The sequence below is a fragment of the Pinus tabuliformis genome, chromosome 8 (genome assembly GCF_031772625.1).
Source record: "Pinus tabuliformis cultivar Carrire ecotype Pingquan chromosome 8, CPIR1, whole genome shotgun sequence".
Taxonomy (NCBI): Eukaryota; Viridiplantae; Streptophyta; class Pinopsida; order Pinales; family Pinaceae; genus Pinus; species Pinus tabuliformis.
Window position 1 is genome coordinate 1,619,810,902 of NC_142294.1, and position 72,089 is coordinate 1,619,882,990.

Here is a 72,089-nt window from a genome sequence, read left to right on the forward strand (position 1 = left end):
GGTATGGAGATATAATAATTTATCTCCAAACCCAAAAATTCAGGCCTGACACCTCTCACTCAGAACAAAAACGTATATGATACCAAGCAAAAGACTACATGATCGTCGGTGATACGCTTTACCGTCGTGGTATCAATACAGTTCTGAGGAGGTGTCTCACCCATGAAGAGGCCGAAAAAGCCCTGAATGAGTGTCATTCAGGCGCGTGTGGGGGGCATCAATCTGGATATGCTACAGCACAGAAAATCTTACGAGCAGGATACTTCTGGCCAACCATGTTCAAAGATTGCATAACCGCAGTCAGAAGTTGCCATGCTTGTCAAGTTTTCGATAGCAAAACCAGAAGACCACCCGCACCTTTACAGCCGATAATTGCTGTTGGGCCTTTCGCCAAGTGGGGCATCGATTTCATGCAATGTAACCCCACCTCGACCGGGGGGCATGGGTATATTATAGTCGCTATTGACTATTTTACCAAATGGGCCAAGGCGATGCCTACATTAGATAACACTGGTGAAACAGCTGCCCTTTTCTTTTTCAATCATGTAGTCGCCAGGTTCGGCGTACCACAGGCTATAGTTACAGATCATGGATCACATTTTCGCAATCACATGATGGTCGAATTAGCTGCCAAGCTAGGGATATCTCACGACAGCTCTACCCCGTATTATCCGCAAGCCAACGGACAAGTTGAAGCAATCAACAAAGTCCTGAAGCGTATGTTGCAAAGGATGATCGGGGTTCACAAAAGAAGGTGGCACCTAATCCTGTACTCAGCCTTGTGGGCTTACCGAACATCGGTAAAGAACGCGACCGGGTTCACACCTTTCCAACTGGTGTATGGCCTGGAAGCAGTCTTGCCAATACAGTGCGAAATTTCGTCGCTTAAACTCGCAATTGATCTCCTCCCCGGAACTTCGGAAGAAGAGGCTCGTTTCTTGGAATTAATCCAATTGGATGAAACCCTTCGTGATGCCGCTTTGGCTAACGAAGCCCATAAGAAACGAGTCAAGGCGCAGTTCGACAAAAATGTCAAACCCCGTGTCTTCTCAGAAGGTGATTTGGTCTTGCTTTATGACCAAGAATCTGATAAATTGGGAGCAGGTAAATTTAAATCTTTATGGATGGGCCCCTATATTGTTAAACGAGTGTTAGCAAAAGGAGCCTACGAGTTAATGGATTATGACGGAATTCCACTGGCGCAACCCCGTAATGGGTTGTACCTCAAGCGTTACTATGCTTAAATAGTAACCTGTATGCTTTTGTTGTATTTTGTTTTCGCTAAAGTGTTTGTTTTGGTCGAGTGATCCACCTTTTTACATTTATTGCAGATGTCAAACCTTCTGGAGACATGTGTTGGATATGCCGACGGAGCGAGTCGTAGTTCGCGGAACCTATCCTCCGCAGCCTGGGCCATTTTTGATCGAAGCAGCGAGTTAGTAAGTTTCAGAGGTGTGTGTATTGGGCAATCAACGAATAATATCGCTGAGTATAGCGCGTTGATAGAACTCCTCTCTGATGCCATTGCCCATGGTATACGCCGACTAATCGTCAGGCTAGACTCACAACTCGTGATACTACAACTCAACGGTATATATTCCGTTCGTAATCCAGCTATTTATCGCATGTTCCTAAGGGTTAAGATTTTGGAAAGACAATTTGATTCAATTCAATACCAACATATTTCCAGAAACTTAAACACATTAACCGACTCATTAGCAAACTATGTGTTAGATAGACATTTGCGACATTTATAAAAAGAGACACATCATCAATGATTGTACATATGGATCATATAACTCAACCAGAATAAAACTCGAAAATCAAAATATATATAAGTTGTTTATCATTCATACATAATGTTCTGTAACCAAGACCAAATCGGTCATGTGACCCAAAAACTCAAAAGTGCTAGGGGGCACCCTAGTCTAGTGATGCTCATGATAGCACGTCACGGCCTGTGCAATCATGCGCAAGAGACGAGTCCATCGTCTAGGCACACCAGTAGTATGCCGCTGCAAATGTAAAGGTAACTCATCAATCCTCACATCGGGAATGCCGAGAGTAAGGCTCTCAACCTGCTCCTGCACAGCTGTAAGGGTCTCGGCTACGTCAAGGTCACGGAGAATAACTCTCCCAGCAGTCTCCCCTGCTGGGGCAACAACTGGCGCTCTCGGGCGAACTGCTGGACGAATAGGACCAACATCTGCATGCACACATGAGTTTGATTAAAGTCTTGATAGAATAAAGCACAAGGACATTATAAATAAGAGCAGTAAACAGTAATATGGTCGAAAATTTTACCAATAGCGCCCCACTGTTCGCCATCCGGCAGTACCAAGTCCGGATCACCTCGGAAATCCATACCAACATATGGATACTCAGAATAGACCATCTCCTGACGCTCGAACCACCTGAAGAAGGTATCAGTGAAAGAAATATGAGATTGACTAGCATGCCTCGACATGTGATCAACCCATCTCTGCATGCGTGGCTCGGTAGGAGAAGGCAAGTCGAGTGCAATATACTGAGGCGACATCAGTGGTATTTTCTCCAAGGCAAAGGCAGTCAGAATAGAACCAAATCCAAAGTTCTTCAGCTTCCCGTCCTTTACCTTGGTCAATTGACTTTTCATCTGAACAAGTACTGCATCACACCAGTTGAATACTTTCGATTGGAGACACTCCAAGGCGTGCTGTACATAAGACCTGTTGGCAACATGAAGAGATGCACTACCGGCCATCCTACCAATAGTATACAGAATGGACCGGAGAGACCTGTCAGTAATCTCACGGATAACAACCTTGCCGTCTCTGCTCGGCTGGGAACCTTCCCTGCAATACTGGTGGACATAATCTCTCACGGAGTCATTCCCCCGGGCCGAACTTGACAAAGAAATGGGGGCACCCCACCTTGACAACCCAGTCAAGAAGTAAATGTCCACTATGGTCAAGGGGATGGATTTTCCCCTAATCTGGAATACTTGGTTGATGGGATCCCAAGCATCAAGCATATACTGCAGTAAAGAGATCTGTGCTCTCATGCTAGAGATACGGAAAAACTTCAGCAGGCCACAGTTCCGCAGCACGTTCACCGTGACAGGGTCATGGAGAGCGATCATATCTTCTTCTTCATGTTCTTGTTCTCGCCATGTAAGGGACATTTTGCTCAAAGATCCCTGCAAAACAAACAAGAGAAAGAGTAAGTTCCTGGATTTGATGAGAAACTGGCAAAATTTCATCAAAAAACTGTGCAAGAAGACCAATTTTTGTGTCCAACGCAGGTAACCAGTGTCCCACCTGCGTTGAAGGTCAAACTGCCTTAAGGCAGATTGACATTCAACGCAGGTTTCGAATGGACCACCTGCGTTGATGGCAGGGCACCCTGACAAAACCCCAGGTGCTCAGAAAGACAGGGAAACATGCACAGAATGGAAAAATGAAACCATGAAAAGAAAGAGCTAGGGTTTAGCTCCTACCTGGTCCAGACGGCGCCGAGAATCGTCCACAGAATCTCCCAAAATCAGCTGGTGAAAATCAAAGGGGAAGAGGCACCTCCAAAGCTCCAACAAACCAAGTTCAAATGAAATGGTAAAATGAGAGGTAAAAACACTTTTTAATTGCTTTTTACGTAGTTCAAAGCGAAATATTAGGGTTATATTCTCATTTCCATGCAAATGTTATTCATTTCTAACTAGTTTGATGCAGCAATTGATGATACAGTACTATCTTTGAAAAGGGCAAAGCTAGTCATGGTAAAAATCAAAATTTGACCATATAATTATCGAGCAGTTTTAGCATAAAGTTCATGCTCGTTAAAAATAAACGCAAGATCCGAGCAGTTTTAGCGCATAGTTCATGCTCCTTAAAAAATAAACATAATACCGAGCAAATGTTTCCACCTGCGTTTAAGCTCGTTAAAAAATGAACTATCCCGGTAAATAACCACTGTGAATGTAATATCATCAGCCATTAAAGCCTTGGTCGTGTTTGCACCTGTCACTTCCACTTTTCATTTGGCCGATCGTTCACCTCCATATGATTGTTTACCCATTTTGAGGAACAGCTGCGAAGAGTGATTTCACCTAGCCATCCTTGTGACACTGCCGTGATTGGAAAATTCCAACATGTACCTGGAATCAGCTGCTAACCCTGTTTATCACTCGTTCCTCAAAAGACGGGTCTTCTTTAAGCTCTTTTCAATTGACTCGTAAAATATGAAAAGATTGCTGAGTTTTGGCCTTCCAGCTCGTTAAAGGACAGGAAGAGCTATCCCTCCTCAAGATTTTAATCTTTTTGGACCTGAGGGATTATTTCACAAAAAGATCGAGCGCTTGTTTTATTCGGCTCGTTAAAACTATCGAAAACTCATCCCTTCTGTATTGTTTTATACTTTTTCGGACTTAAGGGATTAGATGATGAAAAAGGAATTTTGGAGTTGACTTTATGTACCTTTTCAGACTCTAAAAATGAAAAGGACCGAGTTATCCTTGTCGTTAGACTCGTTAAAATCATTAAAATAGCGACAAACTTGTCTTTAGACGAGAACGAGTTTCACTATCGCTAGGCTCGTTAAAACATAGCGATGGGCTTGCCCGAAGGGCAGGTTATAGAACAAGCATATGTTATCCTCCTCAAGCTTGACAAAAATAAAGAGGTACTGGTCAGCAATGACTGGGGAAAAATTGGGAGAAACTAAAGAAAACTTTGATGGTAGCAAGTCGCTCTTGAACATGACACTTTTCCTCCGTACCACAATCGAGTTGGGTTGTTTCATTCACCGGTCACATCACCATGGTCTCGCCATACCATCCATATTTGGGGTAATGCTACCGATCCATCGCATCAGTGTCGCCATATGTTCAAGAGAAGTCGTTCAGAAAGAGTCAACCGTGTCCCATCCACTGCCATACATTATCCTTCATCCATTCATGACCGCCACCCTGAATCATATGTCACAGAGCGTTTTCACCTCCATTAAAATCATTAGCTCCGTTCCGTGTCACTGATGTGGGATTCATTAAGGCCCTCCTGTGACGGATCGCTTCTTGTCGACGTCAGCTCATTATCCAAGAAGTTGATCTAGGAACAACCCCTTCAGTACTTTGAAGCTTGCATGCCACAATGGCAAGTTTCTCACTTCCGGCGACAGGTATACATCAATGACCTTCGACCATAAGATTTTGCGTGGTGTTCGACGCCAAGTCCTTTATTCACACCACGTAAATTGTACTGCAGTACCTTGAGGGTCATTATCATTATCGGTGATTCCTCTCGCGCTAGTTAACGGTTTACATCATTGACCGGTAATCAAGCGATGTCTTTCCATGTTCGACTTCAGAACAATTCTCACATGGATCGACTTGTACTTAGAGTGAAGATCGAACGAGTTTGAAGACCCCGGATCTAGTTTCATCCATCCGGGCTGCGATATATATTCAGGAAAGATAAAGACATTGACATGTACATCATTGCAGCAGATAATCATCCTACTCAAAGGATGATAATTTCATCAAAATTATCCGTCTATCATCAGACGATTGTCTGTTCTATGTATAGAAAAATGAATTTATAAAGCTGAGCATGGGAATGCCCGCCTCAGCTAGATCATGAAAGCAGTATGAAAATAATGTATTGTATTGTATTGTATTACAGGTCTCCCCCCAGCATTGGATGAACTTCGGATCCCCCTGATAAAGCATTTCGCCCGATAAACAGCCTCATACTTTAGGGGGCAACTGTTATAGACATTTTTGTGCCTTACAGCATTGAGCATGAAATGTCCATAATCTAAGGGATCCAAAGTCCCTAAACATGTTGTTCCTACCCCTAGAGGAACAAGGCTAACAAACCACAACAATTCACAAAAGTTCTCCACCTGAAACTGCTCAAAAACAAGTCAATTCAGGATCATGTCAACTGCTCCACTGACCATCTGCGCTGAATGTCAATGGCTCCACTGGCTACCTGCGCTGAATGTAAACTCCAACACTGGCTACCTGCGCTGAGCGAGATTGGACAAGTGGCAGACTCATTCCTCAAGGTGTCAGAACCCAGGAAGCTTCCAAAATGACACTTGCCTCAGGGAATTCGACTGGTGATGAGTAAGAGGTTCCAAATCTCCAAGTGGAAGCAAGAACCTCCAAGTGGACTCAAGAACTGACAGAGGGAGAGGACACTAGTCAGATCTCAAGCTGACTCATCCTCTCTCCAAACATCTATATATGGATCTCTCCTCCATGAGATCTAGAGGCTGGAATTTTAGTATTGCAAAGAATTGCTGTTGGTTTGAGACTGGAATCATTGGGTGCTTAATGCTTTGAAGGGGCTGAAGATAGGAATTCCATTTGCTGGGAAGGAGATGCTGGATTGGAGCCCTCTGGGTTGTATCTCTTCCTGAACCTTGTTATTCATCAATAAAGCTATCTTGGTTTCTCCTATATGCTGATGTATTTTGATGTATGAATGTATTAGTGTATTTGGTTTATTTCTAATCCTAAACTAGTTATGAATGTGAGTATCTATCTTTGTGTAGTGTTCTTCTCTTGTCGCAAGTAGCTGTTCTCTTGTGATCTTGCAGGAAGTTGTAGCTGGATAAGCAAGAAGGCAAGTAGCTGTGAACACTCAAAGAGAAGGGAGATTAGATCGAGGGACAAACGGAAGACACCAGTAAGTCTATTGATCTCTCTTCTTTCACATTTCATAAAGGAAGAAACCAGTATAGCTGTACTCGTTTGTTGCTAAGGCACTGTCACACCTTAGGTGGATAGGATCGTCCTGCATAGGCATTTTTCCCCACAACAGTAGGTGTGATGAATAAGCTCAACACCCTGAGCATTGTTTTCAGTTTCAGTTTGCATCAAAGTTTTCAGTTTTCAATATATAGTTTAGGTTTCAGTTTTAAGAATGGATTTGGTTCAATTTGAGGATTGGAACAGGTTGTCAGTTTCAATTTTAGTTAGCATTTGGCTTCAATTGAAAATCATAGAAACAATCAATTTGTAGGTTTTCAAGATTGGGAACAGCCCAATGGTCAGGCACATGGTTTACGATTTTCTTGGCACCTCACAGGGAGTGTTATGCTCTTAACCTGCAAGATGATACCAAAAGACCAAATATGCGAAGAAATATACCCAGAGCATATAACAATGAGAAATAACAACAAGTATTTTATTATTCAGAAAGCAATGTTCACATGCCTCTTCGAGGGGGCAACCTCCAATAGAGCTGAGCTCAATTACAAAATAAGACATGATGCTCCTCGAAGGGAGTCTCTACCCTTTATATAGGATTCATACATGCAATACCATGGGGAAATACCATGGTTCTTATTAATACCATCTATCTAATACCATGGCCCATTTGCAACTAACTGTGGTCCCTTCATTAAATGAGGGTTAACCACTTACAATTATTAATATGGGCTTTATTGACTCTTTACTTAACTATAACTATGACTCGATCCTATTACATAAATAAGGGGGTTAGGATGGGACCCTAACATGCCCTTCCCCATAAGAATAGCCTTGTCCTCAAGACTGAAGCTGCAGAAACTGCTGAAGAATAGTGGTTGGTTCCCAGGTTGCATCTTCCGGAGAGGTGTCTTTCCACTTGACGAGGACTTCCTTGATCATGCGACCACGCAAGTGTCGTTCTTGTGTGTCAAGAACCTGTTCAGGTTGGAGCCAGATTGACCCTTCTTCATCCAGTTCAGGTAGATTGGTTTGAATTTTGCAATTGTTCCCAATCACTTTCTTGAGGCGTGAGACATGGAAGACTGGATGGATTTTTGAAGTGGGTGGCAAAGCTAGCTTGTAGGCAACTTCTCCAATGCGCTGAAGTACTTGATACGGTCCGTAGAATTTTGGCGATAGTTTTTAACAACCCTTGTCTTTGAGTGATGTTTGCTTATATGTTTGCAGCCTCAAAAATACCTAATCCCCTTCTACCTGTTGCTTCATGTGGTTTTGAGCTTGATGAAGATTCTCTCTACGGTGGGCCAACATGGTTGTGCGGTTCTGTAGGAGTTGATCCACTGCTTGTACCTTCGAGCATCCCTTGATATAGGAAGTAGGGGAAGGAGGGAGTTGACCATAAACTTCTTCGTATGGAGTCATTTTGGTGGTGGCATGATAGTTGGTGTTATACCACCATTCGGCTAGAGGTAACCACTGTACCTAGAGATGTTGCTTTTTTGAAGTGAAACACTTAAGGTAGGTCTCCAGACATTTGTTGATTGCTTCAGTTTGACCATTAGTTTGTGGATGATAGGAAGTACTGAGTTGTAGTTGGGTAGCTTGTAGCTAGAAGAGTTCCTGCAAAAAGTTATTGGTGAAGATCGAGTCACGATCAGACACAATGGAAGTGGGCATTCCATATAATTTGAAGATCTAATCCGTGAAAGATTGAGCGACCAAAGTCGGTGTAAAAGGGTGGGGTAGGGCACAAAAATGAGCATACTTAGAAAGTCTTTCCACAACCACCATGATGACTGACTTGTTTCCTGACTTTGGAAGACCGGCAATGAAATCCATAGAAACCTCCGTCCAAATTGAGGTCGGGATGGGAAATGGCTGTAATGTGCCTGGGGATTTGACTGTTTCTCCTTTGTGGTGCTGACAGACATCACATTCAGCTACAAAAGTAAGAATTTCCTTTTTCATGCCTGTCCCAAAAAATGATCTTCGAGTGCGAGCATATGTCTTCTGAAATATTGAATGTACTGCAGTGGAAGATGAGTGCAACTCCGCCAAAATGCGGCTTTTGAGGGTGGATTTTGGTGATATTACAACTCTGTCCTTGTAGCGAAGAATCTCATCCTGCCATGAGTAGCCCGCTGTGGAATTTGGATCCACCTGTAATTGATTAATGAGTTGGGAGAGCCAGGGATGTGAAAACCATTCCTTGCGAGCCTCTTCAATCCGTTCTGGAATGGGAAGGGATATTGCGAGCAGGGTACTTTCCTCCTCAAATTGGCGGGATAATGCATCTGCTACAATATTTTCGTGCCCTTTCTTGTAAATTATCTCATAATCATATCCCAACATTTTGGCGAGCCATTTATTTTGTTGCGGTGAGGATAGGTGTTGCTCCAAAAAATATTTAAGGCTTTGATGGTCTGTGCGGATTTGGAAACGTCGCCCCAGTAAATATGGTCGCTAGGTATCTACTGCATGTAATATGGCCATCATCTCCTTCTCATAGGTAGATTGTCCCAAATTCTTCCCACTTAGTTATTGGCTCTTGAAGGCCAAGGGTCGACCTTCTTGCATTAAGACCACCCCAATACCCGTACCCGAAGCATCACATTCAATCACAAAAGATTTGGTGAAGTCGGGTAGTGCTAATACTGGAGTGGAACACATGGCATGTTTGAGAGCTGTAAAGGCCTGTTGTGCTTCATCATTCCAGAGGAATAAATTTTTCTTGAGGAGTTGAGTGAGGGGCCTAGCAATGCGACCATAATTGCGGACAAATTTGCGATAGTAGCCTGTGAGACCCAAAAATCCTCTCAGGCTCTTCAAGGTCTTAGGTTGAGGCCAATCCTACGTTGCTTGGATCTTTTTGGGGTCCACCCTGACACCTTCATGCCCCAAAATGTGGCCTAAATACTCAACTTCTTCCATGCCAAAAGTGCACTTGGACATCTTGACAAATAATTTATGCTTGCGGAGCAGTTGCAAGAGTAGATCTACATGCTGAAGATGTGTGGCCCAGGTGCGACTGTAGATGAGGATGTCATCAAAGAAAACAAGGACAAATTTTCTGGGATATGGTTTAAGCAAGTGGTTCATAAGGCTCTGAAAAGTGGATGGGGCATTACAAAGACCGAATGGCATGACCAGGAACTCATAATGGCCTTCATGAGTTCGGAAAGCAGTCTTTGGAATGTCTACTTATTTCATGCGAATTTGGTGGTAGCTCGAGCGAAGGTTGAGCTTAGTAAATAATTGAGCCCCATTTAGTTCATCCAACAAATCATCGAAAACCGGGATGGGAAATTTATCTTTGAATGTCAACTTATTAAGGGCCCTGAAGTCTAGACACATACGCCATTCCCCATATTTCGTGAGCACCATGACCACTGGTGATGAATAAGGACTAATGTTGGGACGAATGATATCTGCTTCCAAGAGTTCCTTGATTATTTTTTCTATTTCATTCTTTTGGGCGAACGGATATCTATATGGGTGCACATTTGGTGGTTGGGCCCCTAGCACCAAAGTAATGCTATGATCATGTTCCCCTCTCGAGGGTGGAAGCTCATGAGGTTTGTCAAAGACTGGCAGATGGTTGTTTAAGATCTATTGCATCTCAGGAAGAATATGAAGAGAATTGGGTTCGAAGGCCTGGATGGCATTAAATTGAGCTATAACTCCATGGTGGCCCTTTTTTAACAAATTTTCCATCCGATGTGAGTTGAAGATAGAGGGAGCTCCCGCCTGGAGTCCGCGGAGGGTATGTGTGTGGTTGTTCTACTTAAAGCTCATATATAACTCCTGGAAATCCATTGTGATTGGGCCAAGTGTGTGAAGCCATTCAGCACTAAGGACAATGTCACACCCTCCCATGTGTATGGAAAACATGTGGGTCTTTAACTGATATCCCCCATTTGAAGTTTGATATTTTCATAGCGGCCTTGACATTTCATTGTCCCCCCATCAGCAATTTGGATCTGGAAGTTAGAAACTGCTCGGACAAAACAATGCACTGCTTCCGCGACTCTTTGATGGATAAAATTATGTGTACTTCCACTATCAATCAAGACTACTACTGGGCAATGCTTAATAAAACCTTTGATTTTGAGAGTTTGGGGCGAAGAAATCCCTGCCAAAGAATGCAGCGAGATAACTGGTTCTTCAGGTACATTGTCCTGCTGGTTGTTCTCTTCTTCCTCCTCTGGTTCCTCAAGTGGTGGGGCTTCCTCCAATGAACTGTGATCAATAGCATCAATTTGAAAGAATTTGGTCTCCTTACATTTATGCCCAGGGGAGTATTTCTCATCACAGTAGTAACATAATCCTTGCTTTCTTCTTTCCGCCATTTTTGCTGGTGACACCTTTTGAACCTTGAGTGTTTGGGTAGTGCTTTGAGCCTGTGGGGGGTGACCCTTGGCGATGAAATTTGGGTGAGTGGATTGGGCCGCTAATGCACGTTCAACTTCACGAGCTATCCTACAAGCATGCAGCCATGAGCTAGGGTGGTGCAGTCGGACGTGGGCTTGTATGGCTTCTTTGAGACCACTGACAAAACATTCCGTGTAGAACTCATCTTGTAGACCTCTAGTGCGGAAAGCTAAGGCTTCAAAGGCTGTAATATATTCGTTCATTGTTCCTGTCTGTTGGAGCTTAGTGAGATGACCCAAAAAGTCAGATTCATGGTCAAAGTGATCCATAAGAGCTTTTTTGAATGTCTCCCAAGTCAAGGGTCTTCCATAGCAACGTTGTTGCCATTGCCACCATTGCCATCTTTCATTGTCCAAGTACATGATACCCACACTACGCTGAGTCGCATTATCCAGGATGTAATTCAGTGTGAAATATTGCTCCATTTGTGCTATCCATGCAGCCGAGTGAGAGCCATCAAATTTATACATGTCCAGCTTGGGTGGTCGCGAATGGGATTGTTTGTGGGTGCCAAAGAGGTGAAGAGACTAGCTAGACTCACCCTCACTATTTTCATTGCCAATATATGCCTCCTCGCGTGCTTCCACCTTACCCTTAGAGAGTGTTGCATTTAAGTTCTACAGCTGCATCACAACCTCTTTCAATTGTGATTCAAGGTTGTCCATCCTCTCATTCGCCATAGCTTGAGCTCTAGTTTGTACCATGCACCGATTCGATGTACTTGAAATTTGGGACCGCCCGAATTTTTTTTGGCACTAACAATTGAATGGTACCACCTTGCTCAGCTTGTCGTCCTGATTTTTTTTATTTTTATTTATTTATTTATTTATTATTATTTTTTTTACTCCGAAGGGAGTTTTACTCCTTGCTTAGGAATATTGCAGTAGCCGAATCCCAGAAATGTCAATGCTGCCAAAAGTCCTGCGAAAATCACGCCCAGGTATAGGAACCCACACAACTACTTAGATTTGGATGGCAGATCTGATGGATCTGAGAGATCTAAATGGCTGATCTGATAGATCTGAATGACGGAACTGATTGCTACTGCTGCGACAAAACCCCACTTGTGAGATCTGATCTGGCAAAGATTATGCGTGATCCAGAGATAGAGAAGGGAACTATGGTCTCCAGGAGTGTCAGGTGCTATAGATCACAATATACATAAGGGTTTGACAGTAGTATTTGGCCCAATTTTTCAGGGCACTAACCAAGGAGGATCAACCGTACCCTTAGTTGTACAACCCGAATACCCTATCGTACGTGTGAGTAATCTCTCTGAGTGTTATTCTCGGTGTACTGTAGCAGCAAGACGGCCGATGGTTTATCTATGGCGAGGTTTCAAGGGAGCTAAGGGGCTTTCGATATACCCAGAGGGTACTTGGAAGATAGTCCGTGTGCGGTTCTGTCTAATGTGCTACTACTTGAAGGGGTACCCACAAGGGTTACAAGGGAGTCCAACAAGTGTGACCACCTCTTGTATTTCCTACGTGCATGCCTCCCCAAATCCACAGGTTTATGTGCTCAATGACAAATCCCGTGGTTTAAAGACACCAGAACATGTCTCTAGCCAATTTTTTTTTTTTCTAAAAATTGGAGATCCCACCGGCCCTGGAAAGCGCTCTGATACCACTTTTTATGCTCTTAACCTGCAAGACGATACTAGAATACCAAATATGCGAAGAAATATACCCAGAACATAGAACAATGAGAAATAACAGCAAGTATTTTATTATTCAGAAAGCAATGTTCACTTGCCTCTTCGAGGGGGCAACCTCCAATAGAGCTGAGCTCAATTACAAAATAAGACACGATGCTCCTCAAGGGGAGTCTCTATCCTTTATATAGGATTCATACATGCAATACCATGGGGAAATACCATGGTTCTTATTAATACCATCTATCTAATACCATGGCCCATTTGCAACTAACTGTGGTCCCTTCATTAAATGCGGGTTAACCACTTACAATTATTAATATGGGCTTTATTGACTCTTTACTTAACTATAACTATGACTCGATCCTATTACATAAATAAGGGGGTTAGGGTGGGACCCTAACAGGGAGGATGCCCTCCCCATTGGAGACAATGTTAGGGTCCTATATTATAGGGATCATAGTCATTTATGTCAACCTATTAATTTGAAGTCAATTTGTAAATAGTAGTCTTGGTTTCATGAGCGTTAAGTCGAAAGGGTATATTGCTAAACTCCAAAGTGTAATGTCATCATGGAAGAGTCTTAAAGTTCATGTCATGAAAGATATTTCCATTATGAATTAGTTATGTTGATGTTGTGTCAGTTATGAGAATAAATTTTGAGGGTTAGTTATGGTCAATTATGTCATGTCATGGTCATCATTGCAAAAACACCCTTATTCATTTCTTCACATCACCAAGTGGGTTATCATGATTCCAAATAAGACACTAACCAAATTCGTGTTTGGTTCACTCTTTCAAAGAACTCTAATTGCAGTTGCTACGAAACCGACCTGTTTGATATGAATGAGCCTTGCCTCCATTGTACTGCATAATCCACCTTTGAAGATCATCATTACTTGTTTTAAGGATATTGTAGAGCCTATACATTCAGTGATGGAGACCCTAGAAGGAAAGAAACAATTTAAGGGAGGAGATATAGTTAGATATGAGCCCCAAGGTTTGAATCTAGTGAATGTTGATCTTGCTACTAGAGTAGCTCTTGAACATACTTGGCTCTTTTGTGAGAAGATTCAAGGCTAGGTCCACCACTTTTATCTTACCATCTAAAGCTTGCACAAGTCAATTTTTGGTGAAGTTTGCAAAAATGCAGCAAGGACATGCTGCACATTTTACATAGTCCTTTGTGTTAATGAGATGGTGCAATTTTGAGGTTTTGATTGTCCCATGGGGTGTTATAAGGATGTCAAAACACTTATATGTTTCCTCCAACACTTTATTCCAAAAAAAAAAAAAAACTCATCATATGCTCCAAAATTTGAAGTTGTTGTGCAAGTTAGAGTTCTGTTGCATAAGATGGAGGATGCTATGAAACTGAGAATTGTTGCAAAGGATTATCAAGCCAGACACGAGTAAGGGTGTATCTCATTTATATGAGATTTTTTACGTTGTATGTGCCCTAATTCATCTTGTCAAACCGATCAGAGGCCTTCATATTTCCTCCAAATATCCTAAGTTACGACTGTTGTGTGTTTTGTTGCGCTAGTGTGCTATGCAAACGTATTTTCATCATATCTCTTAAACCCTGTATCCATTTGCCCTGAAAATTTTACAGTAGATTCATGGGGGTGAGATGAATAAAATCAGTTAATTTCAACCCAAAATTCTTCACGGTTTTTGAGAAACGAGCCTTTGTCACCTACAACCATTTTTGAATTTTCTCGAAATTTGTGAGCCAGATTTGGCTCAATTTTTTTCTGCAGAAGAATTATGATGATATTAACCTGTTTAAAAAAATAAGCTCAATATGATTCACTATTTAGGATATATTTAAAAAATATCAGTCATAGGGGAGGTGCTGCGAAAGTTTGCTATGAATCTGATAACAAAAGGGAGATGGTGGTTTGAAGCCAGGTTTTCAGTTTTGGGGCTCTTTCATAGGTTCATAAGCTTCACAAGGAAATGTCAAGATGACCTATCAGTTTAATTTTGTCATAGATAGGATGTAAATATGCATAACTTGAACTGCTGCGAAAGTTGCAGTGAAACTGGAAGATTCGAAACAAACGCTGTGTTTTTGACAATTTCACTTCAAAATCGGTGTTTGACCTAAGGAAGATGAGTTTTGAAAAGTGAAAGAATTTTTTTTCAAAAATTAGATAAATTACAAAAACCTCTCTCATTTTTTGCATAGGAGTTACAGTTTGGGAATTACATATGTCACTTTGAAACCCATTTTTTACAATTTTTCCAAGCCAAATTTGCTGACAAATTTCTAGAATTTTTGAAATTCGACTTGGTGGACCTACAACTTCGAATAATTGATTCGAATCTGATTTGGATGATGAAGTTTGAATATTTTTCTAACCAATTCCATGATTTTCTCATCATTTAGCATATTTTTGGTTAGTAAAAAACCAAACCCTAGATAGTAGGATATGGGCATATTTTCCAAATATTTTATTCCTAAAGCATTGTAATCTCTTCCTATCCTTGGGAAACGGATGGATTTCGAACCCATTTGAATTAGGAAGAGAATGTTGTATATAATTCATGAATTTGAATGTAAAAAATGCCATTGGTCAAATTGGAGAGAAAGAGACTTTGTGTGCATTGTATTTTCTGAATATTTTTTCCAGTGAATAAAAGACAGAAGGTGACTTGCAAGGATTCCTGTGTCAGATCTTGATGTTGTTTTTCTTATTTCATGTTGTAATTTTGTATTATGTTTTTACTTATATTGAATGTATGTCTTCATGCTTCGAAGGTCCAAATGTTTAACTCATAATTCATCTAAAAGATGCTTTGATTTAGTTTTACCAAGTGATCTATGTTTTCCTCTTAAAGCAACATTCAAAATTTATATGCATTTCGATACTCTTTGTGTTGTTTCCATATTTTCTTACACTCACCCTCCTACAATGAATTAATTCCATCACCAAGACTGCCTACCTTGCCCCCGTGGAAAAACCCTTTCTCTCTTCATCATATCACTGGACAAATAATCAATTTGACATGACTCCATGCCTAGTGGATCTGTCTCCTTTCTTACCAGCAAACCTTTGAAAATCATACCTTATTTAGCACTATACCTAGCCTAATATCATATTAGTTGAACAACCTAAGTGAGAGAGCCCTCTCCAAGGCCATAAGGGCTAGATTCTAGCCTAAAAGTGGTTTTTTGGTTACCTCTGAAATTTCTCTCCTCAGCCTAGGGAAATTTATGGAGTGCTAACATTTTGGCACCATTGCTAGGGACGAAAGGTCCCATCTTCCCCGAGAAATATCATCAAAGTTTTATATTTGACTGATTATGGTGGAAAACAATCACACACATGAAGGTTGAACCATTCACTTGGTGAATCCAATCAAGTTTCAACATGATCCAAATACTCCACTGGCAGCAGGATCCATAAATCAGGGTTCTACAGGCAAATTTACTGGCTTAAGATGAGTTCTATATCTACAAGGCATGCTCCTCTAAATCGAAATCACATTCCAGACTTTCCAAATCACATGCCCTGTGTAGATTGGCCAACTTTTTGCCAATATTCAAAGATCAGGTAGGTGATGATGTTGCATTTCACTTGGTTAAATTTCACATGCATGTGCATAAGCTAAAGGTTGATTTTCATGAAGATGTCTCATGAAGGTGTTCATGACATTAGAGGGAAATGCACAATCTTGGTATGAAGGATTTCCATTTTCTAGTCTATATTCCCTTGAAGATTTTTATTTAGCATTCTGTATGAACTATAAATAAAGATATCCTTCTATAGCATTGGTTAAAAAATTATGTCCAAATTTTGACAATCTTTTTCAATACATGGAAATGGATGTTGATGATGAAGACCTTATGGATCATGAAATCGAAGAAGCCCTTTTTGAAATGTCTTCTCGTCAGGAAAAATTAGTACAGACAAGCTGCCATGGTATTCAGATGGATTCCCAAAATGAAATTATTTATTCCTTAGCTAAAGATGAAACTGATTAGGAATTTGATGTAGATATTCATGTTCATTCTCCTAAGATTGATGAAGTAATACAATAGGTTTGTCATCATGAGATTGACGAACATATTCAATAGATTTTAAATGATTAAGAAAAGGAAATAAACAGTCAATCGATTTATTCATCCTCTAGGTCAGTGATTGAAGAAAAGAAATTATAAATCCTTTTGAAAATAATTATTCTCAACAACATGAGTTTTCATCTCAAGACAATGAGATTAAAAACGTATGTTACATAGAATTGCATCTCACTGTGCCAGTTATTGAAGAGTGCATTAAAGTTAATATTTTTTCAAATATTTGGTCAATCTGCTGCTCTAGAACTTTCAATTCAGAATTACATAAAGGATTACTCATGCATGCATTTTCTCAAGGAGATATGCATTAAGCTTTAGATTTTGGGTATTTTAAGATTCAAATTGACCATCATAAGCTGCAGGAAAGCAGTGAAAAAGAAAAGGTTATTCTAGAGCCTTTTGAAAATGAAGACTTTATTCAAGAAATATGCCTCTTGAAGTAATAGACACACAATATTTTGAAAATCAAGATAATATTTTTGCTGAAGCACATGAAAGGTTAACTCTTGAGACTCCCCTTATTAATGATGCAGCGATTCCATTTGCAGTCCCTCAAGAAAATTCAAAGTTTTTTCTTGTGGATGGGAAGAATGAGAAAACAAGAAAAGTCACTCAAGGGTCAAAAAATGAGGAGTCTAATGAAGAAGAACAATTAGCCATTATATTTGAAGGCAACTCCCTTATTTTTGTTGATCATCAAGAACATGTAATATTTCATGATTTTCAAGATCCTCTTGCCAATTTTTCATAGTCATTAATGAAGGTATATTTTGCAACATTTCTACACCAAGAAAATTTGTCTTAGTTACAATTTGAGTTGCCATTCTTTTATTTGTTCTGCCTCCTCAAGGAAAGTGTGAGCGTAATTCAAGAAAGTGGCCATCTTCTTTCATGGTTACATTGACATTTTTCTATTACTTGATGTAGTAGATGTTTCCAGTAATTTTGAGTAGGTAGGTGTGATGAATAAGCTCAACACCCTGAGCATTCTTCTCAGTTTCAGTTTGTAGTAGAGTTTTCAATTTGAAGAATGGATTTGGTTAAGCTTGAGGATTGGAACATATTGCCAATTTGAGTATCAGTTTGCATTTGGTTTCAGTTGAAAATCAGATAAACAATCAATTTATAGGTTTTCAAGTTTTGGAACAGCCCAATGGTGAGGCACATTGCCTACGATGTTCTTGGCAGCTCATAGGGAGGATGTTATCCCCATTGGAGCCAATGTTAGGGTCCTATATTATAGGGATCATAGTCATTTATGTCAACCTATTCATTTAAAGTCGATTTGTAAATAGTAGTCATGGTTTCATGAGTGTTAAGTCAAAAGGGTCTATTGCTAAAATCCAAAGTGTAATGTCATCATGGAAGAACCTTAAAGGTCATGTCATGAAAGATCTGGTCATTATGAGTTAGTTATGTTGATGTCGTTTCAGTTATGAGAATTAGTTTTGAGGGTCAGTTATGGTTAGTTATGTCATGTCATGGTCATCATTGCAAAAACACCCTTATTCATTTCTTCACATCACCAAGTGGGTTATCATGATTCTAAATAAGGCACTAACTAGATCTGTGTTTGGTTCACTCTTTCAAAGAACTCTAATCGTAGTTGCTGCAAAACCTACTTGTTTACGTGAAAGTGCCCTGCCTCCACTGCACTACATAATCTACCTTTGAAGATCATCATACCTTGTTTTAAGAAGATTGTAGAGCCTATACATCTAGTGATTGAGACCCTAGAAGGAAAGAAAAAGTTTAGGGGAGGAGATATACTTAGATCTGAGCCCCAAGATTTGAATCTAGTGAATGTTGATCCTGCTATTAGAGTAGCTTTTGAAAATACTAGGCTCTTTTGTGAGAAGATTCAAGGCCAGGGCCACCACTTTTAGCTTACCATTTAAAGCTTTCACAAGTCAGTTTTTGGTGAAGTTTGTAAAAATGCAGCAAGGACATGATGCACATTTTACATTGTCCTTTATGTCGACGAGATGGTGAATTTTTGAGGTTTTGATTGTCCTATGGGGTGTTATAAGGATGTCAAAACACTTATATGTTGCCTCCAACACTTTAGTTCAGAAAAAATCATCATTTGCTCCAAGATTTGAAGTTGTTGCACAAGTTAGAGTTCTGCTGCACAATTGGAGGATGTTGTGAAACTGAGAATTGCTGCAAAGAATTTTCAAGCTAGTCATGAGTAAGGGTGTCTCTCGTTTCTCTGAGATTTTTTACATTTTATGTGCCCTATTTCATCTTGTCAAACTGATCAGAGACCTTCAAATTTCCTCCAACCATCCTAAGCTACGACTGCTGCGTGATTTGCTGCACAAGTGTGTCACACAAACATATTTTCATCATATCTCTTAAACCATGTACCTATTTTCCATGAAATTGTTACAGTAGATGCATGTGGGTGAGATGAATAAAATCAGTTCATTTCAGCCCAAAACACTTCACGATTTTGGATAAACAGGCCACTGTTACCTACAACCATTTTTGGATTTTTTCGAAATCCATGAGTCATATTTGGCTCACATATTTTGTGGAGAATAATTATGATGATATTAACCTGCTAACAAAAAATCAGCTCAATCTGATTCACTCTTTAGGATATATTTAAAAAATATCAGTCAGAGAGGAAGTGTTGCAAAAGTTTGTTACGAATCTGATAGCAAAAGGGAGATGGTGGTTTGAAGCCAAGTTTTTAGTTTTGGGGATCTTTCATAAGTTCATAAGCATCACAGGTAAATTTTACATGACCCATCAGTTCATTTTGTTATAGATAGGCCAAAAATATGCATAACTTGAAATGTCGCGAAAGTTGTTGCGAAACTGGTAGATTCTCGATAGACACTACGTTTTTGACAGTTTCACTTAAAAAATTAGTTTATGACCTAAGGGAGATGAATTTTGAAAAATTGAAAGATTTTTTTCTCAGAATATAGATAAATTACAAAAACCTCTCTCAGTTTTCGAACAATCATTACGGTTTGGGAATTACATGTGTCACTTTGAGATCCATTGTTTACAATTTTGCCAAGCCAAATTTGTTGACAAAGTTCTATAATTTTTGAAATTCGACTTGGTGGACCTACAAATTGGAATTAAATATTCCAAGCTGATTTGGATGATGAAGTTTGAATATTTTTCTACCCAATTCCATGATTTTCTCTTTAGTTAGCATATTTTTGGTTAGTCAAAAACCAAACCCTAGATAGTAGGATATGGACAGATTTTCCAAATATTTTATTCCTAAAGCATTGTAACCTCTTCCTATCTTTGGGAAAAGGATGGATTTCGACCCCCTTTGACTTAGGAATATAATATTGTATATAATTCATGAATATGAATGTAAAAAATGTTGTTGGTCAGATTGGAGAGAAAGAGACTTTGTGTGCATTGTATTTTCTGAATATTTTTGCTAGTGAATGAAAGACAAAAGGTGATTTGCAGGGATTCCTGTGTCAGATATTGATGGTGTTGTGCTTATTTCATGTTTTAATTTTGTCTTATGTTTTTACATCTCTTGAATGTATGTCTTCATGCTTGGAAGAACCAGATGTTTAACTCAAAATTCATCTAAAAGATGCTATGATTTAGTTTTACCAAGTGATCTATGTTTTTCTCTTAAAGAAACATTCACATTTTATGTACAGTTTGATACTCTTTGTGTTGTTTCCATATTTTCCTACCCTCACCCTCCTACAATTAATTTACCAAGACTTCCTACCTTGCCCTTGTGGAAAACCCCTTTTTCTCTTCATCATATCACTAGACAAATAATCAATTTGACTTGACCCAATGTCCAATGGATCTGTCTCCTTTCTTACCAGCAAATATTTGAAAATCAGACCTTATTGAGCACTATATCTAGCTTAATATCATATTAGTTGAACAACCTAAGTGAGATATCCCTCTCCAAGAATAAAAGGGATAGATTCTAGCCTAAAAGTGTTTTTGTCGTTACCTTTGAAATTTCTCTCCTCAACCTAGGGAAATTTACGGAGCGCTAACAATGTCACCAAGAACCTACAAGTCAAATTTGTTGAGCTAGAGTTTCCCCAAACTTAAGCTTAACTTATTTTTCTTATTAGGTTGTCTAGTTGGCTCTACCCAATCTTTTCCTATATGGGTACAAGTATATTGTAATATTCTTTTGTAACTAATTTGTAAGAGGAATTCCAAGTGTCAATTATGGAATGTGAAGAGTCATTTTGTAAAGAATTTGAAGAGTCACGAGAGAAGTCCAAGAGTCACAAAAGATGAGATGAATAGTCACCCCCTTTTTTTATAAATATATCTTCATAACTCACATAGAGGTATTTTGGGAGCCAAGATTTTAGCTAGGCTTTTAGCTTAGGATCAGGAGTTTGGGAGTTTTGTTGAGAGCCTTGGCTTCTCCGTAGCATAGAGGGAGTATCTTTCTTTGGAGGAGAAGGTGTAGACTTCATGTTCCACTATTGGGACTAGTGGTTCATCAATGGTATATGTATGCTTGGAACTTTCACTTTAATAAAATCTCAAAGCCAACACGTTTTCATGCATATGTTGTGAATATAGTAGGACTATTCTTATTATGTTTGCAATATATGTTATTTCACTTACGCTAACGCTCATGAACTATTTCGTTTGCATTAATATGAATCTTGTTGAATTCGTGTTGTTGTTCACTTTTGTCATGGTTTACATGTGAACTATTTCGTAGGCTAACTTGTGATGTCTTTTATGCTTGTGTGTTCCTTTTAAGCTGCGTACTATTACAGGATTTTAAGGGGCTCGTTCATTTCCCCTCGTGTGTTAGAACCTTTCATACATCACACTTGACCTTCTGCAGAGTCACACACTTGTTTCCCAAAGTCACAAATACACCACCCTATGTGTTATTGCAACCAAGGCACATCATTAAAACCCACTCCTTCGACAACAGAGCCATATTATGGATGGGGCTCGTACTCCAAATGGTGTGAGGTCTAATTGGGAGTTTATATCAGGGAGACCCCTTGAATGTTGGTAGGTCCAACATTGTCAAAATTTCTGGCGCTAGATGGAGTGCCAGATGACAAGTTGAGCCCATGAAGTCTGTTTGAAATTTCCTTATCTTTAATGGCTTCTTCCAATATCTTAACTTCGACATGTTTTTCTAGAACCAAAAATCTGAAATTTCCCATGGGTATAATCAATGACTTGTTGAATTTGAAGTTTGATGATGAGGGTGAAACAACCATTCTCGAGCACACTACGTGCTTTCTTGAATTTTTCACTAAGTACGATATCCACTATGAGGATGTTGCTTGTAGGTTTTTCATTCTCACATTTGACGTGCACGTCAAGGAATGGTGTTACACATTGTCAGTGTCTTCTATATACTCTTTCGAACCTTGTCAAAGAGTTGTATTGCGCCTTTGACATGTATGATTACAGATTTGTTTTCAAGAAAATCAGGTGTTAAAAAAAACACTTGATGAATCTATTAATGATTTTCACGATCATTTCATTAATTTTTGTTTTGAATTTTCTGAAGATGATATTGATTGGAATTTAATGAAAGAGAAGTTCAAATTTCTTGTTCATATTTTGATGAATCCGAAAGAATATGAATCTTTTGAAAGTCTCCCAACATACACTGGTTATGGAGCTCCCAAATTTGCAATGAAGGAAATTGTTGTTCATAGTGAGTCTCTGTCTTCCCCTCATCAAACAAATCCATTTATGGAGGTTGAGGTTGGAGAACATGAGAGTTCATCTGTTGATTCCCCACCATCTTCTTCCATCTTGCATATTCAAAATTTAAATGCAAGTTTGAACTATGAGTTTTATTTTTCTGGTGATGTTCTTTCTCCTCACCCTCCATCTGTTGGTTCTTTTTATCCTCCCAATTGTGAGTTATTTTGTTCAATGGTTTTGATTGTGTCTTCTAATGTCAGTGAGGATCAAACTTAGGATGGAGTTAGTGTTGACCAACTAACTTGCGATATCATTTACGACGATTATGTGTGGGATTTTGTTTCTAAACAATAATTTGCAACGCAACTTGAGTTTACTCCTTGTTCACCTCTCCCTCATTATCCTGATATCTTCCATGATTCTGTCATACCTGTTGAACATTTCAAAGAATCAATTTCTTACGATGTTAATTTTGATCACACTCAGAACTCGTGGAATGTCATTTTTACATCTGAACGTGGAGAGGAAGACCTCCTGTTCTTGATCCTTCCAATCCATCATCTGATCATTATGAAGAAACAGAGGGTGAAATTTATCATTTTATTTCTTCCCCTCTACGATTCATCAGACCGAGAGGATGCCTCTGTTTTCGATGTTGAACTTTTTGATCATGGTTTTCGTGATCTATTCAATGATTCTTCTGGTGATGACTCTGAATTTTTTGTTGTCGATATTTCTAAGCCACCAGTTTTTTATGATATATCTTCCAATGTCATGGAACTTTTGCAATCTATCGAGGCACTTCAACACACACTGATGGTTATGTTAGGTTCTCATAGTCTTGAGGCCAATTCCAATCATGATCAGAAAAGCGTTGTATCTTTAAAGGATCCTCATCATTCCATCACACAAATTGAAAATTGATCATTTCTACAATCTTTGCACCCTCCATCTTCTTTGCATGATGCTATCACTCAACCATTGGAGGAATCATACCTAACAAGCTTGTTCGTGAAACGTAAGTTTTTCTCTTTCGTTATGTTTTCCAAGTTTAGAAGTTCAAAAGGATGTTCTTGCATGTTGTCTTGTTGAGATGTGTGTAAAAACCATCATGCACCCACAAAGTGTTTTGCATGTGCTTTTCTGTCATATTTTTCTACATGCACTTTCACTCTTTGAATGCAAGGTATGTATTGATTTATGTTTCTTGTATGTTGTTGTTCTTGAGTATATTTCTTGATATGGATTCCCTCACCCAGAAAGGTTAACCTATGCATCAATCGGTACATTGGAAGTTTCAATTTATGTAAGCCTAGCCTATTTTCGGTTAGTTTAGGAGTAGGAGTAGTTTTTTTTTTTCTTTTCATTTACTTTCCTTCCTTATCATTTCTTTCCCTTTCATTGTAAGATAGATTTTTCATGAGACGTTGTTTGGTTTCAAAGCAAGCATGGTGAATTTCAAGAGGAAATTGTGCAACTGTCAATTCTTGGTTATCTGTTTATTCCCTCTCTTTGCATGTATATTGCATATCTTAGTCAATGATTCCCTGATGGAAAATACAATATTTTGGGATAAAACCATAGTGAAATCACGATGCTTAATATTTAACTAGTACCACCTACTCTAATTGGTTTTATAATTGTTCGGTTTCGTCTTTTCAACTAAGTCAAGTAGAGTAAGGAGGGGAGGAAACTTTAACAAGTGAACTCTAATTCAGAGGTGTATAAATATCCTTCTCTGAAGGGAAAACCTCTACTTCTTTCAATAAATTAGGATCCCTCTTCCACCTCATTCAATCAATAAGTGCCTATGCATAGTTCTTTGAACAAAAGAAAATGCAGAAAATAGTAAACGAAGAAAGAAGAGAAAGGATTTTTGCGCAAAGAGGTGAAGCAAGCAACTCCGCTGGGGTACTGTCCAAGCCTACTGGTAGTAGAGCAACACCAGAGATGAAAAACAAGGCTATGACAATCCTGCTCCACTTATGTATCTATATCCTCCCCATCCGCAGTCAAAAAAACTGAGTTTGACTTACCTTTGTAGTGTGCCACTGATGAAGAGAATGGTAGGGACTATATATTTTCTTTTCATGTTGTCCTTGTGATTCCTTGTTTTGATCCCGATCTGAACATTTACAATCAAAGCAAGCTTCTACCTAGACCTTGCAGCATTGTTGGGCTTAGCTCTATAAATTGCGTAATCTTGGAAGGCATGCTAGCCTTGATGGTATGAACTGCGCAATCTAGAATGACAGGTCTACCTTGAGCATAGAAAATGTGCAATTCATTGAGTCAAGAAGTTTCCCACTGGTTGGAAATTATGCAATCCTTCTTAGCGGTGTGAATGGGTAGTTTCCCAAAAAAGAAAAAAGAAGAAGCAAAAAACATCCCTATAAAATAGGGAGTGGATAATTAGTTTCTCGAAGGATGACACAACTTGCTATTTTTGTAATTCTGCCAAGTGTCACTTTTTCCTTGATTTTAGGCATGCACATCATAAACCCTAATCAACCTAAATATCTATAATAGATGCCCCTAGAGCTCATTTATACATTTGATCTTAGAGCTGTAGCCTTCCCAAGGAGATCAAGGAACGTTTGGTGGAGTTTGCGGTGCTTTTCCAGGTGAGTTTTTATTTTGTCGTCTTTTGTCATTGTTTCTGTCGCTTTTTGTCGTTTCACTTATGTGAGTCCCATTTTGCTTGTTTCTTTTCATTTTTGTTGACATTTTAACTTTTAATAGCTTGTACAAGTGTTGGTTTAGTCCGTCGTTCACCTTTTACAAGTTTTGCATCAGTTTTCTTGTTTTTTCCCATTAGTGGTCATCGTTTCGGCGACTCTCAATGCATGTTTGTCTTTCCTTTTGCATGTTGAAATTCTGCACTTGATTTTCACTAATCTATCTATCCTTAGTTATATCTACACTCTAACTTACACCATCACTCAGATCTTCCAGTTTCCCATACTCTTTCCAGGCATATTCGCCCTTCACTTGGGTAGCAGTTGCCTTATCTAGTTGGGATTTGCGCAAGTCTAAGGCTTAAGCTTGATGCTTGGCCTCTAAGACTACAGAATGCACAATACCTAGCCAACCCACATGTGCATTGCACAGTTCCATGGCTTAATCCTGTCCCTTAGCCACTGAGACTATGCAATGCACAGTCTCTCCCTCAGTATGCCCACGCTGAGACTGCACATTACACAGTCTCAAGCCTCAAGTTGTTCCCTTGGATATTGAGATTTTTTAATGAAAAGTTCTTGGACCCAATTCCTCTCCCTTCACCTCAAGAATTGCACAATATTTCCCTTTAGTCATGTGGTTGCTATCGTAATCTTACTTTGTGAGTCATTTTTCTGAAGCTAATTCATCTTTTCCATGAGTGCATTTTCCTCCTATAGGTATTGCAGTTGTTGAGAACTTCTCTTCATCAATCACTGACATCATGGCACCAAAGATATCTACTTCAAAGGACACCACTGAAAGTAGCATCGGGGAGGTAATTGAGAGTACTCCAATGAACTTGTCAATTTTCGTAAATACTTAACTATTCATAGAGAAAGAATCAGACATCACATGGCAGAAAGTGAATGAAGCATTCTCAGCAAGAAGCTTCAAAGCAGACCTTGAATATCGACAAGTGTATATCAATATCCAAAATTCATGGTTACACAAGGTTTCATGCATGTATCCGGCTTTCCTCTTTTCTGACACTGTATTAGAATCTCATGTACCATTTGTCGGAGCTAGAATCACTCATGGACTCTTACTTTTATGAAACCACCATCTACTTGAGAACAAAGGAGGTCATCAAAGTCTAGGTGAAAGAGCCAACAAAGTTCCGTCAGACACCCACCAATACCTACAAGACAAGATCTCTCAGGAGGGCCTATCAGCTCTTGATAGTTCTGTGTTATAGAATCTATGGTCAACATAATACTGAGACCTTCCATGAAGGGTAGGAATTATTACTGAACGAAGTTGTGAATAAAGGAAGACCATTAAACTCATAAGACTTGTTGGCTCAACAATTGAAGATACCTGTAGCTAATGCCCTGAATCTTCCCAAGGGCAAGCAAGCTAGATTTTACATTTTTTCCTATCTACTAGATGAAATTTCCACCCATAATTAATTTCTTGACATGAATTGAACTAGGACACCACGAGAGCCTATTGTGCACATTTATTGCAAGCTGATTTCAGAGTGCAACCGCAAAGGAGTAATGGAAAATCTGACTAATCACTTCCTCATTCCGTTGTATAAGTTGAACTTTGAGGAAGAACCACTTTGCATCTCACGCGGGGAAATGGAAGCAATGTCAGAGGTAGCATATTAGTTTGCCTCACTGGATGACACTTTACTCAGAGTGTTTGGGAGACAGAAGTCTTTGCATATTTTACTGAGGTATGCCACCAATATGTTATACATGCAAGAAGTTTCCTACCATCTCTCCACAGGGTTTTCAACAATTTTGCAATGGGGGAAGAAATCAACTTTGCTCACTCTTCCTATGCATATTGGATTGTACAAAATCAATAAATTGAAAGTCACAAACACTGAAGGAAAAGAAATAGATAAATTCTTATTCAATCGTTTGGAATTCAATACCTACGATCCAAGGAATGTTTGAAAAGACCACTATGTGAGGAGTCATTTCCAATGGCAGGGTGAGACCTTTCATAGACCTAACGAGGAAGCATGGAAATCCTCGAACTACTTGTGTCACAGATTTGTTCCTGCTTCTTTCAGCAGTTATGTACCTGCAAAAGTGATCAATAGACAACAAAGCATGCCAAAACCAATAAAAAATCCAATAGTAACCTACTTAGTTGATCAAGTAATGCCAAGCTAATATATACATGAACATATATATTTTGGGAAGATGAACCAACAATTGTATATTATTTAAAGAATAAAGGGAAGCTTACAACCATAGCCTTGATGTTGAAAGGCTCTCCTTGAGTGGTAATCAAATTCCAAGCCAAGAAACTCTCCAAACACTCCTTCTCCAAGTCTAATGAATAGCCTCTAAGCACAAGCTCAACATAGGGGTGAAAATGGACATAGATCAACAGACCAACCATTTGGGAATGGGAGAGGAGGAATTTATAGGCTGGGAGAGGGAGTTAGGACTCCTCCAAAGATAGGATTAGACCCACATCTCAAGGAGGTAGCTCATAGGGATAAGACAAAGAGGTCAAGTTAGGAGGATTCGACCTCATGATCTATGAGAAACCACCTCCATTTCGTCATTCTGGAAGCTTCTAGATCACGAAGCTTCTCATCCTCTTTGGGAAAATTACCTTTTTTGGATCATTGCGGGTATGACAGGGAACATAACGATGTCATCATGGGTCTGGTATATTACAACATGCAACCATCATGGCTTTAAGCCTCATAAGAGCGATGGTTCTCAAATTAGGGTTTAAGAGCTATTTCTTTAGGGAAAAATCAAGAAATTTTCCAAATAAAGTCTTAGGAGGGATATGAGCTGTATACATGGATGAATCTACTATATAATGGTCATGTTTCGGGCACTTTGGGGTATGTCACAAGGAAGTGCAGGCAGCGTGACAAAATACTATGTAACAGATGCCCCCTAAAGCATGAAGTCAGAATGAGGAGTGATAGCTGAGATGCTTTATGAGCTTTGGCAAGGACAAGGACACACACTGTCAGGAGCCTTGCAAATCAAGGACGCATATACATATACATATCTGAGATCAAAACATGAATCCACGGCATGGGTGTAGCCATCCGGATGATGAAGACTATATGAAAATATCCATGAAATGGGCACAACCATCCAATACCGAAGGATCATCTGTAATCTAAGATCCAAGGCATTGATGCAGCCATTCGATATAGAAGGATAATCATAAATGTAAAGTCTCCATGCTATCGTCACAACCATCCATATAACAAAAACATGTGTACAATCATGAATAACAAATAACTCCACACAGCCTCAGTTATATCAGACAAAACTCAGGGTCTTGCGCTCCATCCCAACCCGATCAAATTACAAATTCTAACATGTGAATGAATGTGTTGAAGTCAAACATGCTAGAAAACCACCTGATTACCGACCAATGATGTGGATCGTTATTAGGTACGAGAGAAACCACCTATAATGACAATGGATCTCAAGGTATGATAGTATAATCCATGAATGTGATAACGAAGTTGAAGTCGAACACTTGTGGAATCACCCGATCGAAGGCCAACTGTGAAAACATGTCGTCGGATGCGAAGAACTTGCCATTAAGGCATGCAAGCTCTAAGGTACTGAAAGGGAGTTCTAAGTCATCTTCCTGGATAATGAGCTGAAGTCGACAGGAAGTGACCCGTCGAAGGAGGGTCATAATGATTCCCTTATCATTGACATGAAACGAGGAATAAAGTGGAATAAGTTTCAAGAATCTAACAATGAATCAAACCGTGTATAGGTAAATAACTGTAGATTGGAATTCTCTTGAACATATTGGCGACACGACTCTGGAGTGTGGCAACATTAGACTCAACATTGTAGGTTTTAACCCCATACAGAAATTACCTGCATACGAATTCTAAAACACAGAAAATAAACAATGCGAGAGCATAACACATAAAACACATCTACACAAAGATTTTCCCCTGGATCCCAAAACCGGGACTACCAGCTTGATTTTTCATTATGTGCCTTTCAATGTTACAATACATATTTATACATGTCGAAGCATCCAATACCATGGACCGAAAACCATTGCATCCAAAACCATGTGCAAAAACCATGCACAAAATCAAAGGCAGGTCCAACCAACCTAATATAGGGTCCAAAAAAAATTTCCCCAGGGTGTTGCCCTGGACCCTGTAGAGGGGGGCGATTAGGCCCCCCCTGTGACCCCCTCGCTACGTAATCGACGAAATGAAGTGGGGGTTCCATCCCCCCTCTAACCCCCCCATAAACTACATCGACTAGTCGTGGAAAGAATATAACACAACCCAACATTCTCACACTTGTTGTTTTCTTTCCACAGGGGGCCACAAGAGAGCTTAGTCATTTATCCAGCCCTGAAATGCCCATTGTTTCTCTACACCAAGAGAACTTATCAGAGCTCACAGATTTTGTCAATGCATCTGCAATATTCTTCAAAGTGTCCACCTTTACCAGCAACGCCTTTTTGTATTCTATCATATCCCTCACAAAGTGATACTGAACATCAATGTGCTTTGTCTTTGAATGATAAGTAGGGTTATTTGCCAAGAAAATTGCACTTTGGCTGTCACAATCTATCCTTATAGCTCCCTGTACTAACCCCATACTTGAACACAATCTTTGCAACCAAACTGCTTCCTTGGTTGCATGAGTGGCTGCCATGTATTCTGCCTATGTAGTTGATAATGCCACTACAGATTGTTTCTTACTCATACAAATGACTGTACCTCCAAATAGGTTAAACACATACCTAGTTGTAGATCTTCTCTGATCCAGGTCTCCAGCCCAATCTGCATCAACAAAGCCACATATATCCAAAAATTTGTCCAATCCTGGTATTCCTTGGTAGCACAAACCATAATCACTAGTGCCACACAAATACCTGAAAACCCGCTTCACTGTTGTCCAATGCTCCTTTCCTGGTTTGACATAAACCTGCTCAATACTCCCACTGCATGTGCAATTTCTGGTCTAGTACAAATCATTGCATACATCAGGCTACCAACTGCACTTGCATATGGAACACGGGACATGTCCTCTTCATCTTCTTGTGTCTTGGGACACTGTTCAGCAGATAACTTCACACCTACAGGAATAGGAACCTTCACCGATTTACTATCCTGCATATTAGACCTTTGCAGTATTGTCTCAACAACTTCCTCTAGTTTAACCAGAGCTTCCTCTTTGCTTGATCTCTTTTAATTTCCATGCCCAAAATATAGTTTGCAGCACCAAGATCTTTCATGTAGAATTTGGAGGACAATTGGGTCTTTAAATCCTGGATAATTTCTTTGTCATTTCCAACCAGCAACATATCATCCACATACAAGACCAGATAAATAACATGGTCACCAATTAATTTAAAATACACACAGTGATATGCTTTGCTTTGGGTGAAGCCAAGTCCCCGTATAAATGTATAAAAATTCTGATACCGCATCCTTGGTGACTGTTTTAACCCATACAAAGACTTCTTTAACTTGCATACCAGTTCTTTCTTACCCTTCATCGCAAAGCCTTCAAGTTGCTTCATGTATATCTCCTCTTCCATATCCCCGTGAAGAAATTATGTCTTCACATCCATCTGTTCTACCTCAAAATCAAAAGCAGCAGCAACAAATGAAAGTAATCTAATAGAAGCTACCTTGGCAACAGGAGAAAATTATCACCAAAATCAATTCTTGGCACCTGGGAATAACCTTTTGCTACCAACCGAGCTTTGTATTTCTCCATCTTTCTTCTGCATTTGTCTTCTTCTTGAACACCCATTTGCTGCCAATGGGTTTCCTTCCAGCCGGCAACTCCACCAAATCCCAAGTCTCATTTTTGTGTAAAGATGTCATTTCATCAACCATGGCCTCTTTCTAGAGTTTGCCATCCTCTGAATCTATTGCTTCCTTCACAGTTCTGGGATCATCATCAGTAACAAATCAAGCAAAATTTGAACAGAAAGCAGATGGACTATACCTTTCTGGTTGCCTTCTTTCTCGAATTGATCTTCTCACACCCAAATTTTGTGGCTTTTCGTTTTCTGATTCCTCCTCTGTTGTAGAGTCTGATTCTTCCTCCTTAAGCTCAAACTCTATCTTCTCAGGTTCCTTTGGTTGGAATTCATGTTTAATAACATCTTTCACCTCTCTGAACACCACATCTCAGTTGTACACAACCTTCCTTGTTACTGGGTTCCAAAGCTTATAACCCTTTAAACCATCCTTATACCCAATAAAGACGCACTTTTCAGATTGACTATCCAACTTGGTTCTTTTCTCCTTTGGAACATGTACATATGCATCACATCCAAATACCCTTAGATGTAAAAGAGAGGGTTTCTTACAAGTCCATACCTCTTGTGGAGTCTTGTCCTCCAAGGCTGATGAAGGTGATATGTTGACCAGGTAACATGTTGTCTCCATCGCCTCTGCCCAAAATTTCTGTCCTAACTCGACACCACTGAGAATGCTTCTTGCCCTTTCCATCAACATCTTGTTCATTCTTTCTGCAACTCCATTTTGCTCAGGTGTGTATGGAGTAGTCTTCTGTCATGCTATACCACACTTCAAAATTCTTCAAATTCCTTGCTGCAAAACTCTCCACCATTATCTGACCTTAGCACCTTTATCTTCTTCTCTGTCTGGTTTTCCACCAAAGCCTTAAATTCTTTAAACCTGTCAAAGACTTCAGATTTCTTCTTAAGGAAATATATCCATGTATTCCTTGAGAATTCATCTATAAATGATACATAGTACATAGACTTACCCAGTGATGGAACCTTCACAAGTCCAAAGACATCACTATGCACAAGCTCTAATATCTATTTCACCCTCTTACCACCATAGGGGAAGCTCACCCAATTCTACTTCCCACATACACAATTTTCACAAAAATCAAATTCCAGAGAGCAATTACTCATACCTTCTACCATACCTTTACCATGAAGTATTCGAAGGCCCTTCTCTCCAATATCTCCAAGCCTTTGATGCCACAACATGGTCTTCTCTCCAGAGACCACTAGATTTTCTGCTCCACTTTCAGGAACCACAGAACTGTTGCACCCATAAACAAAAGTGCTACCTTGCAGCTTGTACAATGTTCCAATCCAAACTCCCCACATCAATACCAGTGCTCTCCGAACCATCTTGCAGGTATCCTTCTCGAACACTTTTTTTACACCTGCATCATCCAGTTTGCTTACAGAAATCAGATTTCTGGCCAATGTAGGAATATGTAGAACACCCGGAAGTGTTCTAACCCTTCCACCTTGCAACTTCAACTTTACTTTTCCGCGACCAATCATTCTAGCCTTCCTATCATCCCCTAAGAAGACATCACCACAATTGTATTTCTCATACTCACAGAACCACTCTTTGTGGGGAGTGAAGTGAAAGGATGCACCTGAGTCAATCAACCATGCCTCATGATCTACATGTGTACTTGAAGAAGCCAAGTACACATCCCCACCTTCATTTGAGGTGGTTTTTGTCTCTGCAGAAGGAGCATCATCATATCCCTTTCCTTGTCAGGAGCTTTAGATTTACAATCCCTTTTGTAGTGCCCTTCCTTTCCTCATTTCCAACAAACCACCTTTACAAGTTTTCCTGAAGATTTAGATCTCCCTCTAGATTTATATCTCCCACTCGATGACTTATTTTTGTTTCTGTTCTGGGACAGTCCTCGTACAGACAAGGCATCACCATTCTAGCTCTCCATATTTTTCCATCTTATCTCCTCCGTCAACAAGGATGAGACTATTTCATCAAACTACAAGGCAGTTGCATTGCTATCTATTGCAATAACCAAACTATCCCACGGATCCAGCAGAGAACTAACAAACTGATGCACTTATCTTCATATGAAATTTTAATATCAACAGATAATAACTGACTTACCACAGTATTAAATGCGTTAAGATTCTCTATCACCGAGTCTCCATATTTCATCCTCAGGTTATATAGATTTTTTTGTAGGAACAGTTTATTCACTAGAGACTTAGATTGGTACAAAGTCCCTAACTTGTCCCACAAATCCTTTGTCGTAGCTTCCCCTAATACATTCAACAATACTGAATCTAAGACACACAATGGTATTGTGTTCTTAGCCTTCCGATCCAACTTCTTCCATTCTTCATCGAACACTCATGTTGGTTTAGTACCTGGATCTACCGCAATCCACTGATCTTTATCCACTAACAGATCCTCCATATTGAGTTTCCATAACTCAAAACTCTGACCATTAAATTTCTCGATCTCTATCTCTATCTTTCCACTGCTCGCCATCTTCTTTCACCACTAGAATCGATCCCACAAATTTCCCATTGAACAGGGTCTACCATAGGCCCGAGCGAAAACCCTCACCAACAAAGGTGTCCCCTTGAAGCCAAAACAACTCTGATACCAAATGTAGGTTTTAACCCCATACAGAAATTACCTGCATACGAATTCTAAAACATAGAGAATAAACAATGTGAGAGCATAACACATAAAACACACATAGACAGATATTTTCCCCTGGATCCCAAAACCGGGGCTACCATCTTGATTTTTCATTATGTTCCTTTCAATGTTACAATACATATTTATACATGCCGAAGCATCCAATACCATGGACTGAAAACCATTGCGTCCAAAACCATGTGCGAAAACCATGCACAAAACCATAAGTAGGTCCACCCAACCTAATATAGGGTCCAAATTTTTTTTCCCTAGGGCGCTAGTCTGGACCTCGTAGAGGGGGGATAACCGCCCTCCTCAAATCCCTTCTGACCCCCCCCCGCTGCACAGTTGACGCAACAAAGGGGGGGCTTCGCCCCCCCTCTAAGCCCCCCGTAAACTATGTCGGCTAGTCGTGGAAATAATATAACACAACCCAACAAACATAGGACCAAGGCTCATAATGACGAGGTGGAATAGTCAAATGAGAGGCAAAATGGATAACCCAAATTCGGAAGGACAAGTGACTAAGTGAAGATATCCCAAACCCGACACGAGAAACAGATGAGTGTCATGTTCAAGAGCAACATGTTACCAATACAAAGGATGTTTCATCTTCACTTTCCCCCCGCTATTTCTAGCGAGTACCTCTTTATTTTTACACAAGCTTGAAGAGGATACCATATCCTTGTCGTATAAATTCAATCTTTGAATGAATCCATCCTAGTAATTTTTACGAGTCCTAGGAAGGAGAAACTCAGACTCGTCATGGTGACAAGTATTTCGTCATAAAGTTTTAATGAGTTCAATGTAAGAATGACTTGATATCTTTTTCATATTTAGAGAGTCTGAAAAAGAAACGGAAAAGAAAACTCCATCTTGTACCTTATTCATAATTTGTCCCTCGAACCCGAAAAGGTAGAAAACAATATCCGAGGGAACCTCTTGACCATGTCGACCAAGGTGTACCTTTTTCGTAGATAGCCAATCTTAGCCCAAAAAAGGGGTAAACATATACTGAGATGATGTCTATTCATTTAATTTAACGAGTTCAAAAAGACAAGTACTCGACAATCTTTTCATATTTTTGGAGTTTGAAAAGAGCTGAAAGAGGACTCCACCTAGAGGAACGAGTGGTATGAAAGGATAACAATTGGTTCTGGTCATGATGGAACTACTCAAAACACATAAGGGTTAAGAGGCTGGCTAATAAGACCACTCATCGTAGATGTTCCCCAGGAAAGGGTAAAACAACCAAGTGAAAGCATATGATCAGCCAAAGAGATGGTGACGATGGAATGAAAAAACCAAGGCTCATCTAGCAAAAATCGGCTGATAAAAACGACAATCACGAGATGTAAAGCAGGAATGGTTTCATTTTTACACAAGCTTGAAACATGGGAAACTATGCTTGAGTATACTTTGAAGATGGTTTCATTTTTTCACAAGCTTGAAACATGAGAAAAACTATGCTTGCATTTGATTTCATTTTTACACAAGCTTGAAACAAAGATAAACTATGCTTGAAATAAATTTGCATGCCCCCAGCATAATGAATCAATTTGAGGTACATGCTCCCCAAGCTTCATGCCATTCACCTAAGTGGATGGAATGAAGGTTCACTTACGAGATCAAGTGAAAGACTCGACTGGGATTTTACGAGATCTAATCCAAGACTCGAATGGGAAGGGGGTTTGTTTCATTTTTTAATGAACTTGACACAGGAAAAGAACCATTCTCATGAAGACCTTTTTCATTTTTTAACAAGGTTGACACAGTAAAAGAACTATCCTCATATCCCTTGTTTCATAACCCAAAAGAGGCCATGGCTTCCAATAGGTTCTCATCAGATGGGAGAACAAAACTCTGGAATTAGTACATGTCCAGGGATCTAAATGAGAAATCGGGCTCCAATGCCCCCAGTACATGGTGTACTACATCCCCTAGTATATCTTCAGTAGCTGTGGGAATGGAACATGTGGCCACGTAATTAACCTGTGGCGGGGGTGACACCGCTTGGACATAAGAACCATTCAGGGATGATGGTTGAGCGGGAGTTGATTTAGGACCAATGAATGTAAGTTGATCAATGATCACAATGCTTCCTTCATGCGGGAAACACATCACTCAAAAGAGGGAAGAAACAAGAGCTCCCATGACATAAACATAGTCATGGCCAAGGAGTAGATTAAAATCCAACAGGCCTTGGACAACCATCACGTCTATATAGACAGTCTTTCCTCCCAAAGTAATAGGCACCTGAGGAAGGATCCCTAATGGTTTACTAGTTCCTTGGTTAAAAGCTAGTAGATTCTAGGTGACAGGGACAAGCTGAGGAGAACCCAAAGCTTGCCAAGTAGTTGAGGACAAAATACTAACAAATGCACCCTCGTTTATGACTGTGCTAAGTACGGCCATATGGTAAGCTTGTACTATAATCTGGAAAGGCACATAAGATGGAAGGCGATATCCTGCCAGTCGATATCCCCAGTGGAGTCACCATTTTTTTGACAAGGTTAATCCTCTCTACGGATAGAAACAATCCCTCTAGCCCAATGAGTGGGTCTAGCAACTAAAGTAACAATCAACTAGACATCTTCCTAGATTATAATTAAAAAGTAGAACGAGAGAGATGACCTACCTCATTCTGATGCTATTCCGATTTCCTTCATTGAGATCCTCGAACTGCTTGTGTCACGGACTTGTTCCTACTTCTTTTAGCACTTATGTACCTTCACAAGTGGTCAAGAGACAAAAAAGAATGCCAAAACCAATAACGAATCCAATAGTAACCTACTTCGCTAATCAAGGAATGCCAAGCTAATATATATATGAACATATATATTTTGGGAAGATTAACCAACAGTTGTATATTATTTAAAGAATAAAGGGAATCTTACAACCATAGCCTTGATGTTGAAAGGCTCTCCTTGAGTGGTAATCCAGGTCCAAGCTAAGAAACTCTCCAGACACTCCTTCTCCAAGTATAATGAATAACCACTAAACACAAGCACAACACAGGGGTGCAAATGGACATAGACCAACATACCAACCATTTAGGAATGGGAGAGGGAGTTAGGACTCATCCAAAGATAGGATTAGGCCCACATATCAAGGAGGTAGCTCATAGGGATAAGACAAAGAGGTCAAGTTAGGAGGATTCGACTTCATCTATGCAAAACCACCTCCAGCTCGTCGCTCTAGAAGCCTCTAGATAACGAAGCTTCTCATCCTCTGTGGGAAAATTACCATTTTGGGATCATCGCGGGTATGACAGGGAATAGAGCAATGTCATCATAGGTCTGGCATATTGCAACATGTGACTATCACAGTTTTAAGCCTCATAAGAACGATGGTGCTCAAATTAGGGTTTAAGAGCTATTTCTTCAGGGAAATCTCAAGACATTTTCTAAACAAAGTCTTAGGAGGGATCTGAGTTGTATACATGGATGAGTATACTGTATAATGGTCATGTTTCAGGCACTTCGGGGTATGTCACAGGGAAGTGCAGGAAGCGTGACAAAATACTGTGTAACAATGGTCAATGCAATACAAAGGGGCACCGTCCGAGTTAGTAAAGAAAACAAGGCAACACGCAGAATTGGAGAAAGTGTAAGTGCAGATGATCATTCAGAGCAACAAACAACTTGCCTCTTTCATCACCAATATTCAGGCCCCATATGCACAATTTTACAATAGTGTGGATTTCATGGTGAAATCGCACAAGATCCCATCATTTGGCTCACTCATTGAAGCCAAATGTAGGAATTAGGTCAGGCAGTAGGTTGAAGAATACTTGGACTGGATTAGACAGATCACTACCAAGGAAGATCTTGAAGTGAATAAACAAATCATGAAAAAGTATATTTGCGTCCCTATCTAGATCAATACTATGACTCTCCTACTAAAGTAGGAAACTTAGACTGGTTCCAAATCAGTGTACCCGAATGCCATGGAGGTTAGAGTCCATTTCCATCCTGATCCCATCGCACAGTTTAGGGAAGTCATCACGCAGTACAAATATTGGCACCGTCATGTGACCGAGAACCTACAAGTCAAAGTTTTTGAGTTGGAGTTTCCCAAAACTCAAGCTTAACTTATTTGTCTTATTAGGTTGTCTAGTTGGCTCTACCCAATTTTGTCCTATATGGGTACGAGTATATTGTAATATTCTTTTGTAATTAATTTGTAAGTGGAATTCCAAGTGTCAATTATGGAATGTGAAGAGTCATTTTGTAAAGAAGTTGAAGAGTCATGAGAGAAGTCCAAGAGTCACAAAAGGGGAGATGAACAATCACCCCCTTTTGTTATAAATATATCATCATAACTCATGTAGAGGGATTTTGGGAGCCAAGCTTTTGGCTAGGATTTTAGCTTATGATCAGGGGCTTGGGAGTTTTGTTGAGAGACTTGGCTTCTTTGTAGCATAGAAGGAGTATCTTTCTTTGGAGGAGCAGGTGTAGACTTCATGTTCCACTATTGGGACTAGTGGTTTGTCAATGGTATATGTATGCTTGGAACTTTCACTTTAATAAAAGCTCAGAGCCGACACATTTTCATGCATATGTTGTGAATATAGTAGGACTATTCTTGTTATGTTTTCAACATATGTTATTTCACTTACATTAACGCTCACGAACTATTTTGTTTGCATTAGTATGAATCTTGTTGAATGTGTGTTGTTGTTTATTTTTTTCATAGTTAACGCATGACCTATTTCGTAGGCTAACTCGTGATGTCTTTTATGCTCGAGTGTTCCTTTTAAGATGCATACTATTATAGGCTTCCAAGGGGCTCACTCATTTTCCCATCATGTGCTAGACCCTTTCATACATCGCACTTGACCTTCTGCAGAGTCACACACTTGTTTCCCAAAGTCACGAATATACCACCGTATGCGTTATTGTAGCCAAGGCACATCATTAAAACCCACTGCTTCGGCAACCAGGTAGTATTCTAGATGGGGATCCTACTCCAAATGGTGTGAGGTTTAATTGGGACTTCATATCGAGGAAAGCCACTGAATGTTTGTGGGTCTAGCATTGTAAACACTTTCTTATGATTGTCCTGCCACCATCCATTTATCCCAATGGACCCAACCCATCCAACTGGTTGTCATTTCATGCCTTCAGCTTCCCTTACTCATGCACTGAGCTTCATCCATGTTTTACATTACCCATTGGGTTTCATTCATCTCTTCCCGAGCTCCATTAACTTTCCTTTCCTAACCAATTCCCAAGATCCTCAAAACATAAAAGAAAAGAATGAGAAGAAAACCAAACAATAATACAACACCACAAAAAAAGTGGCATGGCCATGCACCAAAAAAATTCAAAACCACAAATCAAGCTCAAACAAATCACAAAAGACCGAAAGTACAAAACTCTCAACAAACACCATGACTCAACCCCAATGGCTCCCAGTTCCTCCAAGGGAAAGCTCAACCCGAGCCTTCTTCAAGATTTCATGGTAGCCTCTTTTGCTAGGAAATTCCCTACATCATACTGCCATAAACATGTAACTATCAGTGCAAATAATTATAACAACATACTAGTTACCTTACCTTGTTGTGACAAACACGCGCCCTTGTAAATGAACATATACATATATCATCTCTCAAGGGACTCCAATCTTCTTGACGAATCCAACCATAATTGGAAACCAACTGCTATACCTGTCAAATACATGTTCATGAATATATCACATACCCACATAATGTCAGATAAAATCAAGGTTAAGAAGACTTCATGTATTCATGCAAAGCACTCATTCATTTGGAATTTTGGTTCCAAACATAGAAAAAGGAATTCTAACCCAATTCCTTTCTTTTAAATTTTACCTTGCTGCAATTGAGTCTTATTATGTGTTATCACATCACCCAACTGTTAGTTATATAAACAAATCAATTGTTACATTGTCATGCTAATACCAAGCATGTTTCCCTACAACTGTTCACACATGTTAGTCACATGTTCCAAAGATCAAGACACCGTGTCTATTAATTTGAAATCAAACTACTAAGATTGACATCCATGTCATGATTAACTCACAGTCATTAATAATAATAATACAATTAGCACCCACTTACACTCAATTGCATATCAGTTGTCTCAACACATATTGTGTTAGTACAACCATATTAAAACATGATCATTCCTCCATGAAATCTAATAGAAACATACTCATATCATGAAATTCATCGAACATTCAAACAATTTGTAAGCATACCATGTTAGATAAACCAAATAGACAACATAATCAAACTCATACTGTTGAAAAATGCAGTAAGAAAGTCTCAATTTGATTTTGCCTAGGTCAAATTGAGAAAATTCAAATTTCCCCTTCAAAAAACAACTTGGGTGTAATTAACTTGTGTGAAATGGCTCTTGTCACTCAGTTATCTCAATAAATTCGAGTTAGAGGGCTTGGAGTTCAGTTAAGCATGTGTGATTGTTAATTTGTAGCAATCAAGGTAAGTTATTTCAAGTTTTTTTTTTTTTTTGAGTTAAAATAGTTCTAATTGTTGGAGGAACTAGTGGAAGGTTAGTTGTGCAGTGGGACAACAGTCTAACTCAGTGATAATCTAGTTAACTGATCAATTAGCCAAAAATATCTAGTGCATGTAGATAATTTGAGTTCCTCAGCTGTGGTGGATATTCCAAGGCAGTGTAACATCAATGGTATACTAGTCTTGAGTGTACATGTGTTGCATGCAACCAGATGAGAAAACTTTGGAATTTCACAATCAATTGGAGGAAAATTATTAAATAATAGGGGCCTAATTCCTTAGGAATTGCGCAAGGAAATAGGGGCTCAAGCAGAGGTAGAAATTGACCAAGTTTGGGTCGAATCTTCTCATTGAGAAAATAGATAGGTTATTCACTTGCAGGTTGAGCTCAAATTGAGCTAGCAATTGTAATACACTCTCTATTCACTTGTTTAATGCAAGAAGGCTTAAGAGGTTTAACAGTTTCTTTCCCCTAGAAAAATATTGTGCATGTGTGTTATTTCTTATTGCATGTCTGAGATTGTTGTTCTAAATTATGAATTGAATTTCGTAGAGCAATAGAGTAGAATTGTATCTCTTGATTTAGATTATAATTTCTTGATAAGTTGCAATTCTAATCCATATTTCTACATGGTATCAGATCTGGATTCACATTAGAACATGAATTTCAAATTTGTTCCTCAGGAGGTTTGAATTTGTAGCTTCAGTGTAGCAGGATCTCTTCAGAGTTGGGAAGATGACCTTCAACAGGCTGAGATTAGAGTATGCCTTGGAAGGAAACTCAAATTTCATTGCATGGAAGGATCACATGGAGGTGGTGCTTGATGAAAACAGATTGCTAGAATATGTCAAGACATAAATTGCAAAAAAAGGATCATTTGATACCCAGAACCTAGCTCAATCGAATAAAGATGTAGCCAAGGCGAGGAGAATAATATTGGAGGGAGTGCAAGACCACAGTGTCTCAAATCTCCATGGGAAAGACACTCCTTTCACAATGTGGCAGGCACTGGTAGATCTATTCTAGAATAGCAGTGACCATAGGAAATTGGCCCTCAAAGACAAACTTCGAAATATCAAGATGTAGAAGAATGACACTATCCCATAATATTTCAACAGATTTACACATGTTTGCAATGAGCTTGGAGGGGTTGGTGTGATTATTGCAGAAGATGACCTAGTGAGCCTAGCTCTTCTAGGCCTTCCCAAAAGTTGACATAGCTACCAGGACTCAACTAATGGAAGAGACAAATTACCTAAGTGGGAAGTTTATGGTCTAATTTGGTCCAAGATGAGTTTAGGGGAAATAACCAGGATGAAACTTCATCCAAGGCAGAGGATGAAGAAAATTTTGCATTGGTTGGAAAGGGAAAGAAGTTAAAAGGGAATAAATTTCAAAACAAATTAGAATCCAGCCAAGGGGGAAAGAAGAAGGATTTGTCCAAAATCAAATGCTTCAATTTACATGAATTCAGGCACTATACTAAGAAGTGTTCACACAAAAAGTCTAGTAAGAAGAACTTAGGAGGAGAAACAAGTAAATATTTGGCTTCATAGTTTGAGCTTGACTTCACCTTCATCGCATGCATGACCAACACAATGATGGGGAGTGTGTGGTACTTGGACTCTGGTGCCTTGTTCCACATGACATGGTGTAGAGAGTTTGTCAGTGACCTGGAGGAGAAAGATCTCAAGATGCATATTGAGCAGGGGGACGATAGAAGGTACAATGCTACTGAGATTAGTAAATTAACCTTTCAGAGGGAGTTGGAATATCTTCTTCACCTAAAAGATGTCATGTTTGGGCGAGGCCTAAAGAAGAATCTCATCTCTGTTGCAATTTTGGAAGATCGTGGTTATGATGTGATCTTTAGCAAAGGGAAATCATTCCTAAGACACATAACCACTGGATAGGTGAAGTAGATTGTGGTTCATGTGAAGAAACTATAAAATTTGGATGTCAAAGATTGTGTTGCATTAAGAAATAAGGTAGAGAAAGTGCTTAGCCACTATGTAATGTACTTTGGCACAAGAGATTGGTCCATTTTCATCATGGCGCCTTAAAGATTATGCATAAAATAATCAGTGGCCTCCCAAAAGGATCACTTGAGTAGCAAGATGTATGAATTTCTTTTACCTTAGGGAAGTATGTAAAATCCACATTCTATGATCGAGACAACAAAGCACATGCAGTATTGGAAAGAGTCTACTCTGATGTTTTTGGACCTTTCTCGATAGCCTCCACTGCCAGACACAAATATTTTGCTATTTTTATTGATGATTTCTCAAGTGTTGGATCTTCTTCATGTGGAAGAAGGATGAAACATTCTCCAACTTTGTAGAATTCTAGGAACTACTAGAGAAAGAGACAGGAAATAAGGTGAATGCTCTCATGAGTGACAATGGAGGTGAGTATGTTTTGAATGACTTCGATTATTTCTATGCAAAAGAAGGTATTCGAAGAGAGTTGACAAATCTCCACAATCCAAAATAGAATGGGGTAGGTGAGAGAAAGAACCAAATCGTTGTGGGAGTTGTGAGAGCTATGCTACATGACTAAGGCCAACCACTGCATTTGTGGGTAGAGGCGTGTAACACAACAACCTACTTGTAGAACCAGATTCCTCATCAGATTCTTGGTATGATTACAATGGAGGAGGATTTCTTGCAGAGAAAGCCAGATGTGTCTCACTTCAGGAGTTTTGGAGCCTCTGTTTACTACCATGTCTCCAAAGATTTGAGGAAGAATATTGAGTTGACAACAAATTTGGGAGTATTTGTGGGTTATACAGAAACTCCACACAATTACCGTGTGTACTTACCTTCCCTCAGAATGACAGTTGTGCGAAGGGATGTAATTTTTGATGAGGAGAAAGTGATGTGGTGCTCTCTTGAAAGGGAGCTTCAGATCCCACCAGAAGAGGAACTTTTAGCTCCAAAGGAGGAGCCTTAGGAAGTTGTGGAGAAACCACAAATTGAGTGGTAGAGAGTGGAGACATCCACTCAAGAAGAACCATCTAGAGAAGGTAGAAAAAGAACCAGAGAAGTTGATATACTTGTGCAGGATGCGAGGGATAATGTGGGAGCTCCTTCAAATTTATGGAAGCAAAGGAGGTCACATGAGAGGTACACTAGCTACATGGCTCTAATAACTAAGCTTGTAGAGATTGCACCATCCTATTTTGAGGAATCAGTAGAGAAACCTATTTGTGTTGATTCCATGGTGGAAGAAGATAAATCCATCATGAAGAACAATGTTTGGGAAGTGGTCCCAAGACTGGAAGATAAATCAATTCTAGGTTCGAGATGGATCTTCAAGGTTAAGCATGCAGCAGGTGGAAGCATAGAGAAGTATAAGGCTATATTTGTGGCCAAAGGATTCTCTCAAGTTGAGGGAATTTACTATGAGGAAATTTTTTCTCTTGTAGCAAGGTACTCATCCATTAGATCAATTCTTGCACTAGTTGTGCAGATGGGGTGGAAGATCCACCAGATGGATGTAAAAGCAACATTTCTCAATGGGGTTATTGAGGAGGAGGTGTACATCGGGCAACAAAAAGGTTTTGATACATTTGATCACGAGTCTCATGTGTGCATACTCAAATGAGTGTTGTATGGTTTCAAAAAATCACTCCATGCTTGGTACACCATGATCAAAAACTATCTCATTGGTTTGGGCTTCACCAAAAGTGAAGCGGATGAAAAATTGTATCACATCTTGGTAGAAGGTAAATTGATTATTATCGTCTTATATGTTGATGATTTAATTTTGACTTGTGATGAGAAGTTGATCAAATCTTGCAAGGAGGATCTTGTAAAGGTATTTGAAATGAAGGACATGGGTCTCATGCACTACTTCCTTGGGTTGGAAGTATGACATGGTAATGGTGAATTGTTTGTGTCTCAAGGTAAGTATGCAAATGAGATACTGCAGGGGTTTCGCATGGAGAGTTGCAAACCCATGGAGACACCTTTGGCGACCAACTGGAGGAAGGAGGATGCCACTTCAGGTGAAGAGGTAGATGCTTCCATTTACCAGAAGCTAGTGGGTTCACTAATGTATCTTGTGAACACACAACCGTATATGTGCTATGTAGTGAACTAGTTGATCTAAGCTATTGTTGGGAATGGGATCCCCCAAAGGACAGTTTTGGGGCTACAAGGCCATGTTTGAGTCAAACTTTGTAATAACATTGTAAAGGCTCCGCATTTTGTGGTCACAAAGCATGAAGGTGTCATAAGTAAAAAAAGGGTTGTCTACCCTTAGTTTTGTAAAGTAAATTCTGCTGTAAGAGATCTACCCATGGTCCGTGGACCATGGGATTGTATAAAAAGAGTTAAGCTTTAAGTAGTTAGAGTAATCAGTCGATGATGAAGAAGTCATAGAAAGTCATAGCTCTGAAGGAAGAAGTCTAAGTTTCGGGTTGTAGCGTAGGTAGAGGCTCTGCAGCTGAGTGCGCAGAGGCCTAGGGTAGAAGTCTGCAGCTGAGTGTGCAGACCCCTGTAGCTGTGTGCGTAGGGTGGATAGAGTCTATAATCACTTGGAAGATATTAATAAAGAGAAGTATTATGCAATTTCTGTGTCTTTGTTCCGATTGATGCATTTCCTTTATAATGCTTATATGGTGTGCGAACGTGTATAATTATGTTGGATAAATGAACGCATATAAGAATATATGTTTATGTGGTGTTAACTGTGAGTATTTAATAAGATAATTAAGATTCGTGAGGTAACTGGACAATCTGTGCAATATGCTGCCTTAGCAGCGTGAAAGTATCTAGATCGAGGGTTAGGGTTGCGCAAAGGTCAGTCGTACCCTTTCGCAGAGGTATTGAAGGGAGGAATAAGGGGTTAAAAAGATAGAGCCCTAAAACTAGGTGACCTATGTGAAGGCAGGAATAGAAGGAATAAAACGACATCACGACCATCTCAAGGTGCAGAAACTTGGTTCCAACATCTCCCCATACTGCTTCGGGTGAGACTTCGGTTCACGCTCCGCGGGCTGATGCCGAAAGGGCCAGTAGTGTAGGGATTTTTTTTGGCTAATTAACGCTGAACCTGGGTCAGACCCCCTCAAGCCAAAAACTATGGTTAGGTTGACCAAATTATATTGGAAGGAAACTAAGCATGTTTTACGGTACCTCAGAGGCACTACCCAGTATAGATTATGGTACAAACGGACAAAGGGAGTGAAGTTGTGTGGCTTCACATATGTAGATTGGGCAGGGAGTCCATCTGACCGGAAGAGTACATCAGGTGGAATTTTCAATGTTGGGTCTACAGCGGTTTCTTGGTACAACAAGAAGAAAATATTTGTGGCGCTTAACTTGGTAGAAGCATAATACATGGCTGCAAGTTAAGCAACATGTGAGGTTATCTGGATGAAAAAAATACTTGTGGGACTATTTGGTCAGATGATGGATCCAAGTGTGATCTATTGTGATAATCAGATTTGCATTAAGTTGTATGAGAATCCGGTATTTCATGATTGATTCAAGCATTAGATATCCGGTATCATAATTTATGGGACTATGTGTAGAGGCGAATAATGTTACTACAATACATTTCAACAAAGGAACATGAGTTTGAAATTTTGGCAAAGGCTTTGTCAAGAGGGAAGTTCGAGTTCCATAGGTGTAGGATAGGGGTGGTTGATAATCCCTTACTTGATAAGAGGGAGTGTTGAAAAATGCAGCAAGAAAGTCTCAATTTGATTTTGCCTTGGTCAAATTGAGAAAATTTGAATTTCCACATCAACAGACAACTTGGATGCAGTTAACTTGTGTGACATGGCTCTTGTCACTCAGTTACCTCAGTAAATTCAAGTTAAATGGATTGGAGTTTAGTTAATCATGTGTGATTGCTAATTTGTAGCAATGAAGGTCAGTTATTTCAAGTTGTTTTCGGTTAAACTAGTTCTAACAGTTGGAGAAACTAGTGGAAGGTCAATTGTGTAGTGGGACAATAGTCTAACTCAGTGATCATCCAGTTAACTGATCAATCATTGAAAAATAGCTAGTGCATGCAGAGAATTTGAGTTCCCCAGTTGTAGTGGAGATTCCAAGGGAGTGTAACATCAGCTATAGACTATTCTTGAGTGTACAGGTGTTGCATGCAACCATAAGAGAAACCTTGGGAATTGCATAATCAATTGGAGGAAAATTCCTAAATAATAGGGGCCTAATTCCTCAGGAATTGTACAAGGAAATAGGGGCTCAAGTAGAGGTGAAAATTGACTAAGTCTAGGTCAGAGCTTCTCATTGAGAAGAGAGATAGGTTATTCACTTGCAGGTTGAGCTCAGATTGAGCAAGAAATTGTAATACAATCTCTATTCATTTGATTAATGTAAGAAAGGCTTAAGGGGTTTTTAGCAATTTCTTTCCCCTAGAAAAATATTGTGCATGTTTGTTATTTCTTATTGCATGTCTGAGTTTGTTTTTCTAAATTGTGAATTAAATTTCGCAGAGTAGTAGATTAGAATTGTGTCTCTTGATTTAGATTAAAATTTCTTGAGCAGTTGCAATTCTACACCATATTTCTACACATACCTCAATGTATCTCAAGGGAGGCTATCACATATGCACAAGTCAATCCATATTAGTACACACAATATCAAAAGTATATCGACTCATACCTAAATATCATAACCATAACCATTTGTAGAGGCCAATCCAAATGAGCACGACACATATAACATCAATATCTTAGCTACAATGAAGATACTCATCATGCATATCACCACAATGCATATAACAACAAGTTAACAACCATGCATGAATATCCGATGCATATGCATATGACCACACTAATCAACTAACATATATCATGCATATAACCATAACAACAATAAAATGACAGACATGTATATAACCATAATGCATATAACAACCATTATCCATCATACCTAAATGCCAAACATACAAACCTGTATGGTGATCTGCTCTTACCTCTAGGTCCAATGCTACAACCTCACTCTGATAATCTACATCTCCTGCTCCATCTCAACCGACATATCAACATCATAACATACCAACAACATCATGATGATACAAACTGCATAATGACCACCATGATGCATGTATGACCTACAATGCATGCATAACCATATACATTTAGCCCATATAGTCCAAGTGTTTGAACCTGGAAGCTCTGATACCAGTTTATAACTCGACACCCCACATTTACCCGCTTTCACAAGCCTGCTAGGATAAACATTAGATAAAGAGTTACTATGACATGACACGACCTCCTAGATCTAGTTAAGTGAGTGGGGCCTACAAACTGAACCTTTCTAGCCTTCCTCATGAGCTATAGACCACCCAGGAGCTAAACAACCACCCCAAGTGACCAATCCCTGAGATGGAACATTTTTTCACTGGCCTAGACCCACAACTGCGCCCTTGACACTTCTTCCATGCGGTTATGAGGCTATAACCACACTCAAAGGCTTTCCTCCATGCGGTTATGGCCCAAAAATTCCAATTTTGTGCCTGTATTTCTGGGATCTGAGCTAGTTCTTAAGCTAGTCTCCAAACCACTGCCCAAAATTTCCTGTAATTTTTTAGAAGCATAAATAAGATGCTAACAATGCTAATCATTCAGAACTTGAACAAGAACTTTACCTAACCATGCCTAGCCATGACAAGCATTTCATCAAACATATGAAAAACTTAGAAGCTACAGGTCATGAATGCATTTATGATCTTAAATATTTGAACTTCATTTGAGAATCATTGATAAGGTCTAATGCCCTCTCAACTAGCCTCAACAACACTTGTTAGCCCATGCATTCATCAATCATTCATTAACTTATCAAAGCATAACAAGAGACATAGTCGTAGCACATCATAAACCATGCTTATAATGAACATATAATCGAAATATTAACCATGAAAAATTAGCCATAAACTCCACATAATAACAAGTACACATGCTCATAGATCACAACAGGAAGATAACTCTTATTAACTTATGAAAAATCCAACCAAGACAGGGACTTCCACATACCACCTAACCATGGATTGGGTTGAACCAAATCTTTCTTTCAGCCAATCACCCACATGCCATATTCCAAGCATGAATGTGGGATCTCATGGCATAAACTAAGTTATAATCAACTAGGGCCTCCAAAGGTTAAACCACCTCCACACTCAACCTAATGTGATCTCGTTAAAACCGGTTATGAGATCACAAAACCAAATCAAGCTTGGACGTCTCAGAATTTCTTCACCATACCTTCAGGAATTTTCCTGTCTCCATGGATATGTCGAGGGCTTCCCGGAGAAAACCATCTCCAGCCCCAACCCTTGGGAATTTTCCTGAGACCACATCACTCGGTTCCAAAACCTTCTGGCAATGCAAAGCTCAACAAAGAATGAATCCCATCACACCATGGCTATCCAAGAAATGGAAAGGCAAGCATGAAACCACTGTCAAACCAAGAAAATCATATGCCAATGACAACAAATGAACCAAATATACAAATGCATGTACCATGCATTCACACCTCAGCTAGGAAATCACACATGCAACATGTTACTTGCAAAATCTTCCTATTGAAGTTGTTGATCCAACCTTCTCCTTGTCTTCCTTTGCTTGTCCTTTTCCTTAATTTTCTTTCTTGATCAAGGCTTGTTCTCTTTCCTTTGCTACACTTGCTTCAAAGATGGGAAAAATATGTCAAGTGATTCTTAGGTTCCTTTTTATCATTGATGCCTCTATTTTCTTCATTTTCCTTCATTTTTCTTCTAATTTCCATCACATGCAAATATGTGTCCCTTCACCTTCCTTTTCTCTTATTTTCCTTTATTTCTCATAAATAAATGCCAAATTTTATGAGAAAATTGGGGTTAAATTAGCACATTCATGTTAATGTGATATATGACCAAAGTTTTACAAGTTGGTGCATCTTATTTGTTATAGGGATTTGCAAGATTTATTTATTTATTTATTTGTTAATATTTATTTATTTTAATTTGTTAATCGAAAGAATTATATCACATTGAGTTCAAAACCCTAGCTTTACTTGTACAGTGAAGATTAGATTGATATGTTATATAATAATCAATGTAAGAGAATCTCCAAGCACTACCAAGGTTGGGAAATTTCCAAGAAATGATTCACCTTTTGTTAGAGTTTCTTTTAAAACCTTATTTACAAGAGTATATTTTAGAGAAATTGGGAACACAATTGGATGTGTAAGTAATACATATCTAAAAAGGTCCATATATAATTTTTTGGTCATGTAGGTCATCATGCATTATGGTGGTTTTCTTTTTCTTCTTCTTGGATACTTTGGTCCATTCCTCTCTTTAGTTTGGGTAAAAGTGTTATTAGTTATAATGACTCACCTTATTCTAGATCCATGACATCTTTATTTTCCTTTGAATACAGTATACTGGACATGAGGGATTTCTAAAACCTCCTCATGTTGCTCTTCCGTATCTACTTAGCTTGACCTTCAATTTTTGGAAAGGGGTGAGGAAGAGAGCTAGATATTCTCAAGAGAAAAACCTAATGTTTTTTTTGTTGTTTTTCCTTCACCCTACTTGATTCCCTAATTTTGAGGGAGAGATTTGCAATACTAGAATTTTAATTGTTGAAATCTCATGAAGGTCCAAATGATTTTCGATGGAATTTCTCCTACTTGAATTGATTCATTGACTAGAGATGATAGAGTCTACAAAATTGCTTTAGAAGGTGCAATTTTATTGTTGATTAGATGGTGGTCTTCCATTTTCCCATCCCGCTAGGAGGGTTTGCTCTAAATCTCTCTTGAGCTCTTGGTTATCTTAACATAATGAGTGAAAATGCACTATGTTTCAAATCAAGCCCTGCATCAAAGGATAACTTGCTTGTTGCTAAGAGATTGGGTATAGGTGTAGACTTTAGCAATAAGCTTCATTTCTGTCAGGAATACTTCGTAAAGTCCATATCTATGTAAATGGGTGAACAAGCAGTAATGATTCTTCTTGTGTTTCAACACTCTTGGAATGGAATTTGTCTAATGCATTTCCTATTTCCTAAAATGAATTAAAACCTCAAAAGTGCAAGGGAAGTTTTGGAAGTCTCAACCATACGAGAGTGGTGGAAAGTGTGTTTTCTCTCAATTCAAATGTTAGAGTCCAATACTTCATGTGGAGTCTTCCTTAGCCCCAAAACCAAGGGTCATAATTAAGGATTTGGAATATGTCCTCTGTGGGATCAAATTCGATAATGAAGAACCATTTTTCACATACATAGGTGTAAGATTCATATTTTATTTTTGGTTTCCAAGTTTTAGATATAAATTGATGCAATTTGGATAATTTTGGTCAAAGTCCATTAAATAAATATACAATTTCTCTTGAAAGAAATTAGAGTGCTCATCTACATCTTTGACCATGTGATATATGGTATTGACACTTCATTTACCATCTAAACTATAGGTCAGGGAATATTCTCCATGGGGTTACTGTTTAGCTCCACATACTTGACAAATGCCCTAAAGTCATCACCATTGAGGAAGAACCTGATCCAAGATCTTTTACTTAGAGATGCATTGGAATTACATATAACAAAGTTAATTAACCATGGAACTTAAAAGCACGTAAACAATGCAGAAATAATCAGAAGAACACAAAAAGCATGACACAATGATTTTATTACGAAGTTCGTCCAATTTGGACTACATCTTCGGGCCTTGCTTAATAGTGGGGAGGCCTTCATTCAATTAGTGGCATAAAAGAGATAAAAGTACAAGTAACAAGCAATTACAACCCTTATACCTCCAAGCTGAAAGATGGCCAGAGATTGGAAAGCCCATCTTCAGAAACAGAAAGTACCACTGAACTCTTGGCAAAAAATAGTGCAAAAATGCCTATCCAAACACCCAATTTGGATAATCGGACCTTTTGCAACCTCTCAGAACCTCCCTGTGTGTGTGCTTTTGAACTATTCTGCTGACTCCCTCTCTCCTGTTGCTCCGACACAAATAGTCATATATATAGCATGGTGGCAACCCCTCAAAACCCGAGTGGTTTTAACTTAAGAACCCAAGTTAGCAGGCGAAATCGGGCCACGAGGATACACAGAAACAACCTTACCATAATAGTGAAGCCCCGTTCCAACAAGGCAAACCCATTTCAACTGTACATGAGGCTCGGTGGCATGTTTATCGACATTTCAAACTTATCGGCGAATAGTCCAAGCCAAAACACAGGCATTCTGCGATAACCATGGACTCGACCAGAATATGCAATGTAACATATAGTGATATTGAGTCCAATGCTCGATTGCAAATCGCAATAAGTTCTCACAACCTGAACCGTATCGCAAACACGTTCATGTTTCTGTGATTGTGATTGCATCACAATCCATCTAACCGGGGTTGATTCTTCAACACTCATCCACCCCCGATTTGCAATAGGCGCTATCGCAAAACGCAAATCGGCACTGTTGGGGGCTGATTCTTGTCCTGCGGCTTTTTTTTCCTGATATGCGATATGCGGGACCCAATGGCAGCCTGCCACTTGGCACCTCCCCATTCGCTGGAACTTTTTCCATGTCATCTTCTCCTGCCACTTGGACAAGTCAAACTCGAACTTTGACTTTCTCTAACTTCTTCATTTGGACTCGGATTTGAGTGTTGTTCGCATCGTTGGAGTTAGGATGACGAGCACTTCGATCTGATGCTAAGTTATCCAGATTCTGCCACTTTGAGTTTTGATCCTTTTACCATGCCACTGGTACTTTTCTGAAGATCCACTTGGATCAATCCTCTAGGATCCTCCTAGATTAGAACCATTAATACAAAATTGAAGGATGGGGATTCTAATGGATCAATCCACATGGAATAATAATCCTCATTAAATATGCTCTTTCCTATCCTCCCATTTACTAGTGTTTGACCATATTTTTCTTGTGGGAACACTTCCCTTAATTGGAAACTTAATTAGAAAATTCCTTTGGTGAATGGAAAATATTTCAAGCTCCCCTTGAAATAGGGGGGGTTGTAATACAAGATCCGTCCTTATGAACAAAGTCCTTCAATCCAAACTGCTATGGTAGCTAGTTTTCAACTCATCTAAGGTGGTGGAAGAAAGCTCCACTCAAGTGGTTCCTCTGAGGTAGTCAACATAGAAATTGTTTTGATAATAAATTGTTGTGTTGTGGGTTTTCCTAGTATGGAAATTAATAAAATCAATTGCCATACTTATTTTGAGTGGCCTTTCTTGGAGACCTGGGAATGGTAAAAGGATTTTTATTTGGAAAGATTGAATTGTAGATCGAGACCCCTTTGTTGAAGATTAAGGAAATCAATAGTCCACTCATGCATGTTGTCTATGAAAGGCATTCACACCATGGGAAATATATCAATATGGGGTTGGGGGGGAGAGAATTGATCATGTTGGGCTTCTCTAAATCTCCCACAAAATCATTGGTTTGAGGCAAACACTGGTAAAAATAATCAAAGGTTCATCCTTGATTAAAGAATCAAAAGTAGAGATATCTGAATGGGAGACAAAGTAAGAGGCTACAATATCAAACAAGGCTATAGGATGCAACTCTTCCATTAAGATCTTCCCATTCATCTTAGTGACCACATTTCTAGTCAATGATACTATAGTTGCAAAGCATTGCGATTTATTCCCTTAAATGCAAAGTTTTTGAAAATTAATCCCTAAGAAAACCTAACCTAAAGTTCAAATCCTAAATATTATTTGTATTTTTCATTTGTTTTGTCCTTCAACAACAACTTTTCCTTCTTTAGCCTTGGTGTTTTTCCACCCCACGGTGGTTTTCCATAAATATCCTTTAGATATTTATGTCAAGCATACTAGTGCTGAAGTTGTCAATAAAAATGTTTAAGGGAGAGAGAGAGAGAGAGAGTAATCACTAACAATGGGGCTTCAAATACAACCAAATAAAGCTTTCCATTCGGTCCCTTTATGCCTCACCATGTGACACATATTTAAAGATGGGTGTCTGTAAGATGAAAATAAAAACACATAGCAACCCATAAAGTAATTAGGAAGCTAACATTGAATCCTCATTCATCCAAAAATTTAGAAAATGAATCGATGATCTGCTACAACTAAAGTTAATAGTTCAACCACATGAGAGAATAAAAAACACTAATGATGTTGAAAACATGGTTGGAAATTATCAATTATTATACCAATAAAACTTTATTATCCTTTCCTTCTTCATGAACATAATATAGATGAAAAATATAGTGTCGCTATTAGCAAATCTCATTAAACCTTCTATCAAACACAATACCACAATGACCAACATAGAAGTCTTCACTAACCAATGTTATTAAGTGCTCTAAGGACTTTCAAGGATCAAATCATTGAAATCTCTTCAACAACTCTAGGACAAATGCTTCTACCTCCACTATTTGATCCAAGCTTCTTAATGATGGATTATGGCATATATTTCAATATAGTTTCCTAACACCTATGGAGCCACCTTTTATATTGCAATTCAACCAATTTATCAGAACAAGGTTGGGCCTTGTTTAAATCAATGCTACTTATCTCAGACAATAACTTATAGTAATTTTGAATATAATCATAAGTAATATAACCTTGAATGCTTGGTGAGTCCTTTCACATATCCCATCAAACTCATATTGTTTGCAATGTAAAAAAGTCTCTCATGTTTAAGTAAAAAATCCTAAAAGTGAAAGTAACTTCAATGAAGATATTTTCGAAAACATTCATAGTATGATAGTTTTTAGTAAGAAGGTATAGATGGATAGACTCCATGGTAATAAAATTAAAGCAATGGCGAGCTAATTCAAATAGTTTATCTAAATAGAGAAACTAAGTTTAAAATATTAAATTCAATATTTTATTTTAATAATTTAATGAAACGTACCAAGGTTCCCAAGTTTTTCTCTATGAAAAAACATTTAACTTAAAAACAATGCAATATGATCAATATTTTTAATAAAAATAATTTTATTTTCACAATATAAAGCAACTCAAACTTTGTATGGTAAACTATGCTATAAAATTAGCCAGCAAAATCATGCCACTTATTTATATATATTTCACATTATCAAGAATTTAAAAAATCATAAAAATTAACTAATTTATAACTTTATTTTAAATTATTATTATTATAAAAAATTAATATTTAAAAAAAAAAAAAAACTAAAAATATATAATAGAAAACAATAAAAAATAAAGGTCATTTACATAAACAAACTAAATTCGAAATTTTAAACTCAATATTTTCTTTTGTTTTTCTCTATAAAAAAAAACATTTAATTTAGAAAACATTTATAATATGATAACTTTTATTGCAATATAAAAGAGTCTCTCAGGTTTAAATTAAAAACCTAAAAGTAAAAGTAACTTCAATGAATATATTTTTAAAAACATATATAGAATGGTAGAAACATTCATAGTATGATACTCGATTCCATGGCAATAAAATTAAAGTAATGTTAATCTAATTCAAAGAGTTTATTTACATAGACAAACTAAGTTCGAAATATTAAACCCGATTTTTTTTAACAATTCTTTGAACAACATCTCTATGAAAAGTATCAAGGTCTACCGGTTTAAAAATATTAAACAAAAACATTTAATTTAAAAAACAATGTATTATGACAAATATTTCTAATAAAAATGATTTTTATTTTTATAATATAAAGCAATTCAATTTTGTAGAGTAGAATATATTGTAAACATTTTACATTAGGAAAACCTAAAAAAAAATCATAAAAATTAATTAATTTATAATTTTATTATAAATTATTATTATTTAAATTTTACTATAAATTATTATTATTATAAAAAATAATATATGAGTAATATATATAGATTTTTAAAAATTATATAACCAGAAAAAATTAATAAAAATGATGCAGGAGCATCTAGCTTACCATGACCGGGTGAAGTCTTTACCAGGTTGGAAGGTTGTTGAGTATTTGGATTTTTTTTTTTTAATTAGTTTATGAGGTCATGAGATAGGATTTTAGTTTATTTTACTCTTAGTTGTTATGAGGTCAAAGTTAAATGTCGGTTAGGGTTGTTATGGTTCAACAGTAATAAACATCAGTTTAGGAATTGATCTGTCAATTTAGGAAAGAAAAGACAAAATTATCTAAAAGCAGATCTTGTAATGACAACCGAAACTGTAGTTACCCAACCAATTGTTTCTGTTCAACTGACAAATAATTGTAGTTTCAAATTAATTGTAACCAAAAGGTATAAAAGGAGCAATGTAAGACAAGAGAAAGGTTCTGCAATTTCATAACAGAGAAATAAAGAAACAGAGACAGATCTTATTTCCAAAAACTGTCCATCTGTATTCATTGCCTATCTACTGTAATATTATATTTTCTTTTTATTTATCGAATTGTAATGAACAGTGTTGACAAACAGTGAAAGACCACGGTAAGGTCGTATTGTTTTTGTGTTCTCGTCGAATAAACAAACTACAACAAACTCATTTAAATGTACAGCCACAGAGCGAAGGACCAACGAGTTGAAGCACAGTCCAAATAGGGAGTTATAGCAAAAGGATCGAGAGCAAACAGAACTAGCAACAAAGTGCCGGAGAAGCAAACCACAGTTAAGGTAATTTCGAACGAGTCCTCATAATTTTTATAAATCAAACAGATATCACAAAACCATGTTCTCATTGCTATTGACCGATACATAGATACATTACATTCACTGATAAACAAAAACAAGTGCCACGTCCAGAGTGGACAAACCCTGGCCTAGGGTTTGGGAACAGAAACCCAAATAATGAGTCAAATGAACGACTAACCAAAATAGGAAATTACAACCAGGCAGAAGCCTCATCTCCGCAAGGGACAACGACTATATACGACAAGCAAAGACGGAAAAACAAAATCTACAGAAAACCCAAAGATCTAACAGTGCATTGACAGATTGAAGTGCCAGAGCCTACTGGCAGAGGTTCGCTACCATTGGAAGACCAACTCCCGGAGGAACCCGCGTACCCAGGTCGAGCCATTGACCTATACACACAACAGAGCACCGTTAATACAGTTACACAGCAAAGAACCGAAGCCAAAGCAACCACAGAAACAGGAGGGTTTCATATATTACCTGAGCAAGCCGGACCCAGGGTTCGAGGAGCAGAGCCATGACCGAATCGACAAAGCTGAGACAGAAGGAGCGTTTTTGGTTAGCATCAATACCATGAGAAGGCCAAATTGAATCAGGGAAGGAGTCAATACCTATTTCAGAGCCGCGAGAACCTACTAATTTGTTGCCTGAATCCAAGGACGACGGAAGTTAAACCATTTTGCGCACAGAACAGTGACCAGAGATACCAATAATAGTAGCAGAGGCGACCATACGAAAGCAGAGGCAATAGAACAATAGCAAGGAGCAGTTAACGGACGAGACACCAGGTTCTACAACCAGACCAGAGCAGAACAGCAGAACGAGACTAAGAAATCTTACCGTGTGAAAAGGAGCCGAGCGAGCACACCACCAGAACCAGAACGGTTTCGAGCCACCGGAGAAAACCACTGACAAACTCATAACCAGGATTGGGAGACTGGTACTCACCCACAGTCATACCCGGAGAAGAACCAGGGATTTCCATACTCACCAGAGCAAAAACCACACAACAAACTCTCGCAGCAACTTCACAGGCGAACAGAACAATCTCGAATGACCGGGAAGCCAAAGTGTTTTGGCCAAAGAACCAACGGAGGAACCAGGCCCGAGGTGTGTAGGTAAGAATTGAATGCGGCATTAATTGCTCACAGTTGCCAACCCGACGTTCACTGACCACCTTTGCATGCGACCGCCGGAAAAATCTAACACGTTGTAAAGTTTGGCAACTGTTGTAAAGCCGAGGACACGTGGAGTTGTGGGCCAGTGTGGCTGGGCTACGTCAGAGTGGTATCAGAGCAGTTGTTTATGTTAGTAGGAGGAATGGAGAGAGGAAGGCGAGGTCGTGGCAGAGGTGCTCGAAGATTGGCAGAGGAAGGATTGAGAGAGGAGATCAGAATTCTTGCTGCCCGTTTGGAGGCAGTAGAGGCAGGTAGACGAAGAGATCCAAAAATAGGTGATGACAGTGAAGAGGAAGTTGAAGTAGCAGCAGATGGACCAGAAGGTGAATCTGCAGAAGTGAGATTGTTGAGATCTGTTTTAGTGGCAAGTAGTAAACCCAAGCCAGAACTCCCGACGTATGACGGCAGCCTGTCTATCGAAGTTTTATTGGATTGGATTAGTGAGATGGATAAGTACTTTGAGTGCGAGGAAGTCAGTGAAGACCGCAGAGTTAAATTCGCTGCGACGAAATTGAAAGGACACGCAGCCCTATGGTGGGATAGTGTCCAGAACGAGAGGAAGAGATTGAACAAGGCGCCGATTAAAACTTGGGCAAGGATGGTGGCCAAGTTAAAGGGCAGATTTCTGCCGAGGGACTATCAGATTGCATTGCACAGGTAGGTGCAGAATCTGAAACAGAAAGGATTGACGGTGAGGGAGTACACGGAGGAGTTCTATCGAGTGAATTTGTGAGCTAGATATACAGAGGATACAGCAGAAAGAACAGCCAGGTATGTTAATGGGCTAAGGTTAGATATTTTGGATGAAATCAGTATCTTGTCTCCGAACAACACTGAGGAAGCGTATCAGAGTGCGATGAAGGCTGAGGAGAAAATTACCAGAAGGCAGAATGCCCGGAGAGGACGAGGAGCCAGCAGAGGGAAAGGCCAGTCCTATGGCAGGGGCTGAACTGCTAACAGCAACGAGGAAGGCAGCAGTTCTAAAGCTTCCGGATCAACAGACAGAGGTGACAGCGTGAGAGGCGGTAGGTCATCCCAGCGAGGCAGGGGAAATGGCCGAGGTAGAGGGGCTGGTTATCAGTGTTATAGGTGTCATAAGTGGGGGCACCGATCGTTTGAATGTCCAGAAGCAGATCCAGCTGGATAGCGGGGTGCGTATGTGGCGCAACCAGAGGAAGCAGCAACACCTCCCCAAGAAGCAGAGAATGCTCCAGAGACAGGGGAAGCTCTAGTGTTGCACAAGGTGTTGTTAAAACCAGTCAAGGAGGTCACCGAACAGACACAGTGGAAGGCTTTGTTTAGGACAATTTGTAAGTCGCGAGGTAAGTGTTGTAAGTTAATTATTGACAGCGGTAGTACTGATAATTTAGTGTCCACAGAGATGGTGGAAAAATTGGAGTTGAAACGCTCGAAGCATCCCAACCCTTATAGAGTTTCATGGCTGCAAAAAGGCCATCAGTTGCTGGTGGATGAGCAGAGTGAGGTCGAGTTTCAGATAGGTAGATATAAGGACAAAGTTGTTTGTGACATCATGCCGATGGATGTATGTCACATACTGCTTGGCAGGCCTTGGCAGTACGATAGGAAAGTGGTCCACGATGGATTGACGAACTGTTATAAATTTGTGAAGGATGGAATCAAGCATACGCTTGTACCCATCAAGGAAGAAGGGACAACAGAGACTAGTGAACCAAGAACATTGTTGGTCAGCGGCAAACAATTTTTAAAACAGGTTGAGGACAGTGAGATAGGTTATGCAGTTGTAAAGAAAGCAAGGATAGTATTGTTGCATACAAAGGTATCAGATTTACCTACGGAGATCTAGCAAATGTTGGAGGAGTTTACGGACATAGTTGTAGATGACTTGCCAGACAAGTTACCCCCCAAACAGAGCATAAGTCATCATATTGACTTCATACCTGGAGCCAGTTTGCCGAACAAAGCGGCATACCGAATGAGCCCCAAGGACAATGAAGAAATTAGGAAGCAGGTGCAAGAACTGTTGGACAAGGGATTGATAAGGGAGAGCTTAAGCCCTTGTGTTGTTCCAACGGTCCTCGCTCCCAAGAAGGGAGGAGAATGGCGGATGTGCACCGACTCAAGGGCCATCAATAAAATCACCATCCGGTACAGGTTTCCACTGCCGCGAATGGATGATATGATGGATTGTTTAAGCGGGGCAGCTTATTTCTCTAAGATAGACTTGAAAAGCGGGTACCATCAGATTCGGATACGAGAGGGGGACGAATGGAAGACAACCTTTAAGATGAATGAGGGGCTGTACGAATGGCTGGTCATGCCATTTGGGCTGAGCAATGCGCCCAGTACATTCATGAGGTTAATGAATGAGATGTTGAAGGAGTACATTGGGAAGTTTGTGATTGTATACCTAGACGACATACTTATTTTCAGCAGGACAAGGGAAGAACACCTTCAACATGTGTGTAAGGTGCTGGAGAAATTACAGAATAAACTGCTAATAAACTTGAAGAAATGTACTTTTCTGCAGAAGGAATTGATTTATTTGGGGTTTGTAATAGTAGAGAATGAATTGAAGATGGATCTGGAGAAGGTGGCAGCGATAGTGAATTGGCCATCTCCGAAAAATTTATTTGAGGTACGTAGCTTTCACGGATTAGCAAGTTTTTACAGGAAATTCATAAAGAATTTTAGCAAAATTTGTGCGCCCATGCTAGACACCATCAAAAAGGCCAGCCAACCTTTTCGATGGACAGAGGCAGCAGAGAGAAGTTTCCAGTTGTTAAAGAGAAAGATTATTGAGAGGCCGATCCTGAGATTACCAGATTTCAAGAAGTTATTTCAGGTTCGTTGTGATGCCAGCGGGACAACAATTGGAGCTGTACTCAGTCAGGAGGATAAGCCTGTAGCATTCTTCAGCGAGAAGCTGAATGAGAGTAGACAGAAATACTCATCGTATGATAAGGAGTTCTATGCTGTTATACAGGCATTAAAACACTAGAGGCATTACCTATTGGGAAATGAATTTGTGTTGTTTTCAGATAATTCTGCACTACAGTATGTAATGCAGCAGCACAAGCTAAACCACAAACACGCCAAATGGGTGGAGTATTTGCAGAGTTTCAATTTCATATTGAAGCATATTAGCGGGCAAGCAAATAAGGTAGCGGATGCGCTGAGTAGGAAAGCTCTACTTCTGCAGGAAAGCACTGTGCAGGTGCTGGGTTTTGAGCACTTACAGGACTTATACCAGACGGATACAGATTTTAAGGAAGCCTATGAGGCGTGTCAGAACCCTTTAGTGAGAGATAACAGTCCTTGGTTGGACTACAATCTACAGGAAAAGTTGTTGTTTAAGGGAGGACAGTTGTGCATACCTGACTGCTCGATGAGGGAGAACATTATTCGAGAGAAGCATAGTGGAGGTTTGGCTAGACATTTCGGCATGGATAAGACCCTCGAGCAACTTAGTCATTTTTACTTTTGGCCAAAGATGCGGAGAGATGTACAACGGTTTGTGGCCAGATGCAAAGTGTGCTAGTTAGCGAAGGGTCACAGTCAAAACACAGGACTGTATACACCGTTACCTGTTCCAGGTAGACCATGGGACTCAGTCAGTTTGGACTTCGTCTTAGGTCTACCCAAGACACAGCGAGGATACGACTCGGTAATGGTAGTGGTGGACAGATTCTAAAAAATGGCGCATTTTATTCCTTGCAGAAAAACCAGTGATGCCACCCACGTGGCCCACTTGTTTTTCAATGAGATTGTCAGGTTACATGGATTGCCTAAATCTATCCTTTCGGACAAGGATGTGAAGTTCACAGGACACTTTTGGCGTACCTTATGGAAAAAAATGGACACACAGCTAAGCTACAGTTCTGCATATCACCCGCAAACTGACGGGCAAACAGAGGTTGTAAATAGGAGTCTGGGAAACCTGTTACGAAGCTTGGTCGGGGAGAATTCACGGATGTGGGATCGAGCGCTAGCACAGGCAGAGTTTGCTTACAACGACTTGCCTAACCACAGCACAGGTTTCAGTCCATTTCAGATCCTGTACGACATGCATCCTCGCGGAGTGCATGAACTACGAGACCTTGGACTGCAAGAAAGGCGTAGCGCAGACGGAGAAGATTTCGCTAACGCGATGAGAGATTTGCATGAACAGGTGAAAATTAAATTACAGGACAACAGCTTAAAGTACAAACAACAAGCAGATTTGAAGAGAAGGGAAGTACAGTTTGATGTGGGGGATGAAGTCCTTGCGCATTTACGCAAAGAATGCTTCCCTAAAGGTACGTACAATAAATTGAAGTATAAAAAGATAGGGCCTTGCAAAGTCCTTCGGAAGTTTTCAGCGAATGCCTACGAGATCCAGTTGCCACCCGGAATAGGCATTTCACCTATTTTTAACGTAGCAGACCTGTTCCCTTACATGGCTAACCCAGAGGAAAAGGAGGAAGATGGAACCACGCGACCTACACGGAGTACCCAGGAGAAAGGAGAAGCTTGGAAGAGACAGATGCCTTACGTTCAACCTCCCGAGATCGAAAGCATTCTCGACACTCAGGTGGTTAAACGAACTCGGCGGAAGGAGTATGTACAGTACCTTGTCAAGTGGAAGAACTGTCCTATTGAGGACAGCTCGTGGCTTGATGCCAGGCAAATTGAACAGACAGGTACTTCAGTCGAGAAGCTCATGGACCGGAGCCATGATTTCTTTTTGCCCCGGGAGCCTGATGCAGGAGCATCTAGCTCACCATGACCGGGTGAAGTCTCTGCCAGGTTGGAAGGTTGTTGAGTATCTCGATTGTTTTTTTAATTAGTTTATGAGGTCATGAGATAGGATTTTAGTTTATTTTACTCTTAGTTGTTATGAGGTCAAAGTTAAAAATGTCAAAGTTAAATGTCGGTTAGGGTTGTTATGGTTCAACAATAATAAACATCAGTTTAGGAATTGATCTGTCAATTTAGGAAAGAAAAGACAAAATTATCTAAAAGCAGATCTTGTAATGACAACCGAAACTGTAGTTACCCAACCAATTGTTTCTGTTTAACTGACAAACAATTGCAATTTCGAATTAACTGTAACTGTTGGTAAGGTAAATCCCCTATGCGGACAGAGGCGATCCCACTAGCCTATCACAGAACTAGCCACAAACAAACCACGTTGTTACGCAAGTTCCTAGTTATGCATCAAAGGTGAATCAAGAAGACTAACCTGGAGTCCAACGCTATGATTGAAGCAGAGTTGATATCCTCGCTCCCTTGCTCCAACAGAGCATGACGAATACCTGCACATGCAAAGGAAGAGATAGATACCAACATAAAAACTACCAAGGCACAACTATATTTCAGTCAGAAAGGAAATAAATCAACATATCACCATGATAGATAATGAGATTGGAACTATAATAGCAGTCGCTCATCAATTAATAAACAAGAAAAGTTACAACCATTGTTCTGACGTCGACCCTTCTCCTGGCTGGGCGAGTAACTATATGTGTCTTGACATGCATCTCTTCTTCGGCAGCATAACCTCTCTAGCACTCACTAGCATTCCTCCAAGAACTCAACATCTAACACTCCATGACCAATAATCATCACTACTATCACTCAATCACCAAATCACTAGCATAACACTAACACCAACACTCTCTCCCCCTCAATGCATAATGACAAGCTTATATAGATGAAGAAGGGAGGAGGATGCGATGAACCGGGACACCTTTCGTGGAATTAGCAAAAGCCATAAAGATGGATAAAGCTCGACAAAAAACTGATTTTCTATCCTCAGAAAAGCTCCATGTAATGAAGGAAACAACAGTCGGACGTGCATTAAGGCAAAAAGCACGACTAAATTTGGTTGGCGCGACTGTTGCTCTAAGATAGAGTGCCAATGGTCGCGCCCTCTTTTGAGGATCTCCATCATTGGCGCGGGTAGGATACTGTGGACTTGCGCCAATGGAAAAAGAGCACTTTTTAGGGATGATCTGCAGAAGGTGTCTTCAGGGAACATGGAGTACATACTCAGGGGAACATAATGCAAGTGTTTTTAGCCCTTGTCACTTCTTATAACTCCCGGAATGAGTCCTCTAAGGTACGACAAGAGGAGTAACAGGGATGGTGACAAATTACTGTGTAACAGATGCCCCCTAAAGCATGAAGTCCGAGAGGTGGAGAGGGGTGAAATGCTTTACCAGAACGCACATAAGAGCACACAAGAGCACATATAGTTATTGCCGCCGAGGAGCTGTATTAAGAGACATGACTGATAGTTCAATTACATGATGTACGTGGCATGGTCGCAGCCATCCATAAGAGAGTACATAAATAATCTGGATCCATAGTATGGACGTAGCCATCTGGTTAGGATCAATGAACTGACTCAGGTATGGTCGCAGCCATCTAGTGAATGAGTCAAGTACCAAGAATCACGCCTGGATTACGACAGACACAATCCAGGGTCTTGCGCTCCATCTCGACCCGAACAAGAGTACAAGTCCAAGCATGTGAATATATGAGCTGAAGTCGAACATGCATGAACATCGCCTGATTACCAGTCAATAATGGAAACTGTTAACAGACGCGAGAGGTACCACCAATAATGACAATGGCCCTCAAGGTACTATAGGTACAATCTACGGCGTGTGAATTAATGAGCTGAAGTCGAACACCCATAGAATCATTCGATCGGAGGCCAATGATGAAAACCTCACGTCGAACACGAAGAACCTGCCATTGAGGCATGCAGGCTCCAAGGCACCGGAAGGGAGTCTCTAGGTCAACTTCCTGGATAATGAGCTGAAGTCGACAGGGAGTGACCTTGATCGAAGGTGGGCCATAATGTTTCCCACATCATCGACACGAGACAGAGAGATAATGTCGTGAATCAAGATTGTGCGAACTATCAGAGGGAGGTTGTTTATTTGCAGAGGTCAACTTCTCTTGAACATATCGGCGGCACATTAACGGAATTGGCAGTATTTGACATCAATGTATCAAAGGTCATTATGACGAGGCAATGAGTGAATGAGAGGTCAAATAGGGTACCCAAATCCATGGAAGCAAGTGAAAGATATGAGATGAAATATCCCCACCCTGGACACGAAAGCAAAAAGTGCCATGTTCAAGAGCAACATATTGCCGTTACGGTAACAATTATGGTTCAAAAAATTTTATTTTCCCCCACCATTTCTGGCGAGTACCCCAGTTATTTTTAACAAGCTTGATGGGGATAGCATATGCTTGTGTTGTGACAAAATCCAATGTCATTAAGTTTTAACGAGTCTGACAAAGGAAGAACTCGGCGTCTTTTCTTGTTTAGAGAGTTTGAAAAGACAGCAGAAAAGGAAACTCCAGGGATGTCCTTTTTCGTACAGTTGTGTCTCTCGGGCCCGAAAAAGTATAAAATAATACCCGAAAGAACCGCCCGATCATTACGATCGAGGAGTACTTTTCATGATTAGTGACTTCGACCTGAAAAAGTAAAAAAGCGGTCAAAATCACGTCGTTTCGTAACCACTAACGAGTTTGAAACGACAAAAACCCGGTAATCTTTTTATGTTTTAACGGTCGACAAAAAGAACTTAACACGACCGCCCCTTATCACCATTTAACGAGTCAAGAGGAGCGACTCGGCAATCTTTTCCTCTTTAAATGGTCAGAAAAGAGCTGAAAGCGGACCTCCATTTTTATTTTCTTTAACGAGTCAAAAAGGGAAAAATACTCGGCAATCTTTTCATATTTTACGAGTCAGAAAAGAGCGTAAAGGCGACTCGTCCTGAAGGAACGAGTGGTATAAGGGATAGCAACTGGTTCCGGTAATGGTGGAACTTTACTTGAAACACGTAAAGGTTAAGAGGCTGGCTAATAAGACCACTCATCGTTGCGGTTCCTCAGGAAAGGAGAAACAACCAAGTGAAAGCATATGATCGGCCAAAAAGATAGTAGCGATGGAATGAAACAACCAGGGCTCATCTAGCAGAATTTTAGCGGATAAAAGGCAATCACGGGATGTAAATGGGTTCATTTTTACACAAGCTTGAACCATGGAGAACTTTGCTTGTTAAAAAAAATTTTGTTGCATGCCCCTAGCATGATTATACCAATCGAGGTACATGCCCCCCAAGCTTCATGGCATTCACGGAGTGGATGGAATGAAGGTTCACTCTCGAGATCTGTGAAAGACTCGACTTGTATTTTACGAGATCTTAATCAAAAGACTCAATTTGGAAAGGGAGATGTTTCATTTTTTAATGAGGTTGACACAGTAAAAGAACTATCCTCATAACCCTTGTTTCATTTTTTAACGAGGTTTCCACAAGATCAAAACTATCCTCAGATAGACCTAGTTTCATTTTTTAAGGAGCTTGACATAGGAAAACGAACTATGCTCCGCCACCTAATTTCATTTTTTAAGGAGCTTGACACAGGAAAACGAACTGTGCTCCACCCAAACTTCATCATAATGAACAGGAAGTCGGGGCTTCCAAGAGTGCCACTCCCGGTGGAAGGACAACATCTCAGAAGTCAAGACCCAATGCCCCCAGGACACTATGCACGACGGCGGCATCGCTGGTTACAGGCATGGGATAGGTGGCCACGTAGTTGACCTGCAGTGGGGCAGATGCAACTGGTGGATAAACACCAGGAGGGGATGACGACTGCGCAGGAGGGAGCCGTGGACTAACGAACGATAATTGATCGATAGTCACAATTCTTCCATTGTGTGGAAAGCAAACCACACAGAAAAGTGAAGAAATAAGGGCCCCCATGGCATAAACATAGTCACGACCAAGGAGAAGATTGAAATCTAAAGCACCTTGGGTAACCGATATGTCTATATAGACGGTCTTGCCTCCCAAAGTAATAGGGAACTTTGGAAGGATCCCTAATGGTTGGCTAGTTCCTCCGTCAAAAGCAGTCAGATTCGATGCTACGGGCACAAGCTGTGGGGAACCCAAAGCTTGCCAAGTAGTAGCAGACATAAGACTAACAGATGCACCCTCATCCAAAACAGTGCCCGGTATTTCCTTGTCATAGGCGTGTACCATGACCCAAAAAGGCACATGAGATGGAAGGCGGAAGGTAGTCAAACGTCTCCAGTCAAATGAAGCGACTGAACTACTTGGTAGGGGAATCGTATGATTGCCCCCCTGCTCGAGAGAGAGCGCAGTAGGACTCTCAGGTGTAGGGGTATTTCCAGATGTAGGAGAATCCGAGGAGACGAGAAGAACAGGAGAATGATGCTCTTCCGAAATAGAGTGGTCGGCGGGTGGTGAACTCGAGTCGACACGCTTTCCGACCAATGGTTGGTCTGGAACAGGCTTGGCAGAGCCAGATTCAGGAAGAGGAGGCTGGACAAGAGAGGAATCTTGGTTTATTTCTTTGTCAGCAGGGGAACGTTCTGCAGTTGCAGAAAGGCGTTGATAACCAGTAGGAAGTTGGGTTGAGGGAGCTGTAAGACTTTCCAATACAATAGTGGCTCTATCCATGAATGGACAAAGGTGAAGGGGATGATTGCCTTCACAAAGTTTACAAGGGATTCGAATATTCTCTTTTCCCTTACCGTTTCCAGGTGATAAGGTAACATCGCCATGATCGACAGAGGATGATGAAGGGCGGTCCGGATCATGAGACCATACTTCTAAAACCCTGGGAATACCAGGACAATCGCGGAGAAGGTGGTCTTCTTTGCACAACTTACAAGGAAATTTGACCTTCCGCGGAGGAGAACAAGGTGGCTCGACTTGGGTTATACCTTTAACCTCTGGTTTAGGGGTCTTCTTCTTCTTTGTCTTCTTCTTCTTTTTCTTCTTAGCCACCTGGTTACTTGAATCCAGACTTTCGCCAGGCGAAGTAGAAGATGAGGACGCAGAAATAGGCGAAGAAGGGGAGAGGTCCACCTTGGAATCAACATGATGTTGTTCGGGTGGAGGAGGTGGTGGTGGACCCGAACTGAACGGAGGAGCACTAGAGGGTATCTCAGGCTCCTTCCCGGTAGATTGTGGGTAATCTTTTGTTCGAGTACTGATATTGATGGGTATCGTTCCAGCCATAAACACTTGGGAACCGAAGGAAGAGGGAGGTTGAGAGGGGTCAGCAACCATTTGAGTTTGCTGTGAAGGAAAGGCTTCTTTAAGCACCGCAGGAGTCTCGGGAGTGCCTTTCAACAAACGACTAACTTCGGACCGCCTCGGGCAATCCTTGGTAAAGTGATCCTCATCGCAAATAAGACAAGGATATTTGGGTTTGCGTTTAGTGCCGTCCTCAGGTTGAGGTTTTGGGGTTTCCTGCTTAGGTTGCTCCGTCTTATTTTTCGCTTTCCCTCTTTTCTTCTCTTTCGAAGCCTTGCTTGCCGTGGTGGTTTGGACGGTATTGACCTTGGAAGTAACCTTCGAAGTGGGTATTACCTGGGAGGTGGGTTCATTCGGAGCAGAAGTTATCACACTTGAGACCACCGAGTTTGAAAACAACCATACGGGTAAACCAATGGTCAACCCAGGCAAAGACAATGTTGCGATATACTGAACACCGACATTTCCAACAGAAGGAAATGGGCGAGGGTACCCATCAGGAGGAACACCTTGGCCGGTGGGCACCGGAAAGGCTGCCATTGAACGAGGAATAACCCTACTCAAGCTAACGCAAACAAAATCTAATTGGGTAGATGTTATCGTGGCCAATAAATTTTAAGACACTGAACTTAACCTTTTCATTTTTTAAGAGTCGAGAAAAGGGTAAAAGATGACTCTAGTCTCCTTCGAATATTTAATGAGCACGAAGTGACAAGATGCTCATAGGTACCTTTTCGTTTAGGGAGTCCGAAAAGGATCAAAAGTGACTGCTCTGGAATTCTAGGTAGAGGGTGTGCCAAACTTTTCGCAAAACCACATAATACTTTTTAGGGTACGGGTGGTCGATCTTTGTGAATGCTGTGTTCACTGCATTGCGAATCGTAGGGCGGCTGACACGGCTTCCTATGGATAAAGGCTTTATTCCTATAGGGGTCTCCCAATATATACTCGACGGTACGTGGGAGCACAGTCCGTATTGGCAGCTACCGTTTCACCGTGGAGGAATCACCCAACCACTCGACGATAAACTACCAGGTTTAACGACGCCGGAACACGTCTCTAACCTATACCTCTAGAGTGTTTGTGTTATGTTCCAATGCGTTGTTATGTTCATTGAGTTCATTTTAAAGTTTATCTTTGATTATGTTTCAGTTTTTTGGTCCTACCGTATGTGATATCTCGAAAACTTCTTACATGCAAACTATATGCCGAAATTAAATCATTTGATTCGATGAATTATATCTACAGGAGGGTTGAGATCTTTTTCACAAACGAAATGATCACTTCAACAAAGAACAAAGATCCTAATGCAGCTAATAACAAGAAACGAAATTTTGTCTTTTTTCTTTTCAATAGCAACAAATAACAATAAATGCTAACTACTATAATGCAAGAGATTTTTTGTTTTTCTTTCCTTTAAGATGTCATGATGCATGTAAACAAATTCTAAGAGATATGCACAATCCAAGTTCAGTCAATGAAATAGAACCAATTCTAAAACACAAAATGAACCATGCAAGCAAGGAAAAACACAAAAACTAGTGAACTTCAAAGAGGCTAGAAGTGAAGTATTCAGAGTATAGAAGATCAAGCTTTTACTGGATAGGTGTAGAACAATCAACAAGCTGACTGGATGATCAAGAGACCGAAACTTCCCACAGAAGGCTAGACATGAAAAGTCACTGGAAATAAGCAAACAGCTGAGGGATACAGGCTAAAACCAGTCAAGCAGAGGTTCAACACAGTTCCAGAGGCTGAAAGAGATATATAAAGAGACTGAATGAGCTTTCCACCCATACACAGGCAAAATTTACAGAGCTGGCGCGACTGTCAGCCTGCAACTTGCGCTACCACAGAATTGGCGCGAGTTGCTTTTGAGCAACGTGCGCCAACTGGCGCGACTGTCAGAGAAATAACCGCGCCAATTAAGCTTTCCAACTAAAAAGATAAAAGATACGACCTCAGGTCGGGTTGACAGTGCTCAGATGGGTCAATCAGTAAAGAATCAACTCAAAACTGACTCAGGAAGCTCATGCACTCAAGCAAGCAGAAGAAAATTAACATGCAAGACAGAAATCAAAGAGTTACTCCCCAGCGGAGTCGCCAATTTGTTGGTAAGGTAAATCCCCTCTGCGGACAGAGGCGATCCCACTAGCCTATCACAGAACTAGCCACAAACAAACCACGCTGCTACGCAAGTTCCTAGTTATGCATCAAAGGTGAATCAAGAAGACTAACCTGGAGTCCAACGCTATGATTGAAGCAGAGTTGATATCCTCGCTCCCTTGCTCCAACAGATCATGACGAATACCTGCACATGCAAAGGAAGAGACAGATACCAACATAAAAACTACCAAGGCACAACTATATTTTAGTCAGAAAGGAAATAAATCAACATATCACCATGATAGATAATGAGATTGGAACTATAATAGCAGTCACTCATCAATTAATAAACAGGAAAAGTTACAACCATTGTTCTGACGTCGACCCTTCTCCTGGCTGGGCGAGTAACTATATGTGTCTTGACATGCATCTCTTCTTCGACAGCATAACCTCTCTAGCACTCACTACCATTCCTCCAAGAACTCAACATCTAACACTCCATGACCAATAATCATCACTACTATCACTCAATCACCAAATCACTAGCATAACACTAACACCAACACTCTCTCCCCCTCAATGCATAATGACAAGCTTATATAGATGAAGAAGGGAGGAGGATGCGATGAACCGGGACACCTTTCGTGGAATTAGCAAAAGCCATAAAGATGGATAAAGCTCGACAAAAAACTGATTTTCTATCCTCAGAAAAGCTCCATGTAATGAAGGAAACAACAGTCGGACGTGCATTAAGGCAAAAAGCACGACTAAATTTGGTTGGCGCGACTGTTGCTCTAAGATAGAGCGCCAATGGTCGCGCCCTCTTTTGAGGATCTCCATCATTGGCGCGGGTAGGATACTATGGACTTGCGCCAATGGAAAAAGAGCACTTTTTAGGGATGATCTGCAGAAGGTGTCTTCAGGGAACATGGAGTACATACTCAGGGGAACATAATGCAAGTGTTTTTAGCCCTTGTCACTTCTTATAACTCCCGGAATGAGTCCTCTAAGGTACGACAAGAGGAGTAACAGGGATGGTGACAAATTACTGTGTAACAGTAACCAAAAGGTATAAAAGCAACAATGTAAGACAAGAGAAAGGTTTTGCAATTTCATAACAGAGAAATAAAGAAACAGAGACAGATCTTATTTCCAAAAACTGTCCATTTGTATTCATTGCCTATCTACTGTAATATTATATTTTCTTTTTATTTATCGAATTGTAATGAACAGTGTTGACAAACAGTGAAAGACCACGGTAAGGTCGTATTGTTTTTGTGTTCTCGTCGAATAAACAAACTACAACAAACTCATTTAAATGTACAGCCACAGAGTGAAGGACCAACGAGTTGAAGCACAGTCCGAATAGGGAGTTACAACAAAAGGACCGAGAGCAAACAGAACTGGCAACAGAGTGCCGGAGAAGCAAACCACAGTTAAGGTAATTTCGAACGAGTCCTCATAATTTTTATAAATCAAACAGATATCACAAAACCATGTTCTCATTGCTATTGACTGATACATAGATACATTACATTCACTAATAAACAAAAACAAGTGCCACGTCCAGAGTGGACAAACCCTGGCCTAGGGTTTGGGAACAGAAACCCAAATAATCAGTCAAACGAACGACTAACCAGAATAGGAAATTACAACTAGGCAGAAGCCTCATCTCCGCAAGGGACAATGACTATATACGACAAGCAAAGACGGAAAAACAAAATCTACAGAAAACCCAAAGATCTAACAGTGCATTGACGGATTGAAGTGCTAGAGCCTACCGGCAGAGGTTCGCTACCATTGGAAGACCGACTCCCGGAGGAACCCGCATACCCAGGTCGAGCCATTGACCTGTACACACAACAGAGCACCGTTAATATAGTTACACAACAAAGAACCGAAGCCAAAGCAACCACAAAAACAGGAGGGTTTCATATATTACCTGAGCAAGCCGGACCCAGGGTTCGAGGAGCAGAGCCATGACCGAATCGACAAAGCTGAGACAGAAGGAGCGTTTCTGGTTAGCATCAATACCATGAGAAGGTCGAATTGAATTAGGGAAGGAGTCAATACCTGTTTCAGAGCCGCGAGAACCTACTAATTTGTTACCTGAATCCAAGGACGACGGAAGTTAAACCATTTTGCACACAGAACAGTGACCAGAGATACCAATAATAGTAGCAGAGGTGACCATACGAAAGCAGAGGCAATAGAACAATAGCAAGGAGTAGTTAACGGATGAGACACCAGGTTCTACAACCAGACCAGAGCAGAACAACAGAACGAGACTAAGAAATCTTACCGTGTGAAAAGGAGACGAGCGAGCACACCACCAGAACCAGAATGGTTTCGAGCCACTGGAGAAAACCACTGACAAACTCATAACCAGGATTGGGAGACCAGTACTCACCCACAGTCATACCCGGAGAAGAACCAGGGATTTCCATACTCGCCAGAGCAAAAACCACACAACAAACTCTTGCAGCAACTTCACAGGCAAAAAGAACAATCTCGAATGACCGGGAAGCCAAAGTGTTTTGGCCAAAGAACCAACGGAGGAACCAGGCCCGAGGTGTGTAGGTAAGAATTGAATGCGGCATTAATTGCTCACAGTTGCCAACCCGACATTCACTGACCACCTTTGCATGCGACTGCCGGAAAAATCTAACACATTGTAAAGTCCGGCAACTGTTGTAAATCCGAGGACACGTGGAGTTGTGGGCCAGTGTGGCTGGGCTACGTCAAAAAAGATAAAAAACAATAAGAGTTTAATGACAAATAAGTCTCAGTTGCAGCTAGTACCTGCATCTTAAGTAAAAAGTAAAAAGTAATTGACAACAAAAGTTATTGATAGCAGATGTTATCCATAGTAATTACTCTATTATTCAGGCATAAAAGTACACGTCTATCTAACTAAATATTTGCATAGTTCATTATATATATATACACCTAAGAAAGTAGTATCTAAAACACTTTTTTAAATTTTATT